The following is a 71,643-nucleotide window of genomic DNA, read 5'->3' as shown; positions in this document are numbered from 1 at the left end:
CGGGAACTAATACCGTAAAGCAGGAGACATACAGGACACAGTTCAGACACGGGAGCTGAAACCGCAAAGCAGGAAACATACAGGACTTAGTTCAGACAGGCCTGGAAATAAGCCTCCAGGAAAGGCGGACAGGGAAACAGGAACGGACCTGGCACCTTCAGAGTGCAAGCACACACTGAAAGAAACACTTATGCTCAGGCAGGGATAGAAGGGAGCTGCTGAGCTATATACCAAGTGTCAGACAGCAATAGGCTGAGGACGCACAAGGGGTGGGACCCACAGCAGGTACAAAAAGCAGGAAGTGATCGGGCGCCGCCCTTAAGCAGCAGAGACAGACACAAACAGACAGCATGGAGGGAAGCCAGAGAGACATTCTGGACAGGAGATCAAGTGCGCCCTCTTGCACAGTGGGAGATGGACCACCATGCAAGGACGCCGCCAGGTATGTTACAGTACCTCCCCCCTTACGCCCCCTCTTCTTCAGGCCTGCCAGAATCTTCCGCAGGGAATTCGAGGACCAGTCGTTCACTGGGTTGGAGGGAGACAGAGACTTGAGGGTAATCTCTGCTTCGAGGTACATCTTGTCAAGCTCACAGGAAGAAATAGACGGGTTATCAGGTACATAATGAGGAAAAGTCACTGTCTCTTTGTTATCTGGTGGTACCCCGGAGGATTCAGGAAACAACTGGAGGTCCTCCGCCGGGTCAGAAGAGTACTGAGGCTCAGAGAAAACATCTGCTTCAGAGTACACTAGGTCGGACTCACTGGAGGAAGCAGGCGAGGTATCAGGTACAGGAAATAGGAAAGTCTCTGTCCATTCACCACCAGGTGGCACCCCGAAGGGTTCTGAACACAACTGGAGGTCCTCCGCCTGATCGGAGGGGTGTAGAGACTCGGGAGTAACCTCTGCTTCGGAGTACACTAGGTCGGACTCACTGGAGGAAGCAGGCGAGGTATCGGGTACCGAGTATAGGAAAGTCTCTGTCCATTCACCACCAGGTGGCACCCCGAAGGGTTCTGAACACAACTGGAGGTCCTCCGCCTGGTCGGAGGGGTGTAGAGACTCGGGAGTAACCTCTGCTTCGGAGTACACTAGGTTGGACTCACTGGACGAAGCGAGCGAGGTATCAGGTCCAGGATATAGGAAAGTCTCTGTCCATTCACCACCAGGTGGCACCCCGAAGGGTTCTGAACACAACTGGAGGTCCTCCGCCTGGTCGGAGGGGTGTAGAGACTCGGGAGTAACCTCTGCTTCGGAGTACACTAGGTTGGACTCACTGGACGAAGCGAGTGAGGTATCAGGTCCAGGATATAGGAAAGTCTCTGTCCATTCACCACCAGGTGGCACCCCGAAGGGTTCTGAACACAACTGGAGGTCCTCCGCCTGGTCGGAGGGGTGTAGAGACTCGGGAGTAACCTCTGCTTCGGAGTACACTAGGTTGGACTCACTGGACGAAGCGAGTGAGGTATCAGGTACAGAGTATAGGAGAGTCTCTGTCCTTTCGCTACCAGGTAGCACCCCGAAGGGTTCAGGAGGTCTCAGGGAGGACAGACCCTGGCGTGACTGCTTGCCTCTAAGTCTAGCACGTCTGGACTGCCTCTTGAGGTTGGGAGAAGTATTCCGGAAAGCGTAGTCACCCTGTGAGGATTCTGGGTGGGCAGTAGTCTCATTGGGCTGGAGAACTATTGCGCTACCCACACACATTACCTGACGGGGCTGCTCCGGGATATTGGGAAGTGAAGCTTCAGCAGGGGCTTCAGAGTTAGGGTCCTCGAAGACCATACGAAAGGCCACCAGGAAGGCCTGCAGGTCAAGGATGACAGGATCCCATGCTTCCCATAGGGGGGTGACCCATTTCAAGGCATCACCCGCTAGGTAGTCAATCATAAAGGCCACTTTAGCCCAATCGGAAGGAAAATAGAGAGGGTAGGCCTTAAAGTGTAGCATGCATTGCTCCACAAATGCACGACACTGTCTTGGATCCCCATAGTAACGTGGCGGATCCGCAGGAACGAGAGCTGATAGATCCATCTGGACGGGTGCGTAATTCGCCTGGAACTCAGCTAAAGGAGAAAAAATTTATTTATTTATTTTAATGCATGTATTTGCTGGAAAAACTTCTCAGAGAGCGAAGGCCGTGGGGCTCAACGGGAACCATGGCCTGAGCATGCTGTTATGCACACGCCCGGGCTAGAGCGGCGTGTGCATGTGATTGGTAGTGATTCCACTGGACCGTGCCGGAGAGTGAATACCTGGAGGGGCGTAACTAAGTATCTGCCCGATCCGACCAAGGTGGCACGACGGCATACGACGCCAGAGCACCAAGGAGGAACCGAGCAGAGGGACCAGGTGCTACTCCAGGACAGACCCCGGACACGGCTGTTGACCCACACAGGGGAATACAGGAACTGACTGGTAGACTGGCAGGCAGGCGGGTATGCAGGCAGGCGGGTATGCAGGCAGGCGGGTATGCAGGCAGGCGGGTATGCAGGCAGGCGGGTAAAGGTAAGCACAGCTAGAGTGCAGACAGAAAGGCACTAGCAAGTAGGAACACAGGCGGGATAGGACCCAGTACACACCGGGATTCAGGAACAATACAGGCAGAGGGGTAAAACAGGTAAAGGATAGGAGAGAGTTCAGACTGGAACTGAGTGTACGGAGGAGACCGACACTGCAGCGGGATACAGGAGCGGGTCTGGGAATACTGCCCCCAGAGAGGCGGAACGAACAGGCAAGGAGCGTGTTCAGACAGGACAGACTAGAGAACACAGAAAGGACTCAGTTCAGACACGGGAACTAATACCGTAAAGCAGGAGACATACAGGACTTAGTTCAGACACGGGAACTAATACCGTAAAGCAGGAGACATACAGGACTCAGTTCAGACACGGGAGCTGACACCGCAAAGCAGGAAACATACAGGACTTAGTTCAGACACGGGAACTAATACCGAAAAGCAGGAGACATACAGGACACAGTTCAGACACGGGAGCTGATACCGCAAGGCAGGAGACATACAGGACTTAGTTCAGACACGGGAACTAATACCGTAAAGCAGGAGACATACAGGACACAGTTCAGACACGGGAGCTGAAACCGCAAAGCAGGAAACATACAGGACTTAGTTCAGACAGGCCTGGAAATAAGCCTCCAGGAAAGGCGGACAGGGAAACAGGAACGGACCTGGCACCTTCAGAGTGCAAGCACACACTGAAAGAAACACTTATGCTCAGGCAGGGATAGAAGGGAGCTGCTGAGCTATATACCAAGTGTCAGACAGCAATAGGCTGAGGACGCACAAGGGGTGGGACCCACAGCAGGTACAAAAAGCAGGAAGTGATCGGGCGCCGCCCTTAAGCAGCAGAGACAGACACAAACAGACAGCATGGAGGGAAGCCAGAGAGACATTCTGGACAGGAGATCAAGTGCGCCCTCTTGCACAGTGGGAGATGGACCACCATGCAAGGACGCCGCCAGGTATGTTACACAGAGCTCCTGTTGTCACTTTCCCTCTCCAGGCTCTGACTCTCAGACTCTGTCTGCTCTGCTTGTTCTGCAGGCTCTGTCTCTGTCTGATCTAATCCCGCCCCAGACCCAGTTTATAAGGGCAGATTCCTCCCCTCCCAGGTCTGGGCGGGCAGTGTAACATGCTTAGGCTCCTGACCAGAGAAACCTCCCACTTGCTCTCAGACATAATATTTCTGTTACTGTGGCAACCAGACCCCTGGGGTGCCACATATACAGATGATGGTCCCCCACAGTCCCCTGAGTATACAGATTATGATCCCCCACAGCCCCCTGAGTATACAGATTATGGTCCCCCACAGCCCTCTGAGTATACAGATTATGGTCCCCCACAACCCAATAATATGAAAAACAATAAAGATTATACTCACCTCATCCTGACTTCCGGCACCACAGCCTGTGTCTCCGTTTCTGACTTCTATAGTGGGCCTGCAGAAGTGGCACCTCGTGAGCTGCAGGCTTATAGCACTCTGGGGCTTAGGAGATGGACAACGATAGAGAAGAGAGATTTTGTTCCCTGCTCTATCACAGGATTTAACTGTGTCGGCATCATGTTGACACTGACACAGTTCAATGCGGTGGTCGCAGTTGATCCGGAGTTCCGGCTAAGAAGTGAAGGACCAGAGCCACGGATCTTTGATGCTAGCAACACCCCCCTAATTACAATACTCCGCCGTGTAAAATAATAACAGCCTGTACTTACTGTTGCACAGCTTCTGGATACCCACAGTTGCGGTATAAACTTCACAGAGCAGATTACATGGGATAACAAGCTTTTACTTCTCAGAACATGAGGTAAAGGAAAAAAACGCACAGTCACACAGTACTGCACCAGGAAGTAAGAACAAAACAGAAAATACAAGAGAGACTTTTTTTCTTTTTACAATACAGTAAACAAGGAAACCTTATACAACATCGCCATCTACAGTCAGATCAGCATAAAGTCCTCCTTCACACAAACAAAGAAGTCCACAACTGTTGCATATACCAACACTTACTGGCTTGGGTCTATAGTGACGTTATGTTACGTGAGCCCAGCAGCCAATCAGCGACTGATAATGGATCGCTTCACGCTCACTTAATTCAGACAAAACTGACACACAGAATAAGTGAGACCTGCTGATACTCGCTCACTCCTTCTGGTTAAGTTATGACCCAGCATCGACGTCACTTTAATGGCGCCGGCACTGGATATGAGTAAAGGCTATTATTATTTTATATGAGGAAATATGGTGATTCAGAAGGAGTTGTCTGAGTAGTAGACAATCCCATTAATAATGACCAATCAATCTGACAACTGCAGTGACTTCAGATCTTGACTGCAATTCACCTGCATTTGATGGTAGCTTTGTGGGACTGCATCTAAACTGTGGCCTAAACTACTGGAGGCAAGTAATTCTCGTCTATGAAAAGTGGCAACATTTTTTATATAGACTTTGAATGACAATCCTTAAAGGGTTTTTCCCATCTTCACAGATGAACACTGTCAGATAGTGATGGTAAAAACAAGCACTTTTGCAATTAGCTGCAACTTTCCTTGAATAATTAACACTTTTCTTTTTTTAGCAGCTTATTGCCTATGAGAGCGAACAAAGCTGAAGTCTAGTATGTAAATATAAGCGCTGTGCTGAAGCTGGGCAGGATGAGGAGGTAACAGCGTGCTCCAGTCATCCTGGCCAACTACCAACGGTACTTATCCGCTCAATAGTAAAGCTCTTGTAAGCACTGCACATTCTGCTGTATAGCAGCGGTGGTCGGTCACCATGGCAATGAGTGGTAAACAAAAGAAGCGTTTGTATCTCCAAAATGGCTTAAAATGGCGTTAATAAGTAGTAAATTGCTTGTATTTACAAGCACTATCTGACAGTACCCATGTATTAAGTTGTGAATAACCCTGTCATTGGCTAAAGAACTCTGCTTGCTGTCAGAGAGTTTAAACATTACTTTGATAGAAGCATTTTTCCTAGTCGTATGACGACACATCCACAAGAAAGGGATTCTCCATTTGTAGGATGAAGCACCACATCCATTATCAATGTTGCCTTGAGGTGTCATCCCTTATTAGGGGGAGGGGCAGACCTGGTCAGTTCTCATAATCACATGGCTGCAATAATTCCCGGGAACGATTATCAGAAGCAGGAATGCGCAGGATCCCAAACAGTTTCCCTCCTGAGCTGGTGGAGCAGAGCATAGTGTGACAGAGTTACTAGCAGGTTACTGGGGAGAGAGAGATGTGTAGTACTGATATTGAGGCTATGTGCCCACGATGCAGAAATGAAGCAGAAAATTTCTGCAGCATTTCTGCATCTCCCTGGCAGAAAAAACGCATGCAGATTGTGCATGCAGATTGTGCATGCGTTTTTCCTGCAGAATACATGCGGATTCACATGCGTATCCACATGCGTTAACGCATGTGTTTCCTCATGCGGATTGACAAGCGCTTTCCAGGCGATAGCATCACTTGGAAAGTGCTTGACAACTAGGTCACACTGTATAAAGCCATGCAAACGGCATAGATTTATATAGTGCGACCGTAAAAATAAAAAAAATAAAGCTATACTCACCCCCGATGCACCGGCGCGTGCTGCAGCGCTTGTCCTGGCTTCTTCCGGGTTGCCGGCATCTCGCGAGACAGCCTGCGGTCACATGACCGCGACGTCATCTCAGGTCCTGGAAGGAGAAGCGCTGCCTGCATGCAGAGAGAGCCGCCGGACAGGTGAATATAACTTTATTTTTTATTTTATTCTTTTTTTTTACAATGGTACCCAGGTCTGGATGAGAGTCTCCTCTCCTCCAGAACTGGGTGCCATCTGCACATTGAGATGCATGATATCCGCTTGTACAAATGTACAGACGCGGATATTATGCGTCTCAATGCAAGTCAATGGCGGCGCTTCTGCTGCGCTTCCGCAAAATTAATGAACATGCTGCGGATTTATGAGCGCTGCAGAAACGCTGCGGAAAAATCCGCAGCATGTGCATTGACATTGCGGAATGCCATTGGGGACCATGGGGTGCGGATTGCCATGCGTTTTTTATGCGTTTCCGCTGCGGAAATTCCGCAGCGGAAACGCATGAAAAACGCATCATGTGCACGCAGCCTGATAGTTGCAGTGATTGTGCATAGTGAAAAGTTTCCAGCACACTAGTAGGTTAAACCACCATGTTGGGCCTAGGGTGATTAAAGCACCTGTAGAAAGGGAGTAACTGGGTGGATAGAAAAACACAGCCTCCGGGTATGTGCCCACGTAGCGTTTTTCAAGCGTATATGCTGCGGATTTTCCGCAGCGTAAATGCTTGTGAAACGCTATGTTATCCGCCCCCCATGGTCCCCAAGGGGATTCCGCAAGTTCAATGCCCATGCTGCGGATTTTTCTGCAGCGTTTTTGATGCGTGGAAAAATCCGCAGCATGTCCATTAATTTTGCGTTTCCGCAAGCGGAATTGCCTTTGCAATGCAATAAAAAACGCAAGGCATTTCCGCATGTGGAAATCGCGCGATAAACACACGATAAACGCGTGCGGAATTCCGCATGCGTTTATCCGGGAGGGGACATGCAGAAATGAAGCAGAAAATTTCTGCTAAATTTCCGCAGTGTGGGCACATACCCTCCCAGAGCATTTGAGTGTTTGCTGGGCTGGAGGTGAGATCTCTGACCTGTTTGTGGGATACATGCTGGAAATATGGAGATTGCAAGTCTCCTGGTGTGAATTCCTTTGCTAAAGGACATGGACGCTGAACTTTAAGCCAGGTGGGCTAAATAGCACTATTGTATAGACTTGTTATTTTATGTTTTACCTTCTGCCGGACAAAGGCTGTATGTACGTTTTCTGGTGATGTGATTTATGAGGACTACAATAAATCAGCCGTACTTTAAACAGAAATAGTTGCTGTGACTGCCTCTTTAAGAAGCTGAGTGAGTCAATCTACTACAGTTGGTGCAGAATGCGAGCAAGAACCCCAGGAAGCAAGTGTGACGCCTGTGAACTGACTGCATGTCCTTGGTGAAGGCGGCTATGAGCACTGAACAGCGTTCAGACAAAATGGAGGAGCTGATCAAGCACCTGGTCCAAAGCCAACACCAGAACCAGCAACACCAGCACCAGCAGCATTGGGAGCAGATGCAGCAGCAACAGCTGGCACAACAGGAAACAAGTAAGCTGCTTATGCAACAGCTGCAGCAACAGCAACAACAGTTCCAACAGCAGCAGCAGTTCCAGCAGCAGAGCCGACAACAGCAGTAACAGATTGATTTACTCACTGAGGCGGTTGGCACGGCAGCAGCTCCGACTCCAACGTTAGCTGATGATTTCTCTGTCCGGAAGGCGGTGAGGAAAGCCTTGCAGAAAATGACCCCGGATGATGACACAGGGGCCTTTTTAACCGGTTTTGAAAGGGTCGCCAATAGAGAGAAACTCCCGCCGGTGGAGTGGGCGGAAGTCCTGGCGTCATCCTTAATGGGGGAGCAACAAAAGGCCTACTATGATTTGGCTTTACAGGTCGCTAAAGAATATGAAAAATTGAAAACAGAAATTTTGTCTGTCAGGGCACAACAGGTCCATAGCTGGGCATATCACCGTGACAAACCCCCTCGCTTCCAAATGTTTGATCTGCTGCACCTCATCCAAAAGTGGTTGCAGCAGGAGTACTCTATCCCAATGCAGATGGTGGAGCGAGTTGTAATGGATCGCTTTGTGCAATCTCTTCCAAGCCCGATGCAGACCCGGGTTGCCCAGAGAGATCCCCAGAACGCCGATGACTTAGTTGGACTGGTCGAAAGGTATCATGGTGTTGAAGGGTCCGTGGAGAGACAACCCACTCCATACTGGGGGGGCGGAGGTTAAAAAAGGGGTGGCGTGTCCAAAATCCAAGGGGGCGACAGAGGTCATGCCAAGACCCTCATCGGGGGATGTAATTTTCTGGAGATGTCACGGTCCAGGTCATATAGCAGCCCATTGTTCCCTGACCACCGAGCAAATGGACTGTAGCATGGAACGCCGATGTTCCTTCTACGCATATCCTGCTGGCAGTGTGGACTGTCCACCCAGCAAGGGGGCCTAAGCTTGTCCTGTAACAGTGAATGGCCTGCAAATGACTGGACTACTGGACTCAGGAAGTTTGGTGACCCTCGTGAGGGACACACTCCCTCTCCAATTGATCCCTGGAAAGAAGGTTGGCGTCCACTGCATTCACGGGGATGCTATAGACTATCGGGTGGCCAGAGTGGTTATTGAGACTGCCCGAGGAACTGAGTCCATGAGGTCGGCGTGGTCCCGGATTTGTTGCACCCAATCATCATAGGCCGGGACTTTGTGTTGTTTTGGGACTTGTGGGGGAGGGGCAGAGACCTGGATTACTCAGGTAAGAAATGGGTTGGCCCTAAAAAAGTCTCACCAACTCCAGAGTCTGATGGATTTCCCTTCTGTGTAATGGGAAATGAGGAGAAAGTAGTATTCCCTGAGGCAGACATTCCTGAGATAGGGGTGACCAGACAAAAATTGGGGCTCACCCAACATAGAGACCTTTCACTAAACGAAGCATTCAATAAGGTAACAGTCATAAATGGCATAGCACAGGAGTCAGGGGCTGACACCAGGTTTCCCTATTTTATGTTGAGGGGGGACTTATTGTACCGAGTTACAAGGTGAGGGAGGAGATAGTGGAGCAATTATTGGTACCAGCACCCTATAGACAAAGGGTGCTGGACAGATCCCATTCACATGTTTTGGGTGGTCATCTGGGGGTGGACAAAACTCTACAAAGGGTCATGCAGAGGTACTATTGGACCAGATGTCATCGTGAAATCCTAAAATATTGCAATTCCTGTCCCACCTGCCAGTTAACCGCAACCACCTCTCTAGTCTAAAATCCTCTCATACAGCTATCCATCAAGGCAGGGCAACAGATAAGCCAAGTTGAAACTCCATGTCAGCTGGACGGACCAGAAGGTGACATTAATGGCATACCTGTGGCAGAAACACTGTCACCAGCCGAGAAACAACAGTGCCGAGAACTTCTTCAGCAGAACCGGGACCTGTTTTCGGAGCTACCAAGACGTAGGCAGGTTGGTGAATGGCAAATCCTGATGGAGCCACATGTGCAGGTGAACCAAAAGCCATATAGAACTCCTGAAGACCGCCGAAAGGTGATTTCGAAGGAAGGGGCTAAAAATTACGCGTATCCAATACCCCGCAACGATGATCTCAGATCGAAGCTAGGTTCAGCCAGATACATCACCTCCCTGGACCTGACGAAGGGTTGCTGGCAATCTTCTATCAAAGTGCCAAGCAGAAGATGACCTCCTTTTCACCTGATGGTTGTTTCAAGTATACCAGAAGCCCATTGGGCCTGCAAAGAGACCCAGCTACCCTCCGGAGGGCCATAGACTGGATCTTAGCCCCTCACAAAAAGTGTGCCGCAGCTTGCCTCGATGATATTGTGGTATTCAGCCCGGATTGGGGAAGTCATCTGCAGAAGGTCCAGGCCGTGCTGGATGCGCTGAGGAAAGTGGGGTTTACCATAAACCCAAAGAAGAGTACCATCGGGAAAAAGAATTAAAAATTTAATCTTTCATGTGAACACAGGCCTGGGAAGCTGCATAGTAACACAGATACCAGTTTAGACTCCCCTGTTTGGTGACTGAAAGTGCCAAAACCAATGGCTTTTGGGCAGAGGGGGGGAATATGTGACAGTTACTAGTAGGTTACTGGAGAGAGAGATGTGTAGCACTGATATTGATAGCTTCAGTGATTGTGCATAGTGAAAAGTTTCCAGCACACGAGTAGTTTAAACCACCATCTTGGACCTAGGGTGATTAAAGCACCTGTAGAAAGGGAGTAACTGAGTGGATAGAAAAACACAGCCTCCCAGAGCATTTGAGTGTTTGCTGGGCTGGAGGTGAGATCTCTGAGCTGTTTGTGGGATGCATGCTGGAAATATGGACATTGCAAGTCTCCTGGTGTGAATTCCTTTGCTAAAGGACATGGACGCTGAACTTTAAGCTGGGTGGGCTAAACAGCACTATGTATGGACTTGCTATTTTATGTTTTACCTTCTGCCGGACAAAGGCTGTATTTACGTTTTCTTGTGATGTGATTTATGAGGACTACAATAAATTAGCCATACTTTAAATTGTTCCTGTGACTGCCTCTTTAAGAAGCCGAGTGAGTCGATCTACTACAATAGGCAGAAGCCACGTGCACTTACATGGGCCCACAGCAGCCTCATGTAATGCAGTGGCAGCAGCTGGATTTGTGTGGGGAAGTTGAGGAGCTGGAATGGCTGGTGGAAGCTTGGAGACATTACACTGAGGGCTCTTTCACGTCCTGATATTTCCGGTCCCGGAAAAAACAGTGCCGGAGATGTTCATATGTGGCAACCATGTGTAATAGTGGGGAAGGGCGTAGCCTTCCCTTGAGACTGAGAGAGTAAAAGGAAGAGTTCCTGAAGACAGACCTCCCCAACTGTGGTAGGCCAAGCTAAGGGGGTTAGCTTTAGTGGTCCAGTTGGTAGAGCAGAGGGGGAACTTAGTGCCCTTATCAAGCCTAGAGAGATATAGAGCTTGTTCCTGGTATAGTTCCTTCTGGGCTGTAGTACCTGAAAACAGCCACAAGATGCCACTGTTCGGGGTGCAGATGTCAGGTTGAGTCTGCCAGCCGAGCTATAGACAGTGATGGGTTAAGGTTCTGTGATGACAGCTCACTGAGGGTGGGCATATTAGGAAAGTCTCTGTTTTAATTTCCTGAATCAGGAAGTGATTCAGTAGTACAAGAAGGGATTGCGACCTGATGAGACAGCCTTACTATAGTGGCTGCTAGGGTAGACGGGAGCTCCGAACCCTCAGACAGTGAGATCCCAGTGCGCAGTTCTCCCCACGCAAGAGCACGAGTCCTGTTCGCTCGCCGTAGAAACTCACCAAAGCGTAGTGAGGACACGGGGCACTTCTGGTCTGCAGGCAGCAGAGGAAGCTAAACAGTACTTCAAGCCAAGACGTGGGGGAGAGATATCGGATCCGTTCACTGTTAATACAGAGGAGTCTCTAGGGCCAGGAATTATAGCCACAGAGATGCTCCGCTTAAAGAGGGAACCAGGGCTGAAGCAGTTAACGGCGCCTGTGAGGGAGATGATTGCCTGTCGGGCCTTATCCATTATATCTGACTGTAAATATTGTATATATTCCTCTTCCCCAAGTAAAGTCCAAGTTCTGGTTAAGAACCTCGTGTCCTCTGAAATTATTGCTGCCCTGGTCCCAGAAGAAAATTGCCTGGAGACGGCCGCGATCGGATGGCTTGAAGTAAGTGAAGAGCACTACATACACAGCCACACTTCAGAGGGAGGACACGTATTGTCTGTAGGGTGCCATAGCGAGAGGGGGCTACAGCTCGCCCACGACTACCTCGCTGGGGCACCTTACATTTGGCGTAGTCGGCAGGATGCGAGCTCCTCGCATGAAGAAAGCGGGGAAGAGCCGACGCAGAACACTGAGGAGAAGGTGTTGGAAGGCATGCGGCCCAAGATGGCGGCCCAAAGCATGGATTCCAAGATGGTGACAACGGCGGTAAAGTCGGGGAGAAGAACCGCCTATCGTGGGAGTGGACGGCGCCGGAGAGCGCGAAAAGATGTCCAGCCCCTGCGAGTTCCGGCCCAAAGAAGGATGGGCCCAGCGGTGAAGATGCGTCCCAGGATGGGACGTCCAGTGAGGAAGAGGGCGCGGCGTAAAGTGAAGTCCGGCCCCGTGAGTATCAGCGCGCACAGAAAAGGGGCGCGGCCGAAGGCGGAACGGCCAAGAGTGATGAGTGATGCGGCGGTCGCGTCAGAAGGCCGGCCCAGGAAGAGGCGGAGCTGGACGCGCAGGACGCGCGTCACCGGAGAGCGACCGGCGCCATTTTCGTCCCAGCCCATGAGAGGTAAGGAGCTGGGGAAGATATTAGTTGTGATGACACATCGTGATCACGAGGCAAGAGCCCAGCCTGTATTGAGAATGAGCATTGGCGGTGATGATCAAGAGATGGAAGACATGAGCGGTGAGAGTGAATATGGGGACCCGTATGCAGTGGACGCGTACTAGCGGAGACTTGGAGTCTTTTGTCTGCCCTGGGGACCTGATCACCGCGATCAAGTAGTTCCAGAGATACTACCATCCCCAGTTATTGTGGCTCAGCCTGAAGGGAGGCACTCAGTGTACACCACTCCGGGGAATGGAGAGTCCGTGACCGCTCTAGAATACCAAGAAGAGGTGGAGCCCACTGCAGAAGTTATGCAAGCCTCAGCTCCATCCCGTTCAGTAAGGCCGGACGCAGGCCAGCAACTATTGCATGCTGCTCAGTTGCCAACCCAAAGAAGCTGCGGTGAATTCCTCAGAAGCATAGAGCTGTGGTATGCCGAGGGGAGGAAGATGGTAGAGGAGCTTCAAGAAGGACTTTGGGCCTTGACTTCACTCTGGGAGCCTGATGCAGATGTGCAGGTAGTACCTGTGATAACTTCAGCTGGAAGTGGCTTGGTTCTGCCTGAGAGGAGTCTGGAAGAAGATGGAGAAATTCCAGGAGACACCTGAGCAGTGACCAAGGTGTCCTCTGGGCAGTTGCAGTTACTCGATTCGTCCAGCAGGCTATTCTGAGGGGTCGAGTTCCGAGGAACCCCTATTTAAAGGCTGGAGACCAGTCGAGTCTCAGGAAACAAAGTTTAAGGCGCCTCGCCTTTGTTATTCTAGGAAGGACTGTTTATACCTTCATGGCCAGAAGGCCTGTGTGTTTTTTTTCTTCCTGAAAAAAAGAATATGAGGACTGTTCCCCTACCTCCCAGGCCAGGAAGGCCTTAAGCAGCACTAAGTTGTGTGCCTAAGAGAGCTGCTCTTTTTGTTTTTACTCTTTATTTTTCTTTTTGTTGCGCTTGTTGCGCCTTTTTCTGCTGGAATTTAAAATGCTGAGGCACACCTTGAGGATGGATATCCTCCAAATCTAAGAGACTTGCGGCCTGGCGGGAAGAACCGGTGACCCCCGCTAGGGCCAAGAAGAAAAGAGACTCACAGGGTGTTACCTGTGACTGTGTGCCTCAGAATGTAGCCCCAGGAGGGGATTAAGGGCTATTGAAGAGTTGACCTGATTTAAAAATGTGGACATGGACACTTCGTTTCCAGGGTCCTTACCAAGAAGGACCGGTGCCTCTGAAAAAGTTGATAATGGACTGTCCTGAATTGCTGTTCCAGGGCCCTTAACCGAGACGGGCCGGTCTTCCATCCAAGAAGATGACCTCAGGACCAGTCGCTTACTAAGAATGTTTTAGTAAAATTTAGTAATGTAATTTTATAACTGTTGATTGATGTTTATTGCCTAGTGTGGTCAGGGACGACCAACATTAAAGTGTCGGGGAATGTAATAGTGGGGAAGGGCGTAGCCTTCCCTTGAGACTGAGAGAGTAAAAGGAAGAGTTCCTGAAGACAGACCTCCCCAACTGTGGTAGGCCAAGCTAAGGGGGTTAGCTTTAGTGGTCCAGTTGGTAGAGCAGAGGGGGAACTTAGTGCCCTTATCAAGCCTAGAGAGATATAGAGCTTGTTCCTGGTATAGTTCCTTCTGGGCTGTAGTACCTGAAAACAGCCACAAGATGCCACTGTTCGGGGTGCAGATGTCAGGTTGAGTCTGCCAGCCGAGCTATAGACAGTGATGGGTTAAGGTTCTGTGATGACAGCTCACTGAGGGTGGGCATATTAGGAAAGTCTCTGTTTTAATTTCCTGAATCAGGAAGTGATTCAGTAGTACAAGAAGGGATTGCGACCTGATGAGACAGCCTTACTATAGTGGCTGCTAGGGTAGACGGGAGCTCCGAACCCTCAGACAGTGAGATCCCAGTGCGCAGTTCTCCCCACGCAAGAGCACGAGTCCTGTTCGCTCGCCGTAGAAACTCACCAAAGCGTAGTGAGGACACGGGGCACTTCTGGTCTGCAGGCAGCAGAGGAAGCTAAACAGTACTCCAAGCCAAGACGTGGGGGAGAGATATCGGATCCGTTCACTGTTAATACAGAGGAGTCTCTTTGGCCAGGAATTATAGCCACAGAGATGCTCCGCTTAAAGAGGGAACCAGGGCTGAAGCAGTTAACGGCGCCTGTGAGGGAGATGATTGCCTGTCGGGCCTTATCCATTATATCTGACTGTAAATATTGTATATATTCCTCTTCCCCAAGTAAAGTCCAAGTTCTGGTTAAGAACCTCGTGTCCTCTGAAATTATTGCTGCCCTGGTCCCAGAAGAAAATTGCCTGGAGACGGCCGCGATTGGATGGCTTGAAGTAAGTGAAGAGCACTACATACACAGCCACACTTCAGAGGGAGGACACGTATTGTCTGTAGGGTGCCATAGCGAGAGGGGGCTACAGCTCGCCCACGACTACCTCGCTGGGGCACCTTACACATGTTCCACATCAGGAGCACACGTATTGACGCCTGGGAATCAGCGGTGCAGTTAGCGCTGTTTCCAAGCGCCAAGTGCTGAACGCTGCCCTCATCATTGTCCCCTGCTTGCGGTGGGATCAGCACCAGCAGGGACAATGATGAGAGTAGTATTCTGCTCCCGCTGTGACCTGGTGTAGAAATAAGAATAAAATCCTTATACTCACCAGTCCTAAGTGTCCCCCGCTGTAATCCATGTGATTGCTCATGCCGAGGAGACTGACTCCTGCAGTGAGTTGACCCCAATGATGCGCTGAGCTCATTGAGCGCTATTCTGTCACTTGCTGAGCACAGCTCTTTACAGTTGGACACTGCGGGAGCAGACACTACTACTCTCATCATTGTCCCTGTTGGTGCTGATCGCAGGGAACCATGATGAGGGCAGCGTTCAGCACCCAGCGCTCGGGAACAGCGCTAACTGTACGCTGATTCTCAGGCACCGGTACGTGTCACACAGAAGAAATTCATGTGCGGTACGTGTTTACACGGAGCTATTGACTTGAATGGGTCTGTGTGACCCATGCTGCCGGCCAAAAACGGACATGTCTATGTGTGGGACATACGGTCCGTGGAAACGCACTGACATGTGCGCAGACCATAGATTAGAATGGGTCTACGTGCAGGGTCGGACTGGGGTGTCTGGGGCCCACAGGGAGAACTGACTCTAGGGGCCCACCCTACAGCAATATGCAAATATCTGTTATCCGCTATCCCTGTTATAGTGGAGCATTGACTGGCGGCTCCTGCACATCTACTGTGCGACACTAACTGGGATGTACAATTACGGTAGTTTGCATTAAAGGGCTTCTTTGGTTAAAACAAGTTATCACCGATCCATGGGATCCACAGGATCGGTGATCACTTATTGATCGTTTGGGTCCGAACATTGGAAAACGCACCTATCAGAAGAATGGGGAAGTTTCATCCCTGACAGGACACTTATCCCCATTTTAAAATGCAGCTTCCAAAAAAGAGCAGCGCTCACAGTCACTGAGGGAATGAATGGATCAGTGGTCGCATCTCACATGCCACTCCAGTCTAATGGGGTGAAAAGCTTCACATTCTGCCGATTGTGTCCCAGCAGTCAGACCCCCACCAATCAATATTATCACTGATCCTGTGTAGAGGTGATTACTTGTTTTCACCAGAGAGTAAGTGCATCTCTGCCGCTCTGGTCCAAGTATTTAATCTCTAAGGCCATGGCCCCACTATCAGTATTTGGTCAGTATTCGGTCAGTATATTTTCTCAGGAGTGGGAGCCAAAACCAGGTGAGGAACAATCAGAGAAAAGGTATAATAGAAACAAGTCACCAATTCTGCATTTATCACCCACTCCTGGTTTTGGCAGCGACTCCTGAGAAAAAATACTGACCGAATACTAATGGTGGGGCTGTGGCCTAATGGAAAAAAATATTTTCCTAGTTAATATCAGCAAGAACAAAATGACTGCCATACACAACACAGTCCACTATATCAACACCAATAATACCACATACAAAAGGGACAAATATCACCACACCATGACTAGATCACATATTACCACCACATAGTGACCGAATAATACCACATACAAGGAACAAATACGGTCACACCATGACCAGACCACATATTACCACCCCAAAGTGACCAAATACTACAATACTGATCATGAATACAAACCACAATACTAACAACACTGCTATTACCACCAGCGACATTATACACAGGAGCTCTGTATATAGTGTACAGGTAATACAGTGACCACCAGTGACATTATACACTGGAGCTCAGTATATAGTGTCAATGTACAGGTAATATAGGGTTCACCAGTGACATTATACACAGGAGTTCTGTATATAGTGTCAGTGTACAGGTAATACAGTGATCACCAGTGACATTATACACTGGAGCTCTGTATTTAGTGTACAGGTATTACAGTGGTCACCAGTGACATTATACACAGGAGCTCTGTATATAGTGTACAAGTAATACAGTGGTCACCAGTGACATTATACACAGGAGCTCTGTATATAGTGTACAAGTAATACAGTGGTCACCAGTGACATTATACACAGGAGCTCTGTATATAGTGTGCAGGTAATACAGTGATCACCAGTGACATTATACATAGGAGCTCTGTATATAGTGTACAAGTAATACAGTGGTCACCAGTGACATTATACACAGGAGCTCTGTATATAGTGTACAGGTAATACAGTGGTCACCAGTGACATTATACGCAGGAGCTCTGTATATAGTGTACAGGTAATACAGTGGTCACCAGTGACATTATACACAGGAGCTCTGTACATAGTGTATAGTGTACAGGTAATACAGTGATCACCAGTGACATTATACACAGGAGCTCTGTATATAGTGCACAGGTAATACAGTGGTCACCAGTGACATTATACACAGGAGCTCTGTATATAGTGTACAGATAATACAGTGGTCACCAGTGACATTATACACAGGAGCTCTGTATATAGTGTACAGGTAATACAGTGGTCACCAGTGACATTATACACAGGAGCTCTGTATATAGTGTATAGTGTACAGGTAATACAGGGATCACCAGTGACATTATACACAGGAGCTCTGTATATAGTGTCAGTGTACAGGTAATACAGTGATCACCAGTGACATTATACACTGGAGCTTTGTATATAGTGTACAGGTAATACAGTGGTCACCAGTGACATACACAGAAGCTCTGTATATAGTGTATACATAATACAGTGATCACCAGTGACATACACAGGAGTTCTGTATATACTATATACACAGGTGGTCAGAATTGTTGGTACCCCTCGTTTAATGAAAGAAAAACCCACAATGGTCACAGAAATAACTTGAATCTGACAAAAGTAATAATAAATTAAAAATCTATGAAAATGAACAAATGAAAGTCAGACATTGCTTTTCTGCTTCCACTGAATTTAAAAAAAAATTAAACTCATGAAATAGGCCTGGACAGAAATGATGGTACCCCTGAAAATAATGTGACAAAAGGGACATGTTAAATCAAGTTGTGTCCACTAATTAGCATCACGGGTGTCTACAATCTTGTAATCAGTCAGTGGGCTTGTATATAGGGCTACAGATACTCACTGTGTTGTTTGGTGACATGGTGTGTACCACACTCAACATGGACCAGAGGAAGCAAAGGAAAGAGTTGTTTCAGGAGATTAGAAAGAAAATTATAGAAAAGCATGTTAAAAGGTAAAGGTTATAAGACCATCTCCAAGCAGCTTGATGTTCCTGTGACTACAGGTGCACATATTATTCAGAAATTTAAGATCCATGGGACTGTAGCCAACCTCCCTGGATGTGGCCGCAGGAGGAAAATTGATGACAAATCAAAGAGACGGATAATATGAATGGTAACAAAAGAGTCCAGGAAAACTTCTAAAGAGATTAAAGGTGAACTTCAAGCTCAAGGAACATCAGTGTCAGATCGTACTATCCACCGTTGTTTGATCCAAAGTGAACTTCATGTAAGACGACCAAGGAGAACACCATTGTTGAAAAAAAAAATAATAAAAAAGCCAGACTGGAATTTGCCAAACTACATGTTGACAAGCCACAAAGCTTCTGGGAGAATGTACTATGGACAGATGAGACAAAAATGGAAGTTTTTGGCAAGGCACATCAGCTCTATGTTCACAGATGGAAAAATGAAGCATATCAAGAAAAGAACACTGTCCCTACTGTGAAACATGGGGGAGGCTGTTATGTTCTGGGGCTGCTTTGCTGCATCTGGTACAGGGTGTCTTGAATCTGTGCAGGGTACAATGAAATCTCAAGACTATCAAGGGATTCTAGAGAGAAATGTGCTGCCCAGTGTCAGAAAGCTTGGTCTCAGTCGCAGGTCATGGGTCTTGCAACAGGATAATGACCCAAAACACACAGCTAAAAACACCCAAGAATGGCTAAGAGGAAAACATTAGACTATTCTGAAGTGGCCTTCTATGAGCCCTGACCTAAATCCTATGGAGCATCTTTGGAAAGAGCTGAAACATGCCGTCTGAAGAAGGCAACCTTCACACACAAGACAACTGGAGCAGTTTGCTTATGATGAGTGGGCCAAAATACCTGTGGAGAGGTGTAGAAGTCTCATTGACAGTTACAGGAATTGTTTGATTGCAGTGATTGCCTCAAAAGGTCGTTCAACAAAGTATTAAGTTAAGAAGAACCATCATTTCTGTCCAGGCCTATTTCATGAGGTTAATTTTTTTTAAAATTCTGTGGAAGCAGAAAAGCAATGTCTGACTTTCATTTGTTCATTTTCAAAAATTAGTAATTTATCAGATTCAAGTTATTTCTGTGACCATTGTGGGTTTTTCTTTCATTAAATGAGGGGTACCAACAATTTTGACCACGTGTGTAGTGTAAGTGTACATGTAATACACTGACTCACCAGTGATGTCTCTAGGTGAAGTCCTTCATCTTCGCTTTTCTTCTTCATCTGGCACAGACGGCCATCACTTCTTCCAGTCATGAATCATCTCTGCAGAAAATAACACACAGTTATCAATAACTGATCTCTTCTAGAGCACATTCCCACTTTTCCCCCCGACTTCTACACTACACCAGTTGAAGAAAAAAAACAACATAGTGCCGTCCTGCACAGTAACAGGACCCCTCTTTTGTCCCATCCCATGGAAAACAATTTCCTAAAAAGTAAATTATATTACAGAAGTAATAATGTAATAATAATAATTGGAATCTAAAGTAATAATGTTCCCCACTGGTCACCATAAACTAATAAAGTATGTTCCTCAATCTGGCTCCCAAACAGTAATTAAGTCCCTTGTCTAGCCAGGCACGCCCATATGTCCCTTCTGGCCACCATTTGTCTAGTGTGACCCCTCCATATATTTATCCTAGCAGACGTGTATCGAGCCTGCCCCCTCCCATATACCCATCCTAGCCCCCCCATGTGGCCAGTCTGCCCCCCCCACATATCCATCCTTGCCTCCATGTTTCCAGCCTGCGCCCCCATATATCCCACCCATATATCGTCCATGTGTCCAGCCTGCCCTCTACATATCCATCCTGGCCTCCATGTGTCCAGCCTCCCCCCTCATATATCCATACTGCCCTTACCCCCTGCATATATCCATCCTGACACCCCCCATATATCCAGTGTGCCCCTCCATATATTTATGCTAGCCCATGTGTATCGAGCCCACCCCCCCCACATATTCATCCTAGCCCCCCATGTGTCCAGCCTGTCCCCCCCCCCATATATCCATCCTGGCCTCCATGTGTTCAGCCTGCCCCCCCATATATCCATCCTGGCCTCCATGAGTCCAGCCTGCCCCCCCCATATATCCATCCTAGCCTCCATGAGTCCAGCCTGCCTCCCCCATATATCCTTCCTGGCCTCCATGAGTCCAGCCTGCCCCCCCATATATCCATCCTACCCCCATATATCCATCCTGGCCTCCATGTGTCCAACCTGCCCACCCCCCTTTGCCTGGGTCCAGCCAGGGTTCCACCTTGTGTGTCCAGCCAGGGCCCCCCTTGTGTGTCTAGCCAGGGCCCCCCCCCTTGTGTGTCCAGCCAGGGCTCCCCCCCCTTGTGTGTCCAGCCAGGGCTCCCCCCCTTGTGTGTCCAGCCGGGCCCCCCCTTGCATGTCCAGCCAGGGTTCCCCCTTGCGTGTCCAGCCAGGGTTCCCCCTTGCGTGTCCAGCCAGGGCTCCCCCCTCGTGTGTCCAGCTTGGCCCCCCCCTCGTGTGTCCAGCTTGGCCCCCCTCGTGTGTCCAGCCAGGGTTCCCCCTCATGTGTCCAGCCAGGGCCCCCCCTCGTGTGTCCAGCCAGGGTTCCCCCCTTGTGTGTCCCACCAGGGTTCCCCCCTTGTGTGTCCCGCCAGGGTTCCCCCTTGTGTGTCCAGCCAGGGTTCCCCCCTTGTGTGTCCAGTCAGCTACCTCCTTGTGTGTCCAGCTGGGCCCCCCCTTGTGTGTCCATCCAGGGTTCCCCCCTTGTGTGTCCATCCAGGACCACCGCTTTTGTGTCCAGTTGGCTCCCCCCTTGTGTGTCCATCCAGGGTTCCCCCCCTTTGTGTCCAGCCAGGCTACCCCCTTGTGTGTCTGTCCAGCTGGGCCCCCCCTTGTGTGTCCAGCTGGGCCCCCCCTTGTGTGTCCAGCTGGGCCCCCGCTTGTGAGTCCAGCTGGGCCCCCCCTTGTGTGTCCAGCTTGGCCTCCCCTTGTGTGTCCAGCTGGCCCCCGCCTTGTGTGTCCAGCCAGTGGGTCCAGACCATTACACACACACACACACACACCTCTTACCTTCCTGCGCTCCCGTGCGGTGTCCTCCTTCTCCTGAGTTGCGCGCCTCTTTCACAGCAGGCGCATGACGATGACGTCATACGCCGGCCGGCGAAGGGAGACACGCAGCTTCAGCTGCTTCACTGGGATGTGCGCCGCGGTGGTTCAGGTAATGAACGCTGCGTGCGCGCGTCCCTGCATACACTGTGCCTGAGCTTTTAAAGGGCCCGTGCCCCTTAAAACCGCAGGATTTTTTTTTGTTCTCTTCTCCCCCCTCTACTCTGCAGCAGGGAGCGGGGCCCACTGGGAAATTTCCCGGTATCCCGCCAGCCCAGACCGACCCTGTCTACGTGTGTCAGTGTCTCCGGTATGTGTGGAAACTGTCACCAATCGTACCGGAAATACTGACGTGTGAAAGAGGCCTGAGGCATTCTGGGGGAGAATGTGTGCCCCCCATAGAAGCGTGCACCTTCCTTCCCTGACCTGTGCCACAGCAGGCAACTCTCTGGGCCCCCGCCCTGCCAGTCACCCCCATAGGCTCAGTGTATTTTTGTATCTCCTCTTCCAGAATAATGTTCTCATTGTCTTGTACAATAAAGTCTATTGAGACGAGAGAAAAAATGGGCCGCAGCTATTGGCTGGATGTAAGCCCCTCCCCGTTTCCTAAGCAGCAGCGCGCGGGCCGTAGGTGGAAACTTGTCGGCAGGAGATAGACGCGTCCTGACTGGTGAGGGGGGATTACCGGGGGGATTGCCTGTACGTGCCCACCACTCTATGCAGCAGAGGTCTGCAGCGTGTGGGACTACAACTCCCACCCGACTCCTCACAGATAAGCTGTCATTTTACACTGGAGCTGCTGGGCCTCGCTCAGGCTGTGGCGGCCTCTGCTGGCCTCCCGTGGTTACTGCAGCGCACAAAGCAGTGGTTCCCGGCAGCGGCCGCAACTCCGCCCCCAGATCTGCGCTCAGCGGCTCCGTTCACACTGTACATCCACAGCAAACAATCGTGGGTGTCAGCACCGCCTACTGGTGTTATTCTGCTACATGAGGCTTTATATGTGATGCCAGATATTAGCATTGGGCAAAATAGTGTCAGGGCCGTGCTGTAGAGGCTCCATGCCAGCCCCCCTACCTGCTCCACCCCCGGGTCTCTGCAATGGCTGTTCTGGCCTACTAGTCCTAAGAGGCTCCAGGGATGCCGGCAGCTAGTGAGGCAGTAGCCGGGCCACTACTCCGGGGTCCTGGGAATGGTTTTGCTCAGTGTTACCAGATATTCTTCTTATTTTTCATAACTTGGGGATTTTTAAACAAGGAAAATGGAGGCGGTGGGAATTTATTACTTACTTTTCTATCCCTTCCATCTGTGCTCATGAAATGTTGTATATAGTGCGGGACTTCAGTATGTGGCGATCACGGCCTCGTATGTGGCCCTTGTGGCTCAGCTGTACACGAGTATCAAGAAGGCGGCAACAGTGGCATCAGCAGGGCCCCAGCTGCCATGGTGGCACATCAGCTCTCCGATATCGGATCATGGGGAAGGAACGGAGACGGCCCCAGGACTGTGCCACATAAATGCCTGTCAGGGGTTACAGTGCCATTTAATGGTTAACCAGCAGTGATTGGATCAAGCTACCATCCGCATGGTTCCCACTGTACGTGGTGCTGGCTGTGTGGTGCCCACTTTTAACCTAACACATTTGTAGGGCATTGTTTACTTTCAGACATTGGTAGGACACTCACACATTGGTAGGGCATTGAGTTGGTCAGACATTGTTTAATTAAATTTGTGGTATGTGTTAAAGTAAACTGTACTAATACTAACAACCATGCTCATTTGAGGATACCAAGACACAAATTTAAGAAAATCCCCAAAATAAATGTGTTTCACATCTTGCTGTACCTGTATATATTTTTTTCAAACAAAATCACTACAAAAACTGATTGCTTTATATGGATGAAAAAATGCTGAAAGAATTGACATGCTGCAGTTTTAAAAAACGCAGCAGTTTTCCAATATAGTTGTGGAAAAAAACAAGCCTGTGAATTATATTTCTGAAATCTTTTAACTTTGCTGATACCGTGAAAAGCAGCCTTTTAATTTGAATAAAAAACACAGCAAAAGTTACGCAACATGTGAACATAGCCTCTCAGTGAGATAATCCCATGTGACGTGGCCCTGCGTGTCTTATCTCATCTTCTCTGCTCCTTATTAGAGGACGGGCCAGACTTCTGACAATTCTTACAACTCCTCCAGACAGGAGACCTGAGAACTTTTGCAAAGGTATATGAGGTTAAACAGTTTCACAAACAGATTCGCTGCACCTTAGTGCCTGCTGGACCACAACCCTGCAAGCCTTCTGCTACTCGTGACATTCCCAACACCTCTTCTGCTTAGGAGTCCCCCTCAACATCATGCCTACATTGCGACACAATGTAATTACCCCACAGGGCCTACTAATTAGAAGAGGTAGTTCACAGGACTCTGGTCTAGTGGCCACTGATTACCGAGATTTCTTCCGTGTATCTCCCTTACTCTGGAACACTCTACCCCAACATATCAGACTCTCGCCTACCATGGAAACCTACAAAAGGAACCTGAAGACCCACTTCCGACAAGCGTACAACCTGCTGTAACCACCGCTCCACCATAACGCTGCACTACCAACTCTACCCTCATCTACTGTATCCTCTCCCATCCCTTGTAGATTGTGAGCCCTCGCGGGCAGGGTCCTCTCTCCTCCTGTACCAGTCGCTGACTCTTTTTTTCAATATTATTGGAAGTGTTTTTATTACGTATACCCCTTTTTCACATGTAAGCGCCATTTATTCCATGGCGCTTATAATAATAAATAATAATAATAATTTATGATCCTGTTGAATTGTCTTGTTTGCAGCTTTGATTGTGTCTCAACATTTTACATCATGAAAAATCAGCAGAGCCCTCAACACCGCAGAAAGTTGAAGCAGCCACAAAAGAGGACTGCAGCTTCTCCATCCTCCCAAAGTACAAGGCCTTCAACCTCTCAGTCTCCTCAGAGAAAGAGTTCTGCAACTTCTCAATCTCCCCAGAGTAAAATGCGCCTGTCCTTCCGTAAAGCACCAGAATTTGAAGGGCCCTCAACTTCTCAGTTGTCCCCAGGTAAAACACAATTGCATCTTTTTTAAATCCTAATGTCTATGCACGCAGATGCAAACTTTTCTGCAGCCACTAGGGGAAGCAGGTTGTGCTGATGTATGCAGGTTGACCGTGCTCGTATATAGGAAACATAACTTTGTACCATGTAGCTAGAAAAATATTAAAGATTGAGAGTCCTCAGTGGTTAATATCTTTTAATGGCAGCTTTCTAGATTACTCAGGTCTCTTCATCAGGCTCAGTAGAACATAAAATCTGAGGAGTCACATATTTATACACAGCAGGACACAATAATAATGCAGAAATAAGACAAGTGACGGGAAGCAGAACTACCAATGTGGGACGCAGAGATACTGCTGTGGCAGTAAATAATGGAGTAGATCATGGATAAGGAGTGTGATAGTTTTATTGCGTTCTGATTGTGGTCTGGTCCAGGGTTGTGATTCCCCCAAATAGTTTGAGGAACACATTCCTTAATTGATGTAGAAAGATATAAATTCATGTGACACATTCATTCCTGCTCTCAGTTTGTCATTTGTTATAAGTTTCTACTCCCAGACTCTTCAGGGAGATGCTGGTATTGAACGGTAACTTCACATTTCCCACCACAGAGAGACAAGAGAGTCTGGGAGTACAAACTTATGACAACAAGTGACACACTCAGAGCAGGCATGAATGTGTCGCATGAATTTATGTCTTTCTACATCGTTTAAGAAATGTGCCCCTCAGACCATTTGGGGGTATCACAACTCTGGAACAGACCTCAATCAGAGGACAATAAAACTATCACGCTCCTTATCTATGATCTGCCTCAATATTTACTGCCACAACTGTTTCTCACATTGATAGTTCTGCTTCCCATCACTTGTCTTATTTCTGCATTATCCCTGTTTTCTGTTGTGTATAAATATGTGAGTTAAAAAATCATGGGAGAGGGGAAAAGGAAATGTTCAGCTCTTCAAGTACAGATGGTTTGAAGCCTCCATATGAAGAATGTGGTGTACGGACTTCAGAGCGGCAGCTGGGCAGTAGCAGAGGAAAAAACGAGAGGGTTCCAGCATCCACCAATGATTAGAAATGTAAAACAAGACTTTTAATGAAAAAGGACAAAAAAAGGTTTTTTTTGCAAAAACATATCAATGAAGTTGGGGAAGGGGATGGGGGAGACATGGGGGAGGAAGATAAAAAGGACACTGGTCTATGCGTTTCAAGCTGTGAAATCTTAGTTTTCATGAAAAGTCATGTTTTAAGCTTCTAATCATTGGCGGATGCTGGAACCCTCTCGGTTTTTGCTATTTGTCACCATCTTTTTAGTTAGCCATTAAAAGGTATGAACCACTGAGGACTCTCATTATTTAATACTTTCCTGAGCTCATGTATGAATCTAGAATCAATATCATCCAAAACAGATTCACAATTGTCATGAATATATTAATACAGCCTATTGCCCAAATGATGCAGGCTGTAGTGGATATTCCACTAGAAAACTTCAGTTCTGATAAGAGATATGGAGTCATAATCCAAAAATCTGATCATAATTATTTTTTTTGTACCAATAAACTTTAAACAAAATTGGGCCAAAGACGTATATCACACAATATAAAAAAGCCAGAAATGGCACAAAATCAATCATTCAGTATATCTACACATATCTCATTAAATTGCAGTACCCTATGTGCTGGTGCATTTAAAGGGGTTGTCCACTACTTTATATGATCCCCCAATGTATTCCCCCAGGGCCCATAAGTGTTTCTCTAAATACCTTGTGGTGCCTTTTCTGCCTGTGAGCGGCGCTATCACTAACCGCTCACAGGTATCACGTGACCCGCCGCTCAGAGGCACAAAAGGTATTGCAAGGTATTTATAAAAATACTTCTGGACCCCGGGGGGATACATTGGGGGGTTCATATAAAGTAGTGGACAACTTCTTTAAAGTAAATTAGCTGTTAGCTTGTGTCCACTGGGTTACATTATGGGTAAGGTTGCCTCCTTGACTTGTGACTATGGTTCCCCCATTTGATTGTGTGAACAACACTATCTGTGTGCTGCTGCATGTGACCCTGGCCGGGGCTACATGGATCAGCTTATTGGCGTATGTGTTGTGATATATGTCCTAATTTACTTTAAATGCACCAGCACTTTATAGGGTAGAGCAATTTAATGAGATATTTGTAGATATACTAAATGATGATTGATCTTTTGTCAGTACTCCGAAGTGATATAATGGTGATGTAATCTAATCACCGGCTCATGCCACTAATTGGGGATGTGACGATTTTTGACACTAAGGTTGCATACCACCCCTGCCCAATATAATAAGTGGACCAGAAGCTACAAACACCTGTGTCCTTGCTATTTCTGAATGTTTTTATATTGTGTGATATATGTCTTTGACCCGATTTTGTTTCAATTTTTTTGTACCAATAAACTTTAATATTGATCCGATTTTTGGATTATAACTCTATGTCATGTATGAATCTGTATAAAGTGCCCCCCTGTGATAATTGCAAGAAGCATTAAAGCTGTGATGTATTCTTTTCGAACAAACTAGGAAGGGGTGAAGAGGTGGCTCCTACACGGAGAAGACGCTGCTCTCAGCGAACTCGAGCGCTGATGGAAATAAGAAAGTACCAGAAGTCGACGGAGCTGCTCATCCGGAGACTCCCATTTGCCAAACTGGTGAGTGGATTTGATCTTGGTGGCTGCTGTAATGGGTCTTTCGTTTTTAGTGATCAGTAGGAAAAGTCTTATTTCCTTTCATTCCTTTAGGTGAGAGAGATCTGCCTGGAGTATTCCTGCGGCATGCCGTACTCCTGGCAAAGCACAGCACTAACAGCGCTACAGGAGGTCAGTATACCGTCCTAATGCTTGGACACGATAAGTAATTGGGGGCTGAGTAGGGCCACCCTCCATTATACCAATATGCTTATGAATAGGGTTGTTAAGTACTGCATATAAAGCATCCTATAAAATACACTCAACATTGAAATTGTAGCACGAAGAAGGAAAAGTGGTGGAGTCATGGAAATCACAGGATGGATACACGTTACTGATGTGCAAATGATGAAAAAATCAAAGCAAAAGTTTCAAAACATCTCAACTTATGCAGCATCTAGTCTGAGCACAGGAACCCATGTTCCTAAAGCCTTGGCTGCTTTCAATGAGGTTATTAAAGAGAATCTGTCCCCAGAAAAAAACGCTATTAACCTGTAGATATGGGGTTAATTAACCTGCCGGTGCCCGCACTTGGCCGAACACCGCAGGGAGAAATTTGATTTTATTACCCCCGGCAGCGTTCCGGGTTCAGTCACTGCTCTGAGTGCACAGAGCGGCGGCTGTAATCATGTTCTTGGCCCTGACTGACACTCACTCTGCATTGAGGCCGGCTGTCAGGCAGTGCCGAGGGCACGGTTACAGCCGCTTCCCTGTATGCTCAGAGCTGTGACTAAACTGGCGTCACCCCTGTCACTGAAACCTGAATGCTGTGGGGGGAATAAAGTTAAATTTCTCCCCTTAGCGTTCGGCTAAGTGCTTGCACAGGGCAGGTTAATAACTTTATTAACCTGCAGATATCCTCATGGGAAGAGGCCTTCATGAGTGTAAGGTCACACTGGTCCTACTTCAGGGATTATGGTGTGGGATGGCATAATGTACACTATCCAGACACTTGTAGTCTTCATTACACGTAAACTAACAGCTCAGTGTTACATTGATTTGGTTATGGAACCAGTGGTACAGTCATTTCTCAATAAAGCTTCTCATGAGACATTTTTTCAACATTACAAAGCCAGGCCACATTTTGCTTGGAGTAACCCAAAAATGCTGCGTTGGCCTGCAGCGTCTCCAGACTTGTCTCCCATTGAGCACATCTGAGACATCATTAGTTGACAATTGCAAGGAGATCTGCCAGCAGTGGACTTTGATGATTTGCCGAAGAGCATTCTGCTTTGGCAGAACATTCCTGAGACAACCATTAATAACCTTATTGATAGCAGCCAATAGGTGTAAGTTCGGGAATTTCTGGATATGGCGCTCAATACTGAATAAACTGAGATGTCTGCATATCTGTCATGTGTCTATCCATCCTTTCATTTCTATAATTCCACAACTTTTCTGTTTTGGTGTTGCAATTTCAATTTTGAGGAATGTAGATTTATTTTTCCTTGCCATCATCTTTCGCAGTACTTTACATACATCATCACTGTCCCCACTGGGGCTCACAATCTAAATCCCTTATCATTGTGTCTTTGGAGTGTCGGAGGAAACTGGAGGACCCAGAAGAAACCCACGCAAAGACAGGAAGAACATACAAATACAAGAAACAAACATACAAATTCTTTGCAAATGGAGTCTCTGGTGGGATTTAAACCCAGGAGCTCAGCACTGTAAGGCTGCAGTGCTAACCACTGAGCCATCACGCTGCATGTATTTGTTGAGGGATCAGATTACAGCTACTCTTGGAATATATAAAAAGGGGAGGCAGAGAATGTAATGCTGCTTTCTAGTGCAGTACTGGATTCACAGCTGCACTGCTTAGTACTGCATTTTAATATCCTGCATGTTGCTGATGCTTTTTAACATGTTCTGTATATATAAACAGGAGAGCAGGAATTCCTCATGTCTGTATCTGCTGTGTATGTGAGGCATCATAGCAGCTAATCTCCACCCACCAGCTCAGCAAAAACTGAAAATCAGAGAAACCTCAGAGGGGAAACCAGTGAAAATGCTGCATAAAAGTTATATAATGGCCTAAACTAGTGTTAATCCTCATGTGTACACATTCATTATTCAGAATGCTTTAATGCTCATACCTTTTCCTGTATCCGCAGGCAGCTGAGGCCTTCCTCGTGCGGCTCCTTGAAGACTCCTACCAGTGCAGTCTCCATGCCAAGAGAGTCACTCTCTACGCAAAGGACATACAGCTTGCACGCAGAATCCGCGGCATCACGCGTGACATGGGATAATATGTCATGTTACAATCATCATTTCCAAAGTTGTTAATCTTCCCAATGAAAAGTCCCCATGAATAAAAACGTTATTTTCCCAAGTTTCATAAAAATACAGAAGTTTGAAGGTAAGCCAGCTTTAGTGCCCCCTTCTGGCATTAGTTCGGTGCTGGCATGTTTCCATTTATTATGGGGGTAAATGCTATGTGATTTGTAACCAAAGATTTTGCTGGTAGCAATGAGGAATTCTAATGGGATTGGTGTAAAGACTGATGTTAGTCTAATGTGTATGGGGGGCTCTAACACTCATGCGGGGAGGTGCGTTCCGTTCATAAAGTTATTTGTTATTTTGTATCACTTTAATGCTTTATTTTATTCAGTTGTGTTTTGTATATTAATAAAATAAGGATGTTTGTTTATTACTTTGTTGTTACACTTCTGTCTGTTAGGACTCAGCTGTGATCATTGAATGGAGCTTAGCTGCATTGTCCTTTGGAGCAGTAGACAGTGTGAAATCCACCGACTGAGTGATTCAGACTTTTGCTCTTTCCATCCCTTATGCTTTACACTGCCTCTTTGTTTGTTCAGATTGTGCTTATTGAGGTCATTATCTGCAGAGCTTATTTTGGTTGCAGTTGTTACTGTACCATTATACAATACAACAAATTATACCTCCAGTCAAAAAAAGTTCATGAACCCAATAGCATCTTATGAGAGCCTTAACCGCTTGTTTCCTAATCTGTTTCCCTCATTCTGTTGCAGAATCTGCTCCATACTAGGCCTTGTCATATCAAAAGGCTGCAAAAGATACTTTAGGAGAGAAACTGCTCCAACAGCTTCCTAGAAAAGGAGTTTTCTGAGGTGGTTTTTGCATGAAAAACATCATTTTCTAATGGCTCAAAAATCTCCATAATAAATTAGGGACATAGGGCTTTAACCAGATAACATGTGGTTTTAACACCTTAATGACTTAATGACCACCGATACGCATTAGAAAAGGTGATTGTTAAGGGGCCTTATTCCTGATCGCCATTTTAAAACGGCGATTGGGAATAAGGAAATACCGGCAGCTGCAGTTTCTGTGGGTGTCAGCTGTGCATGTTGCAAGACCCTCTTAGTAACCGTCGGAACCTCGCAGTGAGAATCGCGGATCTTAATGGTTACCATTTTACCCTGAGGTCATGTGATGACCCCAGGGTATGGTGGCCTGTGAGATCCAACTATAAGCTGGGTCTCACAGGGTGAGTCAGTGACTCGCTGACTGCTCTCATGCACTGCAGTGTATGAGACCAGAAATCAAAGTAAAAATTATACATGTCCCACAGGGAAAAATTTAAAAAAAGTTAAAATATGTAAAAAAAAAAACGTACACAAATCACGAAAAACCATTTTGGCACTCAAAACGCAGCGTTTGTAATTAAAAAAAACTAAACAAAAAAGTACACCTAATTGGTATCGCCGTGTCTGTAAGATATAAAGTGAAGCAAAATATTCTTAATAAGGCCCGTGGGATGGATTCTATAACCTACCAGGAACATGTTAAACATGATCTATCACACCACGCTCTACAAAAGAGAAGAGCTCTGAGACCTTTATTGGACATATTGCGACATCAAGAAATTCTTTATTCATGGGGTTTTCCCTTCTGTCTACAAGTACGTCATTCTGGTACTTTACATGTTCAGCTCTGCATGGGAGATTTACGGCGTTTACTGCAGGACTTGGTTTGCCTCTTGTTTCAGTGTCATCATCGGACTGGCCAGACCTACCTGTAGGCCCTGGGATGGAAGATGTGCCTCGTCCCCAGCAAAAATTGAGTCACAATTCTAGAGATAATCTGACCCTTCTCCTCCAGACTGATTGGTCTTTTGTATTTGAGTGATTTTTTATTTCCCTCTTCATTCCAATACCTCTCAAACAGGAATAAGCTATGTTGTATAGGAGGTTGATAGTCCTCTATAGTAATCAGTTCAGAACATCTATCTAGTTTCAAGTTCACTGTTTGGTAACAGGCCTAGGTTTGCTTGTATGTATGTTCATATACAGCAAGGGACTCAAATATGCGGCCCGAGGGCCGCATACGGCCCCTGAGGCTGCTTAATGAGGCCAGCAGGCACCGGAGCCCCCGTAATGATTACGACCTGGTTCTGAGGGCCGCCGAAATCCGTGATTCTTTTCAGTTGAATGTTCTACAAGTTAAGGACCAGCATTGGCCTGTAAGGTGCCCCAGCGAGGTAGTCGTGGGCGAGTTGTGGCCCCTGCTCTTTTTGGCTCCTTGCAGACAATTCGTGTCCTCCCTCTGATGTGTGGCAGTGCATGTGACATTCTTCACTTACTTCACACCATCCGGTCGTGGCTGTCTCCAGACATTTCTCTTCTGGGACCAGGGCAGTCATAATTTCAGAGGACACAAAGTTATTAACCATAACTGGGGTTTTACTTGGGGGAAAGGAGTAATTACAATATTTACAGTCTGGTAGATTGGATAAGGCCCAACAGGTTCTTGTCTCCCATACAGTTGCTAAAATCATCTTCAGCCCTGGTGCCCTCTTTAGGTGAGTGTGGCGCCCCTGCGGGTCCAGTCGCCACAGAGGTACTGCATCTCAGCCAGAGGTGTGGTACCCCACTCTCGGGTAAGGAGGGAGCACTACCCAGGACCCACACACCCACATCCAACACCACATCACTCCAGTAGGGAAGGGCGAGATTGTTCTTGAGGGAGAGCACAGTCCCTGTCCCTGTCTGGAGGAGGGAACTAGGTAGAGGAAGTGGGTGGAGGAAGTAGTTTAAGGGAGCACACAAGGAATGACTGAAGGTAGAGGGGACCACGTAGAGTGACAGTTAGTGACGTGGGTCACATGACAGACAGTATAAAAAGACAGGTAGAAACATCTAGAAGCGCCCAGTGAGTGAGGACCATTGAGGAGTAGGGTCCAGACAGAGTGAGGACCCAGTTAGAGGGGCCCAGTAGGAGAGAGAATGAGAGGAGCGAGGGAGTCAGAGAAGGGCTCCAGAGACAGAGAAGGGATCCTAGGGCCACGGGAAGTGCGGAGTCCACCTGTGCGCCCGAACTCACACCGACCGTAGTCGGGAGAAGGGATCAGGTCACAGTAGGGGACCGGCCCCAGACTAGTGGAGGACTGCAAGACTCAACTAGCAAACCGGAGGCTGCGGTATCTCTAAGTGCCGTAGCCAAAACCACACACATTCGCTGAAAAGGTGGCCATATAGGACAGAGAGGACAAGGCCTGCGGCCACTGGCTCGGGACACTGTGTGTGAGGCGCAGGGCAGGAGGGCGAAAGCCAGCGCAGAGAGAGACGACCCGAGAAAGGTACACAAGAATGGGGTCCCGATCAAGTGCACTCAAGTTACCTGAGAGTTGGCTGGATCACTTCCCCGGAGGACACAGGACTCGGTGGGCTGTTATAACCTGCTGGCAGTTGTAACATGACTACAAGATGGGGACCGGTATGGGCACATTACTACAAGATGGGGACCGGTATGGGCACATTACTACAAGATGGGGACCAAGATGGAGGACATTATTACAAGATGCGGACAAGGATGGGGACATTACTGCAAGATGGGGACCAGGATGGGGACATTACTACAAGATGGGGAAACTACTACAAGATGGATACATTACTACAAGATGGGGACCAGAATGGGCACATTACTACAAGATGGGGACCAAGATGGAGGACATTATTACAAGATGGGGACATTACTGCAAGATGGGGACCAAGATGGAGGACATTATTACAAGATGCGGACAAGGATGGGGACATTACTGCAAGATGGGGACCAGGATGGGGACATTACCACGAGATGGGGAAACTACTACACGATGGAGACATTACTATGAGAAGTTGGTCAGAATTACTATATGGTGCAAATTGTAAGAACACAAATCACTGTATGTTACCAATTAGGGGAAATAAAAATTGTAAAAACTGTAAAACTGTACCATAGCCCATAAAATGAATGCCATGTAAAAGAATAAAATAAAAAAGCCCAAAAATGATCCAAAAGGTGTATAGAAAAAACAATTTGGTACCATTAAAAATTTAATATCACTCTGCAATGAATGTGGCCCTTCAAATTCACATTTTTTCTGTGCGGCCCATATACTTAGCCGAGTTTGAGACCCCTGATATACAGTATATGGGTTGGTATATATCTACACATGATATGGATATATACAGTTATATGAAAAAGTTTGGGCACCCCTATTAATCTTAAGCTTAATGTTTTATAAAAATTGGTGTTTTTGCAACAGCTATTTCAGTTTGATATATGTAATAACTGTTGGACACAGTAATGTTTCTGCCTTGAAATGAGGTTTATTGTACTAACAGAAAATGTGCACTCTGCATTCAAACAAAATTTGACAGGTGCATAAGTATGGGCACCTCACCAGAAAAGTGACATTAATATTTAGTAGATCCTCCTTTTGCAAAAATAGCAGCCTCTGGTCGCTTCCTGTAGCTTTTAATGAGTTCCTGGATCCTGGATGAAGGTATTTTTGACCATTTCTCTTTACAAAACAATTCCAGTTCAGTTAAGTTTGATGGTCGCCGAGCATGGACAGCCCTCTTCAAATGATCCCACAGATGTTCAATGATATTCAGGTCTGGGGACTGGAATGGCCATTCCAGAACATTGTAATTGTTCCTCTGCATGAATGCCTGAGTAGATTTTGAGCGGTGTTTTGGATCATTGTCTTGCTGAAAGATCCATCCCCTGCGTAACTTCAACTTTATCACTGATTCTTGAACATTATTGTCAAGAATCTGCTGATACTGAGTGGAATCCATGCGTCCCTCAACTTTAACAAGATTCCCGGTGCCGGCATTGGCCACACAGCCCCAAAGCATGATGGAACCTCCACCAAATTTTACTGTGGGTAGCAAGTGTTTTTCTTGGAATGCTGTGTTTTTTTGCCGCCATGCATAACTCCTTTTTGTATGACCAAACAACTCAATCTTGGTTTCATCAGTCCACAGGACCTTCTTCCAAAAAAAAATTGGCTTCTCCAATTGTGCTTTTGCATACCTCAGCCGACTCTGTTTGTGGCGTGCTTGCAGAAACGGCTTCTTTCGCATCACTCTCCCATACAGCTTCTCCTTGTGCAAAGTGCGTTGTATAGTTGACCGATGCACAGTGACACCATCTGCAGCAAGTTGATGCTGCAGCTCTCTGGAGATGGTCTGAGGATTGTCCTTGACTGATCTCACCATTCTTCTTCTCTGCCTTTCTGATGTTTTTCTTGGCCTGCCACTTCTGGCCTTAACAAGAACTGTGCCTGTGTTCTTCCATTTACTTACTATGTTCCTTACAGTGGAAACTGACAGGTTAAATCTCTGAGACAGTTTTTGTATCCTTCACCTGAACAACTATGTTGAATAATCTTTGTTTTCAGATCATTTGACAGTTGTTTTGAGGAGCCCATGATGCCACTCTTCAGAGGAGATTCAAACAGGAGAACAACTTGCAAGTGGCCACTTTAAGTAGCTTTTCTCATGATTGCATACACCTGGCTATGAAGTTCAAAGCTCAATGAGGTTACAAAACCCCAAAAAGTGCTTTAGTAAGTCAGTAAAAAGTAGGTAGGAGTATTTAATACAAGAAAATGATAAGGGTGCCCATACTTATGCACCTGTCAAATTTTGTTTGAATGCAGATTGCACATTTTCTGTTAGTACAATAAACCTCATTTCAAGGCAGAAACATTACTGTGTCCAACAGTTATTACATATATCAAACTGAAATAGCTGTTGCATAAACACCAATTTTTATAAAACATTAAGCTTAAGATTAATAGGGGTGCCCAAACTTTTTCATATGACTGTATATTCAAGTTAAATATCTTATGCGTCTTAAAGTGTTTTATTCTTATGCTGTATAGGGCCTGTGGTTAGGCCCTAAGGGGGATGTTACCCTCTTTAGAAAGCTCGCTTCCGCTAAGGGGATCTATGCTGTGCTGGACGGATGTGGAATTTTTTTTCTCCCCTCCATTGTCTTTCCATTTTTGGGGAATTCCCTGGTGGTTAGGGAGACTATTCTCCATTGGTTTCTGGAGGGAGTCATTCCTGATTGGTTAGGGATTCTGTTCTTTTCTTACTTCTTTCCTTTTTTTCTCTCCTTTTTTACTTTCCCTACTTTTTTCCCTGGTCCCAGATATGACCTCTGTTAAAATCAGTTCACTTAATGTTCGAGGCTTTAATATTCCTCAAAAACGCTCACAGATCCTCTATACTATGCATAAAAAAGGGTTCATATTCTTTTATTACAAGAGACACACTTTAAATCTGAACATAGTCCTAAAATAAAGAACAGATATTTCACTAATTGGTTCCATAGTACTAATGCAGAGTAAAAATCTAATGGTGTTTCAATTGCAGTCCATAAGTCACTAGGATTTTCTCTCATTGATACACTTACAGAAGATCAAGGCAGATACATATTTCACAAATTAAAGACTGCAAATTCATTTTATACCACAGCTAATTGGTACCTTCCTAATAAGGGTCAGATCTCTTCCTGCCGCTCCTTCCTAGCATCACTCTCTAATTTTACAGAGGGTACGTCACGTTGATTGCAGGTGGAGACTTCAAGTTCACTTTTAATCTGCCGGAGGATTCTTCCTCTGGGAGGGGAATAGTTCCAGTAAGACATCTGCGTTCTCTCAAGCGGGTCCTCCATTCCCTCCGACTGACAGATGTGTGGCAGATAATGAATCCTCGGAGTAAGGATTATACATATTTTTCACCTGTGAATAATTCATACAGTCGCATAGACTTTTTTTCTTTTGAGTCATCATGCTTTGTCCTGGCACCCTGAGGCATCAATCGGAGATATATTGTGGTCAGATCATGCTCCGATTTTTTTTTATCCCTTTCTCTTCCTGATTTCTCTCCCAGGGAAGATGGGACGCTGTCTTCCCCGGTTGCCAGGCAACACAGGACGCTGTTTTGTCCTGTACTAAGCAATGGTGAAATTTTGTCCAGTCGGCTGTTGAAGCTAGCAGGAAGTGGTTGTCTGGGGATAATTGGGAGGTATTCAGTACCTGATCATTAAGCAGGCTATATAACCCTGCTCCCTGCTCAGTCCTTTGCTGTTTATTTCAGTTCCCTATGTGCATGGTGGTGAGTGGTGCTAGCATTAGTCTTGCTAACTTTTCAGGGGTTTTCTCATTTTCTCGTCTGGTTTTACTTCCTCGGGTTCTTGCAGTGGTACTCACCTTGGTTCTTGACTAGTCACCAGCTGCGTCACCAGATTCCAGCTGTCTGGCAACAGTAGGCCTAGGGAAGGGCTCTGCCGAAGTCCCTCTTCCATTTACTGCGAGCTGGGAAAAGAGTACTCCCAACCCTAAAGGGCTCGCCTAGCGGGGCAGTTTGAGCCAAGTGCATCTGTGGCCACGCCTTTGCTGGTTCTGTACCAGTATTGCTGAGTCCCTCTGCGAAGCGCATAACAATTATGGTCTCCCACAGCCCTCTGTGTATACAGATGATGGTCTCCTATGGCCCCCTCTGTATACATTATCATGGTCCCACACAGCCTCTTGTGTATACTGATGGTCTCCCACAGCCCCCTCTGTATATAGACGATGGTCTCCCACAGCTCCCTAATATACAGGTAATGTTCTCCCACAACGCAATAATATGAAAAACAATAAAGATTATACTCACCTCATCCAGACTCCCAGCACCGCAGCCTGTGTCTCTGCTTCTGGCTTCTATAGTGGACCTGCAGAAGTGGCGCCTCGTGAGCTGCAGGCTTATAGCACTCTGGGGCTTAGGAAATGGGCAGCAATAGAGAAGGGATATTTTGTTCCCTGCTCTATCACGGGATTTAACTGTATAGGCATCATGTTGACACAGTTCAATGCGGCGGTCACAGGTAATCCGGAGTTCCGGCTAAGAAGTGTAGGGCCAGAGCCACGGATCTTTGATGCTAGCAACACCCCCCTAATTACAATACTCCACCGTGTAAAATAATAACAGCCTGTACTTACTGGCTTGGGTCTATAGTGACGTTATGTTACGTGAGCCCAGCAGCCTATCAGCGACTGATAATGGATCGCTTCACGCTCACTTAGTTCAGACGAAACTGACACACAGAATAAGTGAGAGCTGCTGATACTCTCTCACTCCCTCTGGATATCAGTTATGAACCATCACCGATGTCACTTTAACGGCGCCGGCACTGGATGTGAGTAAAGGCTATTATTATTTTATATGAGAAAATATGGTGATTGAGAAGGAGTTGTCTGAGTAGTGGACAATCCCATTAATAATGACCAATCAATCTGACAACTCCGGTGACTTCGGATCTTGACTGCAATTTGCTGGCATCCGACGGTAGCTTTGTGGGACTGCATCCAAACTGTGGCCTAAAGTACTGGAGGCAAGTAATTCTCGTCTATGAAAAGTGGCAACATTTTTTATATAGACTTTGAATGACAATCCTTAAAGGGTTATTCCCATCTTCACAGATGAACACTGTCAGATAGTGATGGGCCCACAGCAGCCACATGTAATGCAGTGGCAGCAGCTGGATTTGTGTGGGGAAGATGAAGAGCTGGAATGGCTGGTGGAAAATTGGAGACATTACACTGAGGGCTCTTTCACACATCCTGATATTTCGGTACCGGAAAAAAACAGTACCGAAGATATCCAGGTGCACCTGTGTGGCATATGACGCGCCCCCGGGGCCGTGGGGTACTCGGTGCCGGGCCGGTCGTGGCTATGGGAGATGTCACAGTCGCAGTGACCCGGTCCGTGACCCAGAGCGGTCAATCAAAAGCGGGATATTTACAGGGGATTTATAGTTTTTATATATATAGTTTGTGACGCCACCTGTGGTATGCGGCTATGTGGAGCCGCAGCTGCGGTGCAGAACCTCTGGAGCTGATGTTAGTGCAGCAGGGTTGGTTCAGCTCTCCACAGGCAGAGCTTAGCTCGAGGGCAGTGTAGATGTTGTAGGTGATGCAGATGATGCTGGGCGTTGTAGTGCAGGGGTGATGGCGCACATAATAATCACAGAGAGAGGGGGGTGCAGTCTTCCGAGTTTATTCACAGTTATTAAGTTCCTCAGGTTACAGGTTCCAGACTACAACCTCCCACGTCGTGCTGCGTTCACCAGGCAGGGGTTCAGCAATCCCTCAGGTAATTCAAGAGTGCCTGACAGGACCCCTTTCTATGTGCCTTCCTCAGTCGTCTTCCTGCGCTGGCTCTCGCCCTCCTGCCCTGCGCCTCGCAACCAGTGTCCCAATCTGGTAGCCTCGGGTCTTGTCGGGCGACCTGCAGTCCCCTGGACCCTCTGTGGCCACCTTTTCAGCGATATAATTGCGGATGTGGCCACTGCACCTTACAAGTACAGCAGCCTCCGGTTCCTAGCTGAGCCTTGTAGTTCTCCACTAGTTTAGGGGCCGGTCCCCTCTGCGGCTCGATCCCTCCACCGCCTGGCAGATTTGGGCGTACGAGTGGCCTCCAGCACTTCCCTTACCCCTGGGATCCCTTCTGTTCCTGGAGCCTTTCTCCTGCTCCCTCTCCTCTCTCAGTCCTGGGCCTCTCGGGCTAGGCCCGCCTCCCGAGCAGAGCTCCTGCAGAGCCCCTGATCCTTTCACTTCTCCTCCTCTGACTGGCTTGTCTGCCTAAGATGGCTCCCCTTTTTATACAGCTACTGAAGTGCTTCCCTAAACTACGTCCTCCACCCACACCCACTATATGGTTCCCCCTCACTTGGTTCCCCTCCACTCCAGCCAGGGACCAGGGACTGTGCTCTCCCTTAGGAGCAAACTCGCCCTGCCCTACTGAAGTGGACGTGTTGGATGCAGGTGTTAGGGTCCTGGGCAGCACTCTATCCTTACCTGAGAGTGGGATACCACACCTCTGGGTGAGATGCAATACCTCTGTGGCGACTGTACCCTCAGGGGCGCCACACATACACGTGGCAACCATGTGCCGCATCAGGAGCACATGTATTGACGCCTGGGAATCAGTGGTACAGTTAGCGCTGTTTCCAAGTGCCGAACACTGCCCTCATCATTGTCCCCTGCTTGCGCTGCAATCAGCACCAGCAGGGACAATGAGGAGAGAAGTATTCTGCTCCCGCTGTGACCTGGTGTAGAAATAAGAATAAAATCCTAAGTGTCCCCCGCTGTAATCCATACGATCGCTCACACCGAGGAGACTGACTCCTGCAGTGAGTGGACCCCGAAGCTGCGCTGAGCTCATTGAGCGCTATCCTGTCACTCGCAGAGCACAGCTGCGGGGCCCGCTCACTGCAGGGATGGATTACAGCAGGGGACACTTAGGACAGGTGAGTAATTTAAATTTTGTTCTTATTTTTACAGTTGGACACTGCGGGAGCAGACACTACTACTCTCATCATTGTCCCTGTTGGTGCTGATCGCAGGGAACCATGATGAGGGCAGCGTTCAGCACCCAGCGCTCGGGAACAGCGCTAACTGTACGCTGATTCTCAGGTGCCGGTACGTGTCACACAGAAGAAATCCATGTGCGGTACGTGTTTACACGGAGTTATTGACTTGAATGGGTCCGTGTGACCCGTGCTGCCGGCCAAAAACGGACATGTCTATGTGTGGGACATACGGTCCGTGGAAACGCACTGACATGAGCGCAGACCATAGATTAGAATGGGTCTACGTGTGTCAGTGTCTCCGGTATGTGTGGAAACTGTCACCACTCGTACCGGAAATACTGACGTGTGAAAGAGGCCTGAGGCATTCTGGGGGAGAATGTGTGCCCCCCATAGAAGCGTGCACCTTCCTTCCCTGACCTGTGCCACAGCAGGCAACTCTCTGGGCCCCCGCCCTGCCAGTCACCCCCATAGGCTCAGTGTATTTTTGTATCTCCTCTTCCAGAATAATGTTCTCATTGTCTTGTACAATAAAGTCTATTGAGACGAGAGAAAAAATGGGCCGCAGCTATTGGCTGGATGTAAGCCCCTCCCCGTTTCCTAAGCAGCAGCGCGCGGGCCGTAGGTGGAAACTTGTCGGCAGGAGATAGACGCGTCCTGACTGGTGAGGGGGGATTACCGGGGGGATTGCCTGTACGTGCCCACCACTCTATGCAGCAGAGGTCTGCAGCGTGTGGGACTACAACTCCCACCCGACTCCTCACAGATAAGCTGTCATTTTACACTGGAGCTGCTGGGCCTCGCTCAGGCTGTGGCGGCCTCTGCTGGCCTCCCGTGGTTACTGCAGCGCACAAAGCAGTGGTTCCCGGCAGCGGCCGCAACTCCGCCCCCAGATCTGCGCTCAGCGGCTCCGTTCACACTGTACATCCACAGCAAACAATCGTGGGTGTCAGCACCGCCTACTGGTGTTATTCTGCTACATGAGGCTTTATATGTGATGCCAGATATTAGCATTGGGCAAAATAGTGTCAGGGCCGTGCTGTAGAGGCTCCATGCCAGCCCCCCTACCTGCTCCACCCCCGGGTCTCTGCAATGGCTGTTCTGGCCTACTAGTCCTAAGAGGCTCCAGGGATGCCGGCAGCTAGTGAGGCAGTAGCCGGGCCACTACTCCGGGGTCCTGGGAATGGTTTTGCTCAGTGTTACCAGATATTCTTCTTATTTTTCATAACTTGGGGATTTTTAAACAAGGAAAATGGAGGCGGTGGGAATTTATTACTTACTTTTCTATCCCTTCCATCTGTGCTCATGAAATGTTGTATATAGTGCGGGACTTCAGTATGTGGCGATCACGGCCTCGTATGTGGCCCTTGTGGCTCAGCTGTACACGAGTATCAAGAAGGCGGCAACAGTGGCATCAGCAGGGCCCCAGCTGCCATGGTGGCACATCAGCTCTCCGATATCGGATCATGGGGAAGGAACGGAGACGGCCCCAGGACTGTGCCACATAAATGCCTGTCAGGGGTTACAGTGCCATTTAATGGTTAACCAGCAGTGATTGGATCAAGCTACCATCCGCATGGTTCCCACTGTACGTGGTGCTGGCTGTGTGGTGCCCACTTTTAACCTAACACATTTGTAGGGCATTGTTTACTTTCAGACATTGGTAGGACACTCACACATTGGTAGGGCATTGAGTTGGTCAGACATTGTTTAATTAAATTTGTGGTATGTGTTAAAGTAAACTGTACTAATACTAACAACCATGCTCATTTGAGGATACCAAGACACAAATTTAAGAAAATCCCCAAAATAAATGTGTTTCACATCTTGCTGTACCTGTATATATTTTTTTCAAACAAAATCACTACAAAAACTGATTGCTTTATATGGATGAAAAAATGCTGAAAGAATTGACATGCTGCAGTTTTAAAAAACGCAGCAGTTTTCCAATATAGTTGTGGAAAAAAACAAGCCTGTGAATTATATTTCTGAAATCTTTTAACTTTGCTGATACCGTGAAAAGCAGCCTTTTAATTTGAATAAAAAACACAGCAAAAGTTACGCAACATGTGAACATAGCCTCTCAGTGAGATAATCCCATGTGACGTGGCCCTGCGTGTCTTATCTCATCTTCTCTGCTCCTTATTAGAGGATGGGCCAGACTTCTGACAATTCTTACAACTCCTCCAGACAGGAGACCTGAGAACTTTTGCAAAGGTATATGAGGTTAAACAGTTTCACAAACAGATTCGCTGCACCTTAGTGCCTGCTGGACCACAACCCTGCAAGCCTTCTGCTACTCGTGACATTCCCAACACCTCTTCTGCTTAGGAGTCCCCCTCAACATCATGCCTACATTGCGACACAATGTAATTACCCCACAGGGCCTACTAATTAGAATCATAGAATGGTAGAGTTGGAAGGGACCTCCTGGGTCATCTGGTCCAACCCCCTGCTCAAAGCAGGATTCACTAGATCATCTCAGACAGATGTCTGTCCAGCCTCTGTTTGAAGACGTCCATTGAAGGGGAACTCACCACCTCTCGTGGCAGCCTGTTCCACTCATTAATCACCCTAACTGTCAAAAAGTTTTTTCTAATATCTAATCTGTGTCTCCTCCCATTTAGTTTCATCCCATTGCTTCTAGTCTTTCCTTGTGCAAATGAGAATAAAGATGATCCTTCTACAATGTGACAGCCCTTGACATATTTGTAGACAGCTATTAAGTCTCCTCTCAGTCTTCTTTTTTGCAAGCTAAACATTCCCAAATCCTGCAACCGTTTCTCATAGGACATGGTTTGCAGACCAGTCACCATTCTGGTCGCTCTTCTCTGAACTTGCTCCAGTTTGTCTATGTCTTTTTTAAAATGTGGTGCCCAAAACTGTACACAGTATTCCAGATGAGGTCTGACCAAAGAGGAGTAAAGACCGATAATGAATTCACGTGATCTAGACTGTATGCTTCTGTTAATACATCCCAGAATTGTATTTGCCTTTTTTGCTGCTGCATCACACTGTTGACTCATGTTCAGTCTATGATCTATTAGTATACCTAAGTCTTTTTCACATGTACTGTTGCTTAGCTCTATTCCTCCCATTCTGTATATGCTTTTTTCATTTTTATTGCCCAGATGTAGTACTTTGCATTTTTCCCTGTTAAAAACCATTCTGTTGGTTGCTGCCCACTGCTCCAGTTTATTTAGGTCTTTTTGAATCCTCTCTCTCTCTTCTCTAGTATTAGCTATCCCTCCTAGCTTTGTGTCATCTGCAAATTTAATCAGTTTACCCTCAATTCCTTCATCTAAATCATTGATAAAGATGTTGAACAATACAGGTCCCAGGACGGAGCCCTGTGGTACCCCACTTGAGACATTCATCCAGCTGGATGTGAAGCCATTTACAACCACCCTTTGAGTCCGATCACTAAGCCAGTTATGAATCCACCTAACAGTTGCCTGGTCCATTGCATACTTGGTCATTTTTTCAATAAGGATGGTGTGAGATACTTTGTCAAATGCTTTGCTGAAGTCAAGATATACTATATCTACAGCATTTCCCTGATCCACCCAGTCAGTGATTCTGTCATAGAAGGAAATTAAGTTAGTCTGACATGACTTGTTAGTTACAAACCCATGCTGACTCTGGTTAATCACTTCATTCTTATCCATGTACTTACATACATGTTGTTTAATAATTTGTTCAAAGATCTTTCCTGGTATAGAAGTCAGACTCACCGGCCTATAGTTCCCTGGGTCCACCTTCTTCCCCTTTTTGAAGATAGGAACAACATTTGCTCTTCTCCAGTCTTCTGGGACTTCTCCTGTTCTCCAAGAATTTTCAAAGATTATGGAGAGTGGTTCTAAAATTTCTTCTACGATCTCCTTCAGTACTCTGGGGTGTAATTCATCTGGACCTGGAGACTTGAACTCATTTATGTTAGCTAAATATTCCCTCACAATCTTTCTGTTTACAGATAACTTGGATTCCTCTATTCCTTTAAAAGGACAGTGAAGATCAGTTGATGTTACATTTTCTTTCTGAGAGAAAACAGATGCAAAATAGGAATTAAAAAGTTCGGCCTTCTCAACATCCTCTCTTACCATTTCTCCATTTTCATCCTGTAAAAATCCTATAGCATCTTTGACTTTTCTTTTACTTTTGACATACCCCCAAAATCCTTTTTTATTGCTTTTGACATCTCTTGCAAGCCTTAATTCATTGTCAGCTTTAGCTAACCTGATATGTGCCCTGCAGGATCTGCAGACTGCATTATAATCTTCTTTAGATATGCCTCCCTCTTTCCATTTAATAAACATTTCTTTCTTTCTTTTTAGCATGTGTTTAAGTTCTGTGTTCATCCATCCTGGTTTCCTTAAATGCTTCCCATTCTTCCTACTTTTCGGGATTGTTAACGATTGTGCTTTGAGAATCTCATTTTTAAAAATTTCCCATCCTTCCTGGACATTTTTGTCCTTAAGGACATCCAGCCATTGGATCCCTCCTATTCTCTTTCTGAGTCTCTTAAAATCTGCCTTTCTAAAATCTAACCTTGAAGTTTGAGTCTTCACATGTCTTCCTCCTCTAGTTATCCAAAATTCTATAATAGCATGATCGCTGCCTCCTAGGGTCCCAGCCACCTTTACCTCCTCAACCATTTCCTCCCTGTTTATAAGGATTAGATCCAAAGTAGCAGATCCCCTTGTTTTCTCCCCTACCTTTTGGAAGATAAAGTCAGCAAGAGAGGATAAGAATTTGCTTGACCTGTTAGTTTTACTTGAGAGAGATTCCCAACAAATGTCTGGATAGTTGAAATCTCCCATGACCACTACGTCATATTTTTTGGAGAACTTGGTCATTTGATACATAAAGAGTTCATCCATATCTTCAGCTTGCCCAGGTGGCCTGTAGTAAATGCCTACAATGGTGTCCTTTCCGTTGTTCTCTCCTTGTATTCTTACCCAAACAGTTTCCACAGAACTCCCAGTCTCTGAAGCTTCAATCTCTGTGCAGATATACGCTTTTCTAACATACAATGCAACACCTCCTCCTCGTTTATCAAGTCTGTTTCTTGCAAATAAGTTGTATCCTTTTAGCCTTTTATTCCAATCATGTGTATCGTCCCACCAAGTTTCAGTGATTCCAATGACATCATATTCCTTTTCCTGCATTAGTAGTTCCAATTCTCCTTGTTTGATGCCCATGCTTTGTGCATTTGTATAAAAACATTTTAGTTTGTGATTGGTTTCTCTTCCTCCCATATTTTTATTATTTAAATTGTTTTGTCTTTGTTCTTCCTTTCCACTTCCAGTAGCAGAGATCTCAATAGTATTTGTCAGCTGTATGGCTTTTTCTGGCCTTTTGCTTCCCTTCCCACATTGTTCTAGTTTAAAGCTTTTCTGATGAGTGTAGCAAGGCGACTTCCAAATACATGTTTTCCAGTCTTCGTAAGGTGCACCCCATCTCTAGCAAGTAGTCCATCATATAGGTAATTCATTCCGTGATCCAGAAATCCAAATCCTTGTTGACGGCACCATCGACGTAGCCAGTTGTTCACCTGTAGAATCTTATTCCACCTCATTGTTCCATGGCCATCCACTGGGAGGATGGATGAGAAGACCACCTGCGCTCCCAATTCTTTCACTTTCTTGCCTAAGTCTTCAAAGTCACTGCAGATGGTTTCCAGGTCCTTTCTTGCGGTGTCATTTGTCCCCACATGTATTAGCAGGAATGGGTAGTGATCTGTAGGTCTGAAGAGTCTTGATATCCTGTCAGACACATCTTTAATTTTTGCTCCTGGAAGACAGCACATTTCTCTTGAGGTTATGTCTGGTCTGCAGATAGCGGCCTCTGTTCCTCTTAACAGGGAATCCCCCATGACCACCACTCTCCGTTTTTTCTTCACAACATTCTTCTTTCTCCATCCAGGAGGATTCTGAGGGCTTACAAGGTTATTCATTGCTGGCAAAGTCTTATCTTGCTGTATTTCTTCATGGTTCTCCTGTGTGAGAGCCTGGTACTGGTTCCTGAGCAGTATGGGTGCTGACTGCCTCTCGATCCTCCTGCTTCTGTGGGTCACATGCTTCCATTCCTCTGTTTCGTCAGGTGCAGTTCGAATTTCTTCTCTTTCTGAATCATGAAGAGATAATTCTGCTCTGTCTAAGAACTCTTCACCTTCCTTAATGATTTTCAAGGTAGTTAACCTCTCTTCTAGATTTCGCAACTTTTCCTCCAACAGGGACACAAGCTTGCATTTCTGGCATGTGAAGTTTGGCTTTTCCACTGGCAAGTCTGTGAACATGTAGCAGGATATGCAGCTCACCAAATGGCTCCTGGACTCTTCCATGTTCTTATTGTTAATGTTCTGAAAACAGTGAAAAAAGCTTAAAAAAAAAGCGCGGTTTACCGATGTCCTCTTTTCAGCTCCAACAGCCAAAATCCAGTGTTCTTTGAGCTCGCGGAGACTCTTCACTTACCCCAAAATGCAGTGGGAATATGCAAATTATCTCCTCAGGACTCCTCCCCTGGTTTGCCGATGTCCTCTTTTCAGCTCCAACAGCCAAAATCCAGTGTTCTTTGAGCTCGCGGAGACTCTTCACTTACCCCAAAATGCAGTGGGAATATGCAAATGATCTCCTCAGGACTCCTCCCCTGGTTTGCCGATGTCCTCTTTTCAGCTCCAACAGCCAAAATCCAGTGTTCTTTGAGCTCGCGGAGACTCTTCACTTACCCCAAAATGCAGTGGGAATATGCAAATTATCTCCTCAGGACTCCTCCCCTGGTTTGAAGAGGTAGTTCACAGGACTCTGGTCTAGTGGCCACTGATTACCGAGATTTCTTCCGTGTATCTCCCTTACTCTGGAACACTCTACCCAAACATATCAGACTCTCGCCTACCATGGAAACCTACAAAAGGAACCTGAAGACCCACTTCCGACAAGCGTACAACCTGCTGTAACCACCGCTCCACCATAACGCTGCACTACCAACTCTACCCTCATCTACTGTATCCTCTCCCATCCCTTGTAGATTGTGAGCCCTCGCGGGCAGGGTCCTCTCTCCTCCTGTACCAGTCGCTGACTCTTTTTTTCAATATTATTGGAAGTGTTTTTATTACGTATACCCCTTTTTCACATGTAAGCGCCATTTATTCCATGGCGCTTATAATAATAAATAATAATAATAATTTATGATCCTGTTGAATTGTCTTGTTTGCAGCTTTGATTGTGTCTCAACATTTTACATCATGAAAAATCAGCAGAGCCCTCAACACCGCAGAAAGTTGAAGCAGCCACAAAAGAGGACTGCAGCTTCTCCATCCTCCCAAAGTACAAGGCCTTCAACCTCTCAGTCTCCTCAGAGAAAGAGTTCTGCAACTTCTCAATCTCCCCAGAGTAAAATGCGCCTGTCCTTCCGTAAAGCACCAGAATTTGAAGGGCCCTCAACTTCTCAGTTGTCCCCAGGTAAAACACAATTGCATCTTTTTTAAATCCTAATGTCTATGCACGCAGATGCAAACTTTTCTGCAGCCACTAGGGGAAGCAGGTTGTGCTGATGTATGCAGGTTGACCGTGCTCGTATATAGGAAACATAACTTTGTACCATGTAGCTAGAAAAATATTAAAGATTGAGAGTCCTCAGTGGTTAATATCTTTTAATGGCAGCTTTCTAGATTACTCAGGTCTCTTCATCAGGCTCAGTAGAACATAAAATCTGAGGAGTCACATATTTATACACAGCAGGACACAATAATAATGCAGAAATAAGACAAGTGACGGGAAGCAGAACTACCAATGTGGGACGCAGAGATACTGCTGTGGCAGTAAATAATGGAGTAGATCATGGATAAGGAGTGTGATAGTTTTATTGCGTTCTGATTGTGGTCTGGTCCAGGGTTGTGATTCCCCCAAATAGTTTGAGGAACACATTCCTTAATTGATGTAGAAAGATATAAATTCATGTGACACATTCATTCCTGCTCTCAGTTTGTCATTTGTTATAAGTTTCTACTCCCAGACTCTTCAGGGAGATGCTGGTATTGAACGGTAACTTCACATTTCCCACCACAGAGAGACAAGAGAGTCTGGGAGTACAAACTTATGACAACAAGTGACACACTCAGAGCAGGCATGAATGTGTCGCATGAATTTATGTCTTTCTACATCGTTTAAGAAATGTGCCCCTCAGACCATTTGGGGGTATCACAACTCTGGAACAGACCTCAATCAGAGGACAATAAAACTATCACGCTCCTTATCTATGATCTGCCTCAATATTTACTGCCACAACTGTTTCTCACATTGATAGTTCTGCTTCCCATCACTTGTCTTATTTCTGCATTATCCCTGTTTTCTGTTGTGTATAAATATGTGAGTTAAAAAATCATGGGAGAGGGGAAAAGGAAATGTTCAGCTCTTCAAGTACAGATGGTTTGAAGCCTCCATATGAAGAATGTGGTGTACGGACTTCAGAGCGGCAGCTGGGCAGTAGCAGAGGAAAAAACGAGAGGGTTCCAGCATCCACCAATGATTAGAAATGTAAAACAAGACTTTTAATGAAAAAGGACAAAAAAAGGTTTTTTTTGCAAAAACATATCAATGAAGTTGGGGAAGGGGATGGGGGAGACATGGGGGAGGAAGATAAAAAGGACACTGGTCTATGCGTTTCAAGCTGTGAAATCTTAGTTTTCATGAAAAGTCATGTTTTAAGCTTCTAATCATTGGCGGATGCTGGAACCCTCTCGGTTTTTGCTATTTGTCACCATCTTTTTAGTTAGCCATTAAAAGGTATGAACCACTGAGGACTCTCATTATTTAATACTTTCCTGAGCTCATGTATGAATCTAGAATCAATATCATCCAAAACAGATTCACAATTGTCATGAATATATTAATACAGCCTATTGCCCAAATGATGCAGGCTGTAGTGGATATTCCACTAGAAAACTTCAGTTCTGATAAGAGATATGGAGTCATAATCCAAAAATCTGATCATAATTATTTTTTTTGTACCAATAAACTTTAAACAAAATTGGGCCAAAGACGTATATCACACAATATAAAAAAGCCAGAAATGGCACAAAATCAATCATTCAGTATATCTACACATATCTCATTAAATTGCAGTACCCTATAATGTGCTGGTGCATTTAAAGGGGTTGTCCACTACTTTATATGATCCCCCAATGTATTCCCCCAGGGCCCATAAGTGTTTCTCTAAATACCTTGTGGTGCCTTTTCTGCCTGTGAGCGGCGCTATCACTAACCGCTCACAGGTATCACGTGACCCGCCGCTCAGAGGCACAAAAGGTATTGCAAGGTATTTATAAAAATACTTCTGGACCCCGGGGGGATACATTGGGGGGTTCATATAAAGTAGTGGACAACTTCTTTAAAGTAAATTAGCTGTTAGCTTGTGTCCACTGGGTTACATTATGGGTAAGGTTGCCTCCTTGACTTGTGACTATGGTTCCCCCATTTGATTGTGTGAACAACACTATCTGTGTGCTGCTGCATGTGACCCTGGCCGGGGCTACATGGATCAGCTTATTGGCGTATGTGTTGTGATATATGTCCTAATTTACTTTAAATGCACCAGCACTTTATAGGGTAGAGCAATTTAATGAGATATTTGTAGATATACTAAATGATGATTGATCTTTTGTCAGTACTCCGAAGTGATATAATGGTGATGTAATCTAATCACCGGCTCATGCCACTAATTGGGGATGTGACGATTTTTGACACTAAGGTTGCATACCACCCCTGCCCAATATAATAAGTGGACCAGAAGCTACAAACACCTGTGTCCTTGCTATTTCTGAATGTTTTTATATTGTGTGATATATGTCTTTGACCCGATTTTGTTTCAATTTTTTTGTACCAATAAACTTTAATATTGATCCGATTTTTGGATTATAACTCTATGTCATGTATGAATCTGTATAAAGTGCCCCCCTGTGATAATTGCAAGAAGCATTAAAGCTGTGATGTATTCTTTTCGAACAAACTAGGAAGGGGTGAAGAGGTGGCTCCTACACGGAGAAGACGCTGCTCTCAGCGAACTCGAGCGCTGATGGAAATAAGAAAGTACCAGAAGTCGACGGAGCTGCTCATCCGGAGACTCCCATTTGCCAAACTGGTGAGTGGATTTGATCTTGGTGGCTGCTGTAATGGGTCTTTCGTTTTTAGTGATCAGTAGGAAAAGTCTTATTTCCTTTCATTCCTTTAGGTGAGAGAGATCTGCCTGGAGTATTCCTGCGGCATGCCGTACTCCTGGCAAAGCACAGCACTAACAGCGCTACAGGAGGTCAGTATACCGTCCTAATGCTTGGACACGATAAGTAATTGGGGGCTGAGTAGGGCCACCCTCCATTATACCAATATGCTTATGAATAGGGTTGTTAAGTACTGCATATAAAGCATCCTATAAAATACACTCAACATTGAAATTGTAGCACGAAGAAGGAAAAGTGGTGGAGTCATGGAAATCACAGGATGGATACACGTTACTGATGTGCAAATGATGAAAAAATCAAAGCAAAAGTTTCAAAACATCTCAACTTATGCAGCATCTAGTCTGAGCACAGGAACCCATGTTCCTAAAGCCTTGGCTGCTTTCAATGAGGTTATTAAAGAGAATCTGTCCCCAGAAAAAAACGCTATTAACCTGTAGATATGGGGTTAATTAACCTGCCGGTGCCCGCACTTGGCCGAACACCGCAGGGAGAAATTTGATTTTATTACCCCCGGCAGCGTTCCGGGTTCAGTCACTGCTCTGAGTGCACAGAGCGGCGGCTGTAATCATGTTCTTGGCCCTGACTGACACTCACTCTGCATTGAGGCCGGCTGTCAGGCAGTGCCGAGGGCACGGTTACAGCCGCTTCCCTGTATGCTCAGAGCTGTGACTAAACTGGCGTCACCCCTGTCACTGAAACCTGAATGCTGTGGGGGGAATAAAGTTAAATTTCTCCCCTTAGCGTTCGGCTAAGTGCTTGCACAGGGCAGGTTAATAACTTTATTAACCTGCAGATATCCTCATGGGAAGAGGCCTTCATGAGTGTAAGGTCACACTGGTCCTACTTCAGGGATTATGGTGTGGGATGGCATAATGTACACTATCCAGACACTTGTAGTCTTCATTACACGTAAACTAACAGCTCAGTGTTACATTGATTTGGTTATGGAACCAGTGGTACAGTCATTTCTCAATAAAGCTTCTCATGAGACATTTTTTCAACATTACAAAGCCAGGCCACATTTTGCTTGGAGTAACCCAAAAATGCTGCGTTGGCCTGCAGCGTCTCCAGACTTGTCTCCCATTGAGCACATCTGAGACATCATTAGTTGACAATTGCAAGGAGATCTGCCAGCAGTGGACTTTGATGATTTGCCGAAGAGCATTCTGCTTTGGCAGAACATTCCTGAGACAACTATTAATAACCTTATTGATAGCAGCCAATAGGTGTAAGTTCGGGAATTTCTGGATATGGCGCTCAATACTGAATAAACTGAGATGTCTGCATATCTGTCATGTGTCTATCCATCCTTTCATTTCTATAATTCCACAACTTTTCTGTTTTGGTGTTGCAATTTCAATTTTGAGGAATGTAGATTTATTTTTCCTTGCCATCATCTTTCGCAGTACTTTACATACATCATCACTGTCCCCACTGGGGCTCACAATCTAAATCCCTTATCATTGTGTCTTTGGAGTGTCGGAGGAAACTGGAGGACCCAGAAGAAACCCACGCAAAGACAGGAAGAACATACAAATACAAGAAACAAACATACAAATTCTTTGCAAATGGAGTCTCTGGTGGGATTTAAACCCAGGAGCTCAGCACTGTAAGGCTGCAGTGCTAACCACTGAGCCATCACGCTGCATGTATTTGTTGAGGGATCAGATTACAGCTACTCTTGGAATATATAAAAAGGGGAGGCAGAGAATGTGATGCTGCTTTCTAGTGCAGTACTGGATTCACAGCTGCACTGCTTAGTACTGCATTTTAATATCCTGCATGTTGCTGATGCTTTTTAACATGTTCTGTATATATAAACAGGAGAGCAGGAATTCCTCATGTCTGTATCTGCTGTGTATGTGAGGCATCATAGCAGCTAATCTCCACCCACCAGCTCAGCAAAAACTGAAAATCAGAGAAACCTCAGAGGGGAAACCAGTGAAAATGCTGCATAAAAGTTATATAATGGCCTAAACTAGTGTTAATCCTCATGTGTACACATTCATTATTCAGAATGCTTTAATGCTCATACCTTTTCCTGTATCCGCAGGCAGCTGAGGCCTTCCTCGTGCGGCTCCTTGAAGACTCCTACCAGTGCAGTCTCCATGCCAAGAGAGTCACTCTCTACGCAAAGGACATACAGCTTGCACGCAGAATCCGCGGCATCACGCGTGACATGGGATAATATGTCATGTTACAATCATCATTTCCAAAGTTGTTAATCTTCCCAATGAAAAGTCCCCATGAATAAAAACGTTATTTTCCCAAGTTTCATAAAAATACAGAAGTTTGAAGGTAAGCCAGCTTTAGTGCCCCCTTCTGGCATTAGTTCGGTGCTGGCATGTTTCCATTTATTATGGGGGTAAATGCTATGTGATTTGTAACCAAAGATTTTGCTGGTAGCAATGAGGAATTCTAATGGGATTGGTGTAAAGACTGATGTTAGTCTAATGTGTATGGGGGGCTCTAACACTCATGCGGGGAGGTGCGTTCCGTTCATAAAGTTATTTGTTATTTTGTATCACTTTAATGCTTTATTTTATTCAGTTGTGTTTTGTATATTAATAAAATAAGGATGTTTGTTTATTACTTTGTTGTTACACTTCTGTCTGTTAGGACTCAGCTGTGATCATTGAATGGAGCTTAGCTGCATTGTCCTTTGGAGCAGTAGACAGTGTGAAATCCACCGACTGAGTGATTCAGACTTTTGCTCTTTCCATCCCTTATGCTTTACACTGCCTCTTTGTTTGTTCAGATTGTGCTTATTGAGGTCATTATCTGCAGAGCTTATTTTGGTTGCAGTTGTTACTGTACCATTATACAATACAACAAATTATACCTCCAGTCAAAAAAAGTTCATGAACCCAATAGCATCTTATGAGAGCCTTAACCGCTTGTTTCCTAATCTGTTTCCCTCATTCTGTTGCAGAATCTGCTCCATACTAGGCCTTGTCATATCAAAAGGCTGCAAAAGATACTTTAGGAGAGAAACTGCTCCAACAGCTTCCTAGAAAAGGAGTTTTCTGAGGTGGTTTTTGCATGAAAAACATCATTTTCTAATGGCTCAAAAATCTCCATAATAAATTAGGGACATAGGGCTTTAACCAGATAACGTGGTTTTAACACCTTAATGACTTAATGACCACCGATACGCATTAGAAAAGGTGATTGTTAAGGGGCCTTATTCCTGATCGCCATTTTAAAACGGCGATTGGGAATAAGGAAATACCGGCAGCTGCAGTTTCTGTGGGTGTCAGCTGTGCATGTTGCAAGACCCTCTTAGTAACCGTTGGAACCTCGCAGTGAGAATCGCGGATCTTAATGGTTACCATTTTACCCTGAGGTCATGTGATGACCCCAGGGTATGGTGGCCTGTGAGATCCAACTATAAGCTGGGTCTCACAGGGTGAGTCAGTGACTCGCTGACTGCTCTCATGCACTGCAGTGTATGAGACCAGAAATCAAAGTAAAAATTATACATGTCCCACAGGGAAAAATTTTAAAAAAGTTAAAATATGTAAAAAAAAAAACGTACACAAATCACGAAAAACCATTTTGGCACTCAAAACGCAGCGTTTGTAATTAAAAAAAACTAAACAAAAAAGTACACCTAATTGGTATCGCCGTGTCTGTAAGATATAAAGTGAAGCAAAATATTCTTAATAAGGCCCGTGGGATGGATTCTATAACCTACCAGGAACATGTTAAACATGATCTATCACACCACGCTCTACAAAAGAGAAGAGCTCTGAGACCTTTATTGGACATATTGCGACATCAAGAAATTCTTTATTCATGGGGTTTTCCCTTCTGTCTACAAGTACGTCATTCTGGTACTTTACATGTTCAGCTCTGCATGGGAGATTTACGGCGTTTACTGCAGGACTTGGTTTGCCTCTTGTTTCAGTGTCATCATCGGACTGGCCAGACCTACCTGTAGGCCCTGGGATGGAAGATGTGCCTCGTCCCCAGCAAAAATTGAGTCACAATTCTAGAGATAATCTGACCCTTCTCCTCCAGACTGATTGGTCTTTTGTATTTGAGTGATTTTTTATTTCCCTCTTCATTCCAATACCTCTCAAACAGGAATAAGCTATGTTGTATAGGAGGTTGATAGTCCTCTATAGTAATCAGTTCAGAACATCTATCTAGTTTCAAGTTCACTGTTTGGTAACAGGCCTAGGTTTGCTTGTATGTATGTTCATATACAGCAAGGGACTCAAATATGCGGCCCGAGGGCCGCATACGGCCCCTGAGGCTGCTTAATGAGGCCAGCAGGCACCGGAGCCCCCGTAATGATTACGACCTGGTTCTGAGGGCCGCCGAAATCCGTGATTCTTTTCAGTTGAATGTTCTACAAGTTAAGGACCAGCATTGGCCTGTAAGGTGCCCCAGCGAGGTAGTCGTGGGCGAGTTGTGGCCCCTGCTCTTTTTGGCTCCTTGCAGACAATTCGTGTCCTCCCTCTGATGTGTGGCAGTGCATGTGACATTCTTCACTTACTTCACACCATCCGGTCGTGGCTGTCTCCAGACATTTCTCTTCTGGGACCAGGGCAGTCATAATTTCAGAGGACACAAAGTTATTAACCATAACTGGGGTTTTACTTGGGGGGAAAGGAGTAATTACAATATTTACAGTCTGGTAGATTGGATAAGGCCCAACAGGTTCTTGTCTCCCATACAGTTGCTAAAATCATCTTCAGCCCTGGTGCCCTCTTTAGGTGAGTGTGGCGCCCCTGCGGGTCCAGTCGCCACAGAGGTACTGCATCTCAGCCAGAGGTGTGGTACCCCACTCTCGGGTAAGGAGGGAGCACTACCCAGGACCCACACACCCACATCCAACACCACATCACTCCAGTAGGGAAGGGCGAGATTGTTCTTGAGGGAGAGCACAGTCCCTGTCCCTGTCTGGAGGAGGGAACTAGGTAGAGGAAGTGGGTGGAGGAAGTAGTTTAAGGGAGCACACAAGGAATGACTGAAGGTAGAGGGGACCACGTAGAGTGACAGTTAGTGACGTGGGTCACATGACAGACAGTATAAAAAGACAGGTAGAAACATCTAGAAGCGCCCAGTGAGTGAGGACCATTGAGGAGTAGGGTCCAGACAGAGTGAGGACCCAGTTAGAGGGGCCCAGTAGGAGAGAGAATGAGAGGAGCGAGGGAGTCAGAGAAGGGCTCCAGAGACAGAGAAGGGATCCTAGGGCCACGGGAAGTGCGGAGTCCACCCGTGCGCCCGAACTCACACCGACCGTAGTCGGGAGAAGGGATCAGGTCACAGTAGGGGACCGGCCCCAGACTAGTGGAGGACTGCAAGACTCAACTAGCAAACCGGAGGCTGCGGTATCTCTAAGTGCCGTAGCCAAAACCACACACATTCGCTGAAAAGGTGGCCATATAGGACACAGAGGACAAGGCCTGCGGCCACTGGCTCGGGACACTGTGTGTGAGGCGCAGGGCAGGAGGGTGAAAGCCAGCGCAGAGAGAGACGACCCGAGAAAGGTACACAAGAATGGGGTCCCGATCAAGTGCACTCAAGTTACCTGAGAGTTGGCTGGATCACTTCCCCGGAGGACACAGGACTCGGTGGGCTGTTATAACCTGCTGGCAGTTGTAACATGACTACAAGATGGGGACCGGTATGGGCACATTACTACAAGATGGGGACCGGTATGGGCACATTACTACAAGATGGGGACCAAGATGGAGGACATTATTACAAGATGCGGACAAGGATGGGGACATTACTGCAAGATGGGGACCAGGATGGGGACATTACTACAAGATGGGGAAACTACTACAAGATGGATACATTACTACAAGATGGGGACCAGAATGGGCACATTACTACAAGATGGGGACCAAGATGGAGGACATTATTACAAGATGGGGACATTACTGCAAGATGGGGACCAAGATGGAGGACATTATTACAAGATGCGGACAAGGATGGGGACATTACTGCAAGATGGGGACCAGGATGGGGACATTACCACGAGATGGGAAAACTACTACACGATGGAGACATTACTATGAGAAGTTGGTCAGAATTACTATATGGTGCAAATTGTAAGAACACAAATCACTGTATGTTACCAATTAGGGGAAATAAAAATTGTAAAAACTGTAAAACTGTACCATAGCCCATAAAATGAATGCCATGTAAAAGAATAAAATAAAAAAGCCCAAAAATGATCCAAAAGGTGTATAGAAAAAACAATTTGGTACCATTAAAAATTTAATATCACTCTGCAATGAATGTGGCCCTTCAAATTCACATTTTTTCTGTGCGGCCCATATACTTAGCCGAGTTTGAGACCCCTGATATACAGTATATGGGTTGGTATATATCTACACATGATATGGATATATATATTCAAGTTAAATATCTTATGCGTCTTAAAGTGTTTTATTCTTATGTTGTATAGGGCCTGCGGTTAGGCCCTAAGGGGGATGTTACCCTCTTTAGAAAGCTCGCTTCCGCTAAGGGGATCTATGCTGTGCTGGACGGATGTGGAATTTTTTTTCTCCCCTCCATTGTCTTTCCATTTTTGGGGAATTCCCTGGTGGTTAGGGAGACTATTCTCCATTGGTTTCTGGAGGGAGTCATTCCTGATTGGTTAGGGATTCTGTTCTTTTCTTACTTCTTTCCTTTTTTTCTCTCCTTTTTTACTTTCCCTACTTTTTTCCCTGGTCCCAGATATGACCTCTGTTAAAATCAGTTCACTTAATGTTCGAGGCTTTAATATTCCTCAAAAACGCTCACAGATCCTCTATACTATGCATAAAAAAGGGTTCATATTCTTTTATTACAAGAGACACACTTTAAATCTGAACATAGTCCTAAAATAAAGAACAGATATTTCACTAATTGGTTCCATAGTACTAATGCAGAGTAAAAATCTAATGGTGTTTCAATTGCAGTCCATAAGTCACTAGGATTTTCTCTCATTGATACACTTACAGAAGATCAAGGCAGATACATATTTCACAAATTAAAGACTGCAAATTCATTTTATACCACAGCTAATTGGTACCTTCCTAATAAGGGTCAGATCTCTTCCTGCCGCTCCTTCCTAGCATCACTCTCTAATTTTACAGAGGGTACGTCACGTTGATTGCAGGTGGAGACTTCAAGTTCACTTTTAATCTGCCGGAGGATTCTTCCTCTGGGAGGGGAATAGTTCCAGTAAGACATCTGCGTTCTCTCAAGCGGGTCCTCCATTCCCTCCGACTGACAGATGTGTGGCAGATAATGAATCCTCGGAGTAAGGATTATACATATTTTTCACCTGTGAATAATTCATACAGTCGCATAGACTTTTTTTCTTTTGAGTCATCATGCTTTGTCCTGGCACCCTGAGGCATCAATCGGAGATATATTGTGGTCAGATCATGCTCCGATTTTTTTTTATCCCTTTCTCTTCCTGATTTCTCTCCCAGGGAAGATGGGACGCTGTCTTCCCCGGTTGCCAGGCAACACAGGACGCTGTTTTGTCCTGTACTAAGCAATGGTGAAATTTTGTCCAGTCGGCTGTTGAAGCTAGCAGGAAGTGGTTGTCTGGGGATAATTGGGAGGTATTCAGTACCTGATCATTAAGCAGGCTATATAACCCTGCTCCCTGCTCAGTCCTTTGCTGTTTATTTCAGTTCCCTATGTGCATGGTGGTGAGTGGTGCTAGCATTAGTCTTGCTAACTTTTCAGGGGTTTTCTCATTTTCTCGTCTGGTTTTACTTCCTCGGGTTCTTGCAGTGGTACTCACCTTGGTTCTTGACTAGTCACCAGCTGCGTCACCAGATTCCAGCTGTCTGGCAACAGTAGGCCTAGGGAAGGGCTCTGCCGAAGTCCCTCTTCCATTTACTGCGAGCTGGGAAAAGAGTACTCCCAACCCTAAAGGGCTCGCCTAGCGGGGCAGTTTGAGCCAAGTGCATCTGTGGCCACGCCTTTGCTGGTTCTGTACCAGTATTGCTGAGTCCCTCTGCGAAGCGCATAACAATTATGGTCTCCCACAGCCCTCTGTGTATACAGATGATGGTCTCCTATGGCCCCCTCTGTATACATTATCATGGTCCCACACAGCCTCTTGTGTATACTGATGGTCTCCCACAGCCCCCTCTGTATATAGACGATGGTCTCCCACAGCTCCCTAATATACAGGTAATGTTCTCCCACAACGCAATAATATGAAAAACAATAAAGATTATACTCACCTCATCCAGACTCCCAGCACCGCAGCCTGTGTCTCTGCTTCTGGCTTCTATAGTGGACCTGCAGAAGTGGCGCCTCGTGAGCTGCAGGCTTATAGCACTCTGGGGCTTAGGAAATGGGCAGCAATAGAGAAGGGATATTTTGTTCCCTGCTCTATCACGGGATTTAACTGTATAGGCATCATGTTGACACAGTTCAATGCGGCGGTCACAGGTAATCCGGAGTTCCGGCTAAGAAGTGTAGGGCCAGAGCCACGGATCTTTGATGCTAGCAACACCCCCCTAATTACAATACTCCACCGTGTAAAATAATAACAGCCTGTACTTACTGGCTTGGGTCTATAGTGACGTTATGTTACGTGAGCCCAGCAGCCTATCAGCGACTGATAATGGATCGCTTCACGCTCACTTAGTTCAGACGAAACTGACACACAGAATAAGTGAGAGCTGCTGATACTCTCTCACTCCCTCTGGATATCAGTTATGAACCATCACCGATGTCACTTTAACGGCGCCGGCACTGGATGTGAGTAAAGGCTATTATTATTTTATATGAGAAAATATGGTGATTGAGAAGGAGTTGTCTGAGTAGTGGACAATCCCATTAATAATGACCAATCAATCTGACAACTCCGGTGACTTCGGATCTTGACTGCAATTTGCTGGCATCCGACGGTAGCTTTGTGGGACTGCATCCAAACTGTGGCCTAAAGTACTGGAGGCAAGTAATTCTCGTCTATGAAAAGTGGCAACATTTTTTATATAGACTTTGAATGACAATCCTTAAAGGGTTATTCCCATCTTCACAGATGAACACTGTCAGATAGTGATGGGCCCACAGCAGCCACATGTAATGCAGTGGCAGCAGCTGGATTTGTGTGGGGAAGATGAAGAGCTGGAATGGCTGGTGGAAAATTGGAGACATTACACTGAGGGCTCTTTCACACATCCTGATATTTCGGTACCGGAAAAAAACAGTACCGAAGATATCCAGGTGCACCTGTGTGGCATATGACGCGCCCCCGGGGCCGTGGGGTACTCGGTGCCGGGCCGGTCGTGGCTATGGGAGATGTCACAGTCGCAGTGACCCGGTCCGTGACCCAGAGCGGTCAATCAAAAGCGGGATATTTACAGGGGATTTATAGTTTTTATATATATAGTTTGTGACGCCACCTGTGGTATGCGGCTATGTGGAGCCGCAGCTGCGGTGCAGAACCTCTGGAGCTGATGTTAGTGCAGCAGGGTTGGTTCAGCTCTCCACAGGCAGAGCTTAGCTCGAGGGCAGTGTAGATGTTGTAGGTGATGCAGATGATGCTGGGCGTTGTAGTGCAGGGGTGATGGCGCACATAATAATCACAGAGAGAGGGGGGTGCAGTCTTCCGAGTTTATTCACAGTTATTAAGTTCCTCAGGTTACAGGTTCCAGACTACAACCTCCCACGTCGTGCTGCGTTCACCAGGCAGGGGTTCAGCAATCCCTCAGGTAATTCAAGAGTGCCTGACAGGACCCCTTTCTATGTGCCTTCCTCAGTCGTCTTCCTGCGCTGGCTCTCGCCCTCCTGCCCTGCGCCTCGCAACCAGTGTCCCAATCTGGTAGCCTCGGGTCTTGTCGGGCGACCTGCAGTCCCCTGGACCCTCTGTGGCCACCTTTTCAGCGATATAATTGCGGATGTGGCCACTGCACCTTACAAGTACAGCAGCCTCCGGTTCCTAGCTGAGCCTTGTAGTTCTCCACTAGTTTAGGGGCCGGTCCCCTCTGCGGCTCGATCCCTCCACCGCCTGGCAGATTTGGGCGTACGAGTGGCCTCCAGCACTTCCCTTACCCCTGGGATCCCTTCTGTTCCTGGAGCCTTTCTCCTGCTCCCTCTCCTCTCTCAGTCCTGGGCCTCTCGGGCTAGGCCCGCCTCCCGAGCAGAGCTCCTGCAGAGCCCCTGATCCTTTCACTTCTCCTCCTCTGACTGGCTTGTCTGCCTAAGATGGCTCCCCTTTTTATACAGCTACTGAAGTGCTTCCCTAAACTACGTCCTCCACCCACACCCACTATATGGTTCCCCCTCACTTGGTTCCCCTCCACTCCAGCCAGGGACCAGGGACTGTGCTCTCCCTTAGGAGCAAACTCGCCCTGCCCTACTGAAGTGGACGTGTTGGATGCAGGTGTTAGGGTCCTGGGCAGCACTCTATCCTTACCTGAGAGTGGGATACCACACCTCTGGGTGAGATGCAATACCTCTGTGGCGACTGTACCCTCAGGGGCGCCACACATACACGTGGCAACCATGTGCCGCATCAGGAACACATGTATTGACGCCTGGGAATCAGTGGTACAGTTAGCGCTGTTTCCAAGTGCCGAACACTGCCCTCATCATTGTCCCCTGCTTGCGCTGCAATCAGCACCAGCAGGGACAATGAGGAGAGAAGTATTCTGCTCCCGCTGTGACCTGGTGTAGAAATAAGAATAAAATCCTAAGTGTCCCCCGCTGTAATCCATACGATCGCTCACACCGAGGAGACTGACTCCTGCAGTGAGTGGACCCCGAAGCTGCGCTGAGCTCATTGAGCGCTATCCTGTCACTCGCAGAGCACAGCTGCGGGGCCCGCTCACTGCAGGGATGGATTACAGCAGGGGACACTTAGGACAGGTGAGTAATTTAAATTTTGTTCTTATTTTTACAGTTGGACACTGCGGGAGCAGACACTACTACTCTCATCATTGTCCCTGTTGGTGCTGATCGCAGGGAACCATGATGAGGGCAGCGTTCAGCACCCAGCGCTCGGGAACAGCGCTAACTGTACGCTGATTCTCAGGTGCCGGTACGTGTCACACAGAAGAAATCCATGTGCGGTACGTGTTTACACGGAGTTATTGACTTGAATGGGTCCGTGTGACCCGTGCTGCCGGCCAAAAACGGACATGTCTATGTGTGGGACATACGGTCCGTGGAAACGCACTGACATGAGCGCAGACCATAGATTAGAATGGGTCTACGTGTGTCAGTGTCTCCGGTATGTGTGGAAACTGTCACCACTCGTACCGGAAATACTGACGTGTGAAAGAGGCCTGAGGCATTCTGGGGGAGAATGTGTGCCCCCCATAGAAGCGTGCACCTTCCTTCCCTGACCTGTGCCACAGCAGGCAACTCTCTGGGCCCCCGCCCTGCCAGTCACCCCCATAGGCTCAGTGTATTTTTGTATCTCCTCTTCCAGAATAATGTTCTCATTGTCTTGTACAATAAAGTCTATTGAGACGAGAGAAAAAATGGGCCGCAGCTATTGGCTGGATGTAAGCCCCTCCCCGTTTCCTAAGCAGCAGCGCGCGGGCCGTAGGTGGAAACTTGTCGGCAGGAGATAGACGCGTCCTGACTGGTGAGGGGGGATTACCGGGGGGATTGCCTGTACGTGCCCACCACTCTATGCAGCAGAGGTCTGCAGCGTGTGGGACTACAACTCCCACCCGACTCCTCACAGATAAGCTGTCATTTTACACTGGAGCTGCTGGGCCTCGCTCAGGCTGTGGCGGCCTCTGCTGGCCTCCCGTGGTTACTGCAGCGCACAAAGCAGTGGTTCCCAGCAGCGGCCGCAACTCCGCCCCCAGATCTGCGCTCAGCGGCTCCGTTCACACTGTACATCCACAGCAAACAATCGTGGGTGTCAGCACCGCCTACTGGTGTTATTCTGCTACATGAGGCTTTATATGTGATGCCAGATATTAGCATTGGGCAAAATAGTGTCAGGGCCGTGCTGTAGAGGCTCCATGCCAGCCCCCCTACCTGCTCCACCCCCGGGTCTCTGCAATGGCTGTTCTGGCCTACTAGTCCTAAGAGGCTCCAGGGATGCCGGCAGCTAGTGAGGCAGTAGCCGGGCCACTACTCCGGGGTCCTGGGAATGGTTTTGCTCAGTGTTACCAGATATTCTTCTTATTTTTCATAACTTGGGGATTTTTAAACAAGGAAAATGGAGGCGGTGGGAATTTATTACTTACTTTTCTATCCCTTCCATCTGTGCTCATGAAATGTTGTATATAGTGCGGGACTTCAGTATGTGGCGATCACGGCCTCGTATGTGGCCCTTGTGGCTCAGCTGTACACGAGTATCAAGAAGGCGGCAACAGTGGCATCAGCAGGGCCCCAGCTGCCATGGTGGCACATCAGCTCTCCGATATCGGATCATGGGGAAGGAACGGAGACGGCCCCAGGACTGTGCCACATAAATGCCTGTCAGGGGTTACAGTGCCATTTAATGGTTAACCAGCAGTGATTGGATCAAGCTACCATCCGCATGGTTCCCACTGTACGTGGTGCTGGCTGTGTGGTGCCCACTTTTAACCTAACACATTTGTAGGGCATTGTTTACTTTCAGACATTGGTAGGACACTCACACATTGGTAGGGCATTGAGTTGGTCAGACATTGTTTAATTAAATTTGTGGTATGTGTTAAAGTAAACTGTACTAATACTAACAACCATGCTCATTTGAGGATACCAAGACACAAATTTAAGAAAATCCCCAAAATAAATGTGTTTCACATCTTGCTGTACCTGTATATATTTTTTTCAAACAAAATCACTACAAAAACTGATTGCTTTATATGGATGAAAAAATGCTGAAAGAATTGACATGCTGCAGTTTTAAAAAACGCAGCAGTTTTCCAATATAGTTGTGGAAAAAAACAAGCCTGTGAATTATATTTCTGAAATCTTTTAACTTTGCTGATACCGTGAAAAGCAGCCTTTTAATTTGAATAAAAAACACAGCAAAAGTTACGCAACATGTGAACATAGCCTCTCAGTGAGATAATCCCATGTGACGTGGCCCTGCGTGTCTTATCTCATCTTCTCTGCTCCTTATTAGAGGATGGGCCAGACTTCTGACAATTCTTACAACTCCTCCAGACAGGAGACCTGAGAACTTTTGCAAAGGTATATGAGGTTAAACAGTTTCACAAACAGATTCGCTGCACCTTAGTGCCTGCTGGACCACAACCCTGCAAGCCTTCTGCTACTCGTGACATTCCCAACACCTCTTCTGCTTAGGAGTCCCCCTCAACATCATGCCTACATTGCGACACAATGTAATTACCCCACAGGGCCTACTAATTAGAAGAGGTAGTTCACAGGACTCTGGTCTAGTGGCCACTGATTACCGAGATTTCTTCCGTGTATCTCCCTTACTCTGGAACACTCTACCCCAACATATCAGACTCTCGCCTACCATGGAAACCTACAAAAGGAACCTGAAGACCCACTTCCGACAAGCGTACAACCTGCTGTAACCACCGCTCCACCATAACGCTGCACTACCAACTCTACCCTCATCTACTGTATCCTCTCCCATCCCTTGTAGATTGTGAGCCCTCGCGGGCAGGGTCCTCTCTCCTCCTGTACCAGTCGCTGACTCTTTTTTTCAATATTATTGGAAGTGTTTTTATTACGTATACCCCTTTTTCACATGTAAGCGCCATTTATTCCATGGCGCTTATAATAATAAATAATAATAATAATTTATGATCCTGTTGAATTGTCTTGTTTGCAGCTTTGATTGTGTCTCAACATTTTACATCATGAAAAATCAGCAGAGCCCTCAACACCGCAGAAAGTTGAAGCAGCCACAAAAGAGGACTGCAGCTTCTCCATCCTCCCAAAGTACAAGGCCTTCAACCTCTCAGTCTCCTCAGAGAAAGAGTTCTGCAACTTCTCAATCTCCCCAGAGTAAAATGCGCCTGTCCTTCCGTAAAGCACCAGAATTTGAAGGGCCCTCAACTTCTCAATCTCCCCAGAGTAAAATGCGCCTGTCCTTCCGTAAAGCACCAGAATTTGAAGGGCCCTCAACTTCTCAGTTGTCCCCAGGTAAAACACAATTGCATCTTTTTTAAATCCTAATGTCTATGCACGCAGATGCAAACTTTTCTGCAGCCACTAGGGGGAGCAGGTTGTGCTGATGTATGCAGGATGACCGTGCTCGTATATAGGAAACATAACTTTGTACCATGTAGCTAGAAAAATATTAAAGATTGAGAGTCCTCAGTGGTTAATATCTTTTAATGGCAGCTTTCTAGATTACTCAGGTCTCTTCATCAGGCTCAGTAGAACATAAAATCTGAGGAGTCACATATTTATACACAGCAGGACACAATAATAATGCAGAAATAAGACAAGTGACGGGAAGCAGAACTACCAATGTGGGACGCAGAGATACTGCTGTGGCAGTAAATAATGGAGTAGATCATGGATAAGGAGTGTGATAGTTTTATTGCGTTCTGATTGTGGTCTGGTCCAGGGTTGTGATTCCCCCAAATAGTTTGAGGAACACATTCCTTAATTGATGTAGAAAGATATAAATTCATGTGACACATTCATTCCTGCTCTCAGTTTGTCATTTGTTATAAGTTTCTACTCCCAGACTCTTCAGGGAGATGCTGGTATTGAACGGTAACTTCACATTTCCCACCACAGAGAGACAAGAGAGTCTGGGAGTACAAACTTATGACAACAAGTGACACACTCAGAGCAGGCATGAATGTGTCGCATGAATTTATGTCTTTCTACATCGTTTAAGAAATGTGCCCCTCAGACCATTTGGGGGTATCACAACTCTGGAACAGACCTCAATCAGAGGACAATAAAACTATCACGCTCCTTATCTATGATCTGCCTCAATATTTACTGCCACAACTGTTTCTCACATTGATAGTTCTGCTTCCCATCACTTGTCTTATTTCTGCATTATCCCTGTTTTCTGTTGTGTATAAATATGTGAGTTAAAAAATCATGGGAGAGGGGAAAAGGAAATGTTCAGCTCTTCAAGTACAGATGGTTTGAAGCCTCCATATGAAGAATGTGGTGTACGGACTTCAGAGCGGCAGCTGGGCAGTAGCAGAGGAAAAAACGAGAGGGTTCCAGCATCCACCAATGATTAGAAATGTAAAACAAGACTTTTAATGAAAAAGGACAAAAAAAGGTTTTTTTTGCAAAAACATATCAATGAAGTTGGGGAAGGGGATGGGGGAGACATGGGGGAGGAAGATAAAAAGGACACTGGTCTATGCGTTTCAAGCTGTGAAATCTTAGTTTTCATGAAAAGTCATGTTTTAAGCTTCTAATCATTGGCGGATGCTGGAACCCTCTCGGTTTTTGCTATTTGTCACCATCTTTTTAGTTAGCCATTAAAAGGTATGAACCACTGAGGACTCTCATTATTTAATACTTTCCTGAGCTCATGTATGAATCTAGAATCAATATCATCCAAAACAGATTCACAATTGTCATGAATATATTAATACAGCCTATTGCCCAAATGATGCAGGCTGTAGTGGATATTCCACTAGAAAACTTCAGTTCTGATAAGAGATATGGAGTCATAATCCAAAAATCTGATCATAATTATTTTTTTTGTACCAATAAACTTTAAACAAAATTGGGCCAAAGACGTATATCACACAATATAAAAAAGCCAGAAATGGCACAAAATCAATCATTCAGTATATCTACACATATCTCATTAAATTGCAGTACCCTATGTGCTGGTGCATTTAAAGGGGTTGTCCACTACTTTATATGATCCCCCAATGTATTCCCCCAGGGCCCATAAGTGTTTCTCTAAATACCTTGTGGTGCCTTTTCTGCCTGTGAGCGGCGCTATCACTAACCGCTCACAGGTATCACGTGACCCGCCGCTCAGAGGCACAAAAGGTATTGCAAGGTATTTATAAAAATACTTCTGGACCCCGGGGGGATACATTGGGGGGTTCATATAAAGTAGTGGACAACTTCTTTAAAGTAAATTAGCTGTTAGCTTGTGTCCACTGGGTTACATTATGGGTAAGGTTGCCTCCTTGACTTGTGACTATGGTTCCCCCATTTGATTGTGTGAACAACACTATCTGTGTGCTGCTGCATGTGACCCTGGCCGGGGCTACATGGATCAGCTTATTGGCGTATGTGTTGTGATATATGTCCTAATTTACTTTAAATGCACCAGCACTTTATAGGGTAGAGCAATTTAATGAGATATTTGTAGATATACTAAATGATGATTGATCTTTTGTCAGTACTCCGAAGTGATATAATGGTGATGTAATCTAATCACCGGCTCATGCCACTAATTGGGGATGTGACGATTTTTGACACTAAGGTTGCATACCACCCCTGCCCAATATAATAAGTGGACCAGAAGCTACAAACACCTGTGTCCTTGCTATTTCTGAATGTTTTTATATTGTGTGATATATGTCTTTGACCCGATTTTGTTTCAATTTTTTTGTACCAATAAACTTTAATATTGATCCGATTTTTGGATTATAACTCTATGTCATGTATGAATCTGTATAAAGTGCCCCCCTGTGATAATTGCAAGAAGCATTAAAGCTGTGATGTATTCTTTTCGAACAAACTAGGAAGGGGTGAAGAGGTGGCTCCTACACGGAGAAGACGCTGCTCTCAGCGAACTCGAGCGCTGATGGAAATAAGAAAGTACCAGAAGTCGACGGAGCTGCTCATCCGGAGACTCCCATTTGCCAAACTGGTGAGTGGATTTGATCTTGGTGGCTGCTGTAATGGGTCTTTCGTTTTTAGTGATCAGTAGGAAAAGTCTTATTTCCTTTCATTCCTTTAGGTGAGAGAGATCTGCCTGGAGTATTCCTGCGGCATGCCGTACTCCTGGCAAAGCACAGCACTAACAGCGCTACAGGAGGTCAGTATACCGTCCTAATGCTTGGACACGATAAGTAATTGGGGGCTGAGTAGGGCCACCCTCCATTATACCAATATGCTTATGAATAGGGTTGTTAAGTACTGCATATAAAGCATCCTATAAAATACACTCAACATTGAAATTGTAGCACGAAGAAGGAAAAGTGGTGGAGTCATGGAAATCACAGGATGGATACACGTTACTGATGTGCAAATGATGAAAAAATCAAAGCAAAAGTTTCAAAACATCTCAACTTATGCAGCATCTAGTCTGAGCACAGGAACCCATGTTCCTAAAGCCTTGGCTGCTTTCAATGAGGTTATTAAAGAGAATCTGTCCCCAGAAAAAAACGCTATTAACCTGTAGATATGGGGTTAATTAACCTGCCGGTGCCCGCACTTGGCCGAACACCGCAGGGAGAAATTTGATTTTATTACCCCCGGCAGCGTTCCGGGTTCAGTCACTGCTCTGAGTGCACAGAGCGGCGGCTGTAATCATGTTCTTGGCCCTGACTGACACTCACTCTGCATTGAGGCCGGCTGTCAGGCAGTGCCGAGGGCACGGTTACAGCCGCTTCCCTGTATGCTCAGAGCTGTGACTAAACTGGCGTCACCCCTGTCACTGAAACCTGAATGCTGTGGGGGGAATAAAGTTAAATTTCTCCCCTTAGCGTTCGGCTAAGTGCTTGCACAGGGCAGGTTAATAACTTTATTAACCTGCAGATATCCTCATGGGAAGAGGCCTTCATGAGTGTAAGGTCACACTGGTCCTACTTCAGGGATTATGGTGTGGGATGGCATAATGTACACTATCCAGACACTTGTAGTCTTCATTACACGTAAACTAACAGCTCAGTGTTACATTGATTTGGTTATGGAACCAGTGGTACAGTCATTTCTCAATAAAGCTTCTCATGAGACATTTTTTCAACATTACAAAGCCAGGCCACATTTTGCTTGGAGTAACCCAAAAATGCTGCGTTGGCCTGCAGCGTCTCCAGACTTGTCTCCCATTGAGCACATCTGAGACATCATTAGTTGACAATTGCAAGGAGATCTGCCAGCAGTGGACTTTGATGATTTGCCGAAGAGCATTCTGCTTTGGCAGAACATTCCTGAGACAACCATTAATAACCTTATTGATAGCAGCCAATAGGTGTAAGTTCGGGAATTTCTGGATATGGCGCTCAATACTGAATAAACTGAGATGTCTGCATATCTGTCATGTGTCTATCCATCCTTTCATTTCTATAATTCCACAACTTTTCTGTTTTGGTGTTGCAATTTCAATTTTGAGGAATGTAGATTTATTTTTCCTTGCCATCATCTTTCGCAGTACTTTACATACATCATCACTGTCCCCACTGGGGCTCACAATCTAAATCCCTTATCATTGTGTCTTTGGAGTGTCGGAGGAAACTGGAGGACCCAGAAGAAACCCACGCAAAGACAGGAAGAACATACAAATACAAGAAACAAACATACAAATTCTTTGCAAATGGAGTCTCTGGTGGGATTTAAACCCAGGAGCTCAGCACTGTAAGGCTGCAGTGCTAACCACTGAGCCATCACGCTGCATGTATTTGTTGAGGGATCAGATTACAGCTACTCTTGGAATATATAAAAAGGGGAGGCAGAGAATGTGATGCTGCTTTCTAGTGCAGTACTGGATTCACAGCTGCACTGCTTAGTACTGCATTTTAATATCCTGCATGTTGCTGATGCTTTTTAACATGTTCTGTATATATAAACAGGAGAGCAGGAATTCCTCATGTCTGTATCTGCTGTGTATGTGAGGCATCATAGCAGCTAATCTCCACCCACCAGCTCAGCAAAAACTGAAAATCAGAGAAACCTCAGAGGGGAAACCAGTGAAAATGCTGCATAAAAGTTATATAATGGCCTAAACTAGTGTTAATCCTCATGTGTACACATTCATTATTCAGAATGCTTTAATGCTCATACCTTTTCCTGTATCCGCAGGCAGCTGAGGCCTTCCTCGTGCGGCTCCTTGAAGACTCCTACCAGTGCAGTCTCCATGCCAAGAGAGTCACTCTCTACGCAAAGGACATACAGCTTGCACGCAGAATCCGCGGCATCACGCGTGACATGGGATAATATGTCATGTTACAATCATCATTTCCAAAGTTGTTAATCTTCCCAATGAAAAGTCCCCATGAATAAAAACGTTATTTTCCCAAGTTTCATAAAAATACAGAAGTTTGAAGGTAAGCCAGCTTTAGTGCCCCCTTCTGGCATTAGTTCGGTGCTGGCATGTTTCCATTTATTATGGGGGTAAATGCTATGTGATTTGTAACCAAAGATTTTGCTGGTAGCAATGAGGAATTCTAATGGGATTGGTGTAAAGACTGATGTTAGTCTAATGTGTATGGGGGGCTCTAACACTCATGCGGGGAGGTGCGTTCCGTTCATAAAGTTATTTGTTATTTTGTATCACTTTAATGCTTTATTTTATTCAGTTGTGTTTTGTATATTAATAAAATAAGGATGTTTGTTTATTACTTTGTTGTTACACTTCTGTCTGTTAGGACTCAGCTGTGATCATTGAATGGAGCTTAGCTGCATTGTCCTTTGGAGCAGTAGACAGTGTGAAATCCACCGACTGAGTGATTCAGACTTTTGCTCTTTCCATCCCTTATGCTTTACACTGCCTCTTTGTTTGTTCAGATTGTGCTTATTGAGGTCATTATCTGCAGAGCTTATTTTGGTTGCAGTTGTTACTGTACCATTATACAATACAACAAATTATACCTCCAGTCAAAAAAAGTTCATGAACCCAATAGCATCTTATGAGAGCCTTAACCGCTTGTTTCCTAATCTGTTTCCCTCATTCTGTTGCAGAATCTGCTCCATACTAGGCCTTGTCATATCAAAAGGCTGCAAAAGATACTTTAGGAGAGAAACTGCTCCAACAGCTTCCTAGAAAAGGAGTTTTCTGAGGTGGTTTTTGCATGAAAAACATCATTTTCTAATGGCTCAAAAATCTCCATAATAAATTAGGGACATAGGGCTTTAACCAGATAACATGTGGTTTTAACACCTTAATGACTTAATGACCACCGATACGCATTAGAAAAGGTGATTGTTAAGGGGCCTTATTCCTGATCGCCATTTTAAAACGGCGATTGGGAATAAGGAAATACCGGCAGCTGCAGTTTCTGTGGGTGTCAGCTGTGCATGTTGCAAGACCCTCTTAGTAACCGTTGGAACCTCGCAGTGAGAATCGCGGATCTTAATGGTTACCATTTTACCCTGAGGTCATGTGATGACCCCAGGGTATGGTGGCCTGTGAGATCCAACTATAAGCTGGGTCTCACAGGGTGAGTCAGTGACTCGCTGACTGCTCTCATGCACTGCAGTGTATGAGACCAGAAATCAAAGTAAAAATTATACATGTCCCACAGGGAAAAATTTTAAAAAAGTTAAAATATGTAAAAAAAAAAACGTACACAAATCACGAAAAACCATTTTGGCACTCAAAACGCAGCGTTTGTAATTAAAAAAAACTAAACAAAAAAGTACACCTAATTGGTATCGCCGTGTCTGTAAGATATAAAGTGAAGCAAAATATTCTTAATAAGGCCCGTGGGATGGATTCTATAACCTACCAGGAACATGTTAAACATGATCTATCACACCACGCTCTACAAAAGAGAAGAGCTCTGAGACCTTTATTGGACATATTGCGACATCAAGAAATTCTTTATTCATGGGGTTTTCCCTTCTGTCTACAAGTACGTCATTCTGGTACTTTACATGTTCAGCTCTGCATGGGAGATTTACGGCGTTTACTGCAGGACTTGGTTTGCCTCTTGTTTCAGTGTCATCATCGGACTGGCCAGACCTACCTGTAGGCCCTGGGATGGAAGATGTGCCTCGTCCCCAGCAAAAATTGAGTCACAATTCTAGAGATAATCTGACCCTTCTCCTCCAGACTGATTGGTCTTTTGTATTTGAGTGATTTTTTATTTCCCTCTTCATTCCAATACCTCTCAAACAGGAATAAGCTATGTTGTATAGGAGGTTGATAGTCCTCTATAGTAATCAGTTCAGAACATCTATCTAGTTTCAAGTTCACTGTTTGGTAACAGGCCTAGGTTTGCTTGTATGTATGTTCATATACAGCAAGGGACTCAAATATGCGGCCCGAGGGCCGCATACGGCCCCTGAGGCTGCTTAATGAGGCCAGCAGGCACCGGAGCCCCCGTAATGATTACGACCTGGTTCTGAGGGCCGCCGAAATCCGTGATTCTTTTCAGTTGAATGTTCTACAAGTTAAGGACCAGCATTGGCCTGTAAGGTGCCCCAGCGAGGTAGTCGTGGGCGAGTTGTGGCCCCTGCTCTTTTTGGCTCCTTGCAGACAATTCGTGTCCTCCCTCTGATGTGTGGCAGTGCATGTGACATTCTTCACTTACTTCACACCATCCGGTCGTGGCTGTCTCCAGACATTTCTCTTCTGGGACCAGGGCAGTCATAATTTCAGAGGACACAAAGTTATTAACCATAACTGGGGTTTTACTTGGGGGAAAGGAGTAATTACAATATTTACAGTCTGGTAGATTGGATAAGGCCCAACAGGTTCTTGTCTCCCATACAGTTGCTAAAATCATCTTCAGCCCTGGTGCCCTCTTTAGGTGAGTGTGGCGCCCCTGCGGGTCCAGTCGCCACAGAGGTACTGCATCTCAGCCAGAGGTGTGGTACCCCACTCTCGGGTAAGGAGGGAGCACTACCCAGGACCCACACACCCACATCCAACACCACATCACTCCAGTAGGGAAGGGCGAGATTGTTCTTGAGGGAGAGCACAGTCCCTGTCC

General features: G+C 46.1%; 3 protein-coding genes across 3 annotated transcripts; all 3 read left to right on the top strand.

Moving 5' to 3' along the window:
• Positions 1-21,855: 21,855 nt before the first annotated feature.
• LOC141252905 (histone H3-like centromeric protein A) lies at positions 21,856-29,672 on the top strand. Its single transcript, XM_073670667.1, has 5 exons — positions 21,856-21,942; positions 24,109-24,353; positions 26,900-27,027; positions 27,118-27,195; positions 29,178-29,672. The coding sequence occupies exons 2-5, from the start codon at positions 24,137-24,139 to the stop codon at positions 29,310-29,312; spliced, it is 558 nt and encodes a 185-aa protein (XP_073526768.1). The 5' UTR covers positions 21,856-21,942; positions 24,109-24,136; the 3' UTR covers positions 29,313-29,672.
• Positions 29,673-40,258: 10,586 nt separating this feature from the next.
• On the top strand, positions 40,259-52,463 carry LOC141252903 (histone H3-like centromeric protein A). The gene is made up of 5 exons (XM_073670666.1): positions 40,259-40,345; positions 46,897-47,141; positions 49,691-49,818; positions 49,909-49,986; positions 51,969-52,463. The coding sequence occupies exons 2-5, from the start codon at positions 46,925-46,927 to the stop codon at positions 52,101-52,103; spliced, it is 558 nt and encodes a 185-aa protein (XP_073526767.1). The 5' UTR covers positions 40,259-40,345; positions 46,897-46,924; the 3' UTR covers positions 52,104-52,463.
• Positions 52,464-61,397: 8,934 nt separating this feature from the next.
• Positions 61,398-69,283, top strand: LOC141252902 (histone H3-like centromeric protein A). The gene is made up of 5 exons (XM_073670665.1): positions 61,398-61,484; positions 63,651-63,964; positions 66,511-66,638; positions 66,729-66,806; positions 68,789-69,283. Exons 2-5 carry the CDS (start codon positions 63,679-63,681, stop codon positions 68,921-68,923), a joined length of 627 nt encoding a protein of 208 aa, XP_073526766.1. The 5' UTR covers positions 61,398-61,484; positions 63,651-63,678; the 3' UTR covers positions 68,924-69,283.
• Positions 69,284-71,643: the final 2,360 nt, after the last annotated feature.

The sequence above is a fragment of the Phyllobates terribilis genome, unplaced genomic scaffold (genome assembly GCF_046119375.1).
Source record: "Phyllobates terribilis strain yellow unplaced genomic scaffold, ASM4611937v1 Scaffold_2__4_contigs__length_985480577, whole genome shotgun sequence".
NCBI classification, from domain to species: domain Eukaryota; kingdom Metazoa; phylum Chordata; class Amphibia; order Anura; family Dendrobatidae; genus Phyllobates; species Phyllobates terribilis.
The sequence above is the reverse complement of the archived record's forward strand: the minus strand, read 5'-3'. Positions and strand labels throughout refer to the sequence as shown.

Bases quoted from the DNA above. Each gene is read 5' to 3' on its own strand.
- LOC141252905 (XM_073670667.1), top strand. From the start codon at position 24,137: ATGAAAAATCAGCAGAGCCCTCAACACCGCAGAAAGTTGAAGCAGCCA. The intron at 27,028-27,117 runs GTGAGTGGATTT...TCATTCCTTTAG, and splicing joins GACTCCCATTTGCCAAACTG to GTGAGAGAGATCTGCCTGGA. The intron at 27,196-29,177 runs GTCAGTATACCG...CTGTATCCGCAG, and splicing joins CACTAACAGCGCTACAGGAG to GCAGCTGAGGCCTTCCTCGT.
- LOC141252903 (XM_073670666.1), top strand. From the start codon at position 46,925: ATGAAAAATCAGCAGAGCCCTCAACACCGCAGAAAGTTGAAGCAGCCA. The intron at 47,142-49,690 runs GTAAAACACAAT...CGAACAAACTAG, and splicing joins AACTTCTCAGTTGTCCCCAG to GAAGGGGTGAAGAGGTGGCT. The intron at 49,819-49,908 runs GTGAGTGGATTT...TCATTCCTTTAG, and splicing joins GACTCCCATTTGCCAAACTG to GTGAGAGAGATCTGCCTGGA.
- LOC141252902 (XM_073670665.1), top strand. From the start codon at position 63,679: ATGAAAAATCAGCAGAGCCCTCAACACCGCAGAAAGTTGAAGCAGCCA. The intron at 63,965-66,510 runs GTAAAACACAAT...CGAACAAACTAG, and splicing joins AACTTCTCAGTTGTCCCCAG to GAAGGGGTGAAGAGGTGGCT. The intron at 66,639-66,728 runs GTGAGTGGATTT...TCATTCCTTTAG, and splicing joins GACTCCCATTTGCCAAACTG to GTGAGAGAGATCTGCCTGGA.